Raw genomic sequence first — 72,089 nt, 5'->3', positions numbered from 1 at the left:
TAAGTTTCTTCTTCTGGGAGGCATTTCAATTGATGCTTCAAAGATTTAATTACGCTCTGGTTTGGTGGGAGCTGGGTTAGCACATGGTTTAGAATAAATTAATGCGCTTTTGGGGCTACAAGGACGGTGCCAGAAGCTCAGTAGCCAAGCGTATTGTTGTGCGCAATTTGCCTGACGGAAAATAATAAGGAAGTTCTTTTAAAAAAAGGCAAATCACACGGGCAAGGTGTAAATTGGTGGGCAGCGCATGGTACAGACGGCAACCCTATCCTATGGCAGCATCCTTTTAGGTGTCAAACGATGCCGATTGTTTTAGCGTCTCTGGCGGAAGTGCACGTAAGCATATCAACATCAATTATCATCCACAGAGCTTACGTGGAGATAGTATTGTGTTTTTGCTGGTTGTGGATATCAGAGTGTATCACTAGCGTCATATAATTGCACTTCCATAGATAAAAACCCACTGCTACTTGTGATTGCATTTTGCGATAAGTGAGGACCTTGTTTAATGCAAAGCGGCTAAAAGTCCGCATTGGCCACTTGTTCCATTCTATCATGCTGATTGTTGAGAGGGTGGAGAAAATGGCGTGTGTTGGTCATCGGTGTCTTTTCACCGCCCGTGATGATGTAATCCAGATAGCCGGCAAAGCCAACGAAACAACGCCGAACAAATAGCCCCCTTTAGTGGGTTAGTGGGTGTGAGATCACACTCTTCTTGTCGCAGTACGTTCAAAATTTTGCGTCTCCATAAGCATCCCGAATCAACGACCGAATTACCATGCTCAAGCGACAACTATAAATAAGCTAATTAGAGGACGGCACAGCAGCAATAGTCCCACTGGAACGGCTCTCGCCCATTACCCTGTCGCCCACCCACAAGTGAAGAAACCGTACCACTTACCATAGCTCCCGGAGTCCATCGCGCAAACTGGACAAGCTACCGCGGCGCTGGGATTTTGGTGCCGGCTTGTGCTCCAAAAAGCGAAGACGTTTGTGATTTTCATCCTCGTAGAAGGGATTCAGATGCTCGGGATAGTCGTGTATGCTGCTGCCGGACCCGAACCCATTGCCCTGATGATGGTGATGGTGGTGCCGGGAGAGATCGGTCATTCTGGAAGGTGCGCTCACGATGGAATTCACTGGCACGGTTGTTCGGATCTGGTTGGTGATGTCATGCACTTCACTTTTTTCGGACGATTCGCGGACGCTTCTTTCGTTTCCGCTGTGTTCACTGTTTGCGGGTCGTTTTTTGGCACTTAGGAACTACGACAACACACCACACACCGAATCGACTCGACGGTCACCTTTGTAGGACCGATTTGCACCTGATCCACCAGCGACTAGCCGCCGATGTCCAGCGTGTTCAGATGTACTGTAGGAACCTGGTATGGTAAATGAGAATAGGTAAGAATCGCGCTACGTTGTTAGAGCGCTGTGCCCGTACGGATCCCGTTTATCAGCGTCCGCCCGTTTATCTTATCACCGCGTCATTGAGGGCTGTGTTTGCCTGTTTGAGGTGCGCACGATGGATGCCACGGGGCTCGAGGTTCTGAATGGGCAACACGGTAGTTGCCCCACAGGACACATGGGAAAGGTAACGATTGGAACCGTTTGCAACGCTGCTTTCCAACTTGATCGCGCACGCGGTAACGGCGTAGCGGTGGTTACGAAAGCGCTGTTCACCGATTTAATCACTAACCGTTAGTTTGTTTGTATTTTCTTAGTCTTTTTGGTGTTGGTGATTGTTTGTGTTTTTTAGTTTTGTTTCGCCCAGGCGAGCGAGTCGGGCTGATACAGTGGAGTGGTCAACGACGGAACCATCCAACCATCCAGAGGGCTTGAAATTATTACCATTGCACCTTTCGAACGCCCGGTCAGCGCTAGTCACGTTCAGCAATCATTAGCAAATTACCAGGCGGGTGCAAAAAAAAACCACACTTTCAGGTCCAGTGGGTACCCTCTCCATGCTCCGTGCTGGAAGAGTTTATGTATGTTTGTGAGAGAGTGTTTTCTTCACAAAGCTGCTTTGAAGTTTGGAACGAATGTCGGTGTAACAGAGGGGAGCCGACCGTGTGTACGATCCCGAGGCTTTTCCATATCTAACGTACCCGTACAAAGAACCTCCGATTGATAAGACGGTTCGATACCGATATCGGACGGGTATGATAATAACGGTTGATGAAGTTTCTTTTTTTCCTACGGGGACGTGAGCTTTTCTCGGGGAAGCCAGCAACGGTGTGTGCTAATGATAGGTGATGTAACTGTAGGCTCATCAACAAACAAAAAGAAGCGATAGATAGCGTGTACCGTACGTAATTAGATAACAATTCAGCTCGAAACATCAGTTCGTGTCTATTTTATTGAGAATGTTTCTCAAATGAAGACGCTTTCGGGGATATCAGGCCATTGGTTGAACAATTATCACAAACACTTTCTAATGTAAACCCCATACAATGAGCCACTTTGTAACTGGTTTGCGTGCAAGAGCACATTAAATGCATAAAGACACTCAAAAATGAACCTCCGTCCTAGCCGTCGAGGTCATTAACAGTCCAATGATGCATCGAACAGCTGACAACGTTCGACGTCATCAAGCAGCCGTCAGTGTAGTAGGAGTGAGGTGTCGATGCGTGAATGGTCATTTTTAGGCCACCTCACAATAGCGTTGCCTCCGGGGCCAGCCTGCCGCATTAACGCGGTGCTACACAATAATGGGCAAAAGAAAGGCTGGGACACAAATACTGTACTGCCCTGCATCGTCGTCGTCGGGCATACCCCACCATCTGAACGCATACACCGAGAGAAGATCTAATAACAATCCGTGCTTTCTTATGGAACGATAACGGTTGTTTATGTTTTATTTTGCTTTGCCTCCACGGTACACACGGTTTCTGGAGCACTGGTTGTGTGTGGAGATGATGTTGCAACGGTGGGATTAAATTTGGATTCACAGACGTTGGAACGATTTTCCTCCGGTCTTTGTTGTTACGGGGACGGTTGGTTTGGGATTTCGATTCTAGCTAGCGTGTGGCAGTTTATATTTATTTTCTGATCATCAAAATCCCGTATCAAAGCCACTGAATTGCCAAATCCTAACCGTGAGCCTTTTTAAACTGTCAAATTAAAAGAATCCAGCTAGATCACTGACTCGTGGCATATGGCGCAAATCTATGCTTGATCGACGTTTTTAAAAAGTTAACCAATTTGTAAACATTTTTTTTCTGCGCCACGCCAGCAACACACACACACACACACACACACTGGCCGAGCTCGCATGGGGCGACCACACAGCACATCGAGATACGTATTACTTATGAGAAAACCCAAAGCACCAAGTATAGAGCGCCTATTTTTAGTCACAGACAAGTATGTGGTTTTGCGTTCTGCGTTCAAGATTATCCGCTTTTCCGAAACGTGGAAAATTTTCCAACTCGCTTTCCACAATGATTGGCGACGTTAAGGTTAAGGCTAAGCGAAATAAAAGAGTCTTTTCGTTTTACTTTAAGAGCTGACCACGACACTGCACTTCAATTGAAGATAGATGTTTTTAAAACCGTACGTAGATGTTATAATATATCACAGCTATTATGATCATGTAGCGATGAAAACAATATTCACATCAGAAATATCAAACACGTTAACATTAAGTATAAAGCACTCATTGAAATGGGATTTTTTGTGTATATTTTTAAAAGCAAAAAATTTACATTTGTTCGCGCTACCTCGAAGATATTTGATCGAGGAGGGGAAAAATGCACTCACTCTTCTTGTGTTGAGTCACTTACTAAATCTACGAACGCGATCGCCAGCGCAATCGTGTTGAAGCGAAAGCGGCGACGTTCGAAAGGCCGCACTAATACACAGCATGTTTTACAGTGTGGGCAACGCATTTTGTAGTAGCAGCATTGCTGGTTTGAATGGGATGGTTTGAATAGAATGGGTTTGAGGGTTTTAAGAGAAAGGAAGGTTGCAGTGGCTTTATTCCATAATACAGTCTCTACGGCTACGGCTGTAAGCATAATAAGGGCAAATATTCCTGAGGTACAAATTGCTTAAATATTAAGATTAAATTGAATATTATGTTCCTCCAGTATTTCTTCCTAGCAATCCGATCCGATTTCATCGTACTTATTGATATGAATCGAAAAACTTCACGCAGAAATTATATGGGATCGTACACAATTTCGTACGTTTCTTCTGTGTTCAATACTGCGCTCGTGCACTGTTCCATACATACGGTAGTAGCCCAGTTAGCAAAGCCGAAGGCCTTTGTATGGGAGCCATCGCGCTCATCAAGGCTCACTTAGTCGCGCGCATAAAGCAAAATGTGCGCGAAGGCGAAAAAACCCGAAAGCGCTTCGTGTGGCCCTCTCTCGTGTTTCTAGTTTTATTCTCTCTCCCATGTCATCACTCTCTCCCAGTTTTTCGGATTGAAATGAGAATTCACTCTCTTGATTTGGTTGCGGCAGTCTAGCTGCTTCACACTCTTTATTCTCTTCTTTTTGCAGTTCCCACAAGAGGATTCACACATGTGTTCTCACATACTTACATACACACACACGGTGGTTGGAAGCCTGGCGCGGCTGTTTCCAATTCTGTCTTTTCTTCTTTCCTCTTCACACCGCGCTGGAGCCCGTGGTGGTGCGCGTGTTCAGCCTGCTTGGTTCAGGAAAGATGTCATCAGATTTGACGCGCCTCAACCGCGGTGTTGTATGAAGGCTGTTGATGAAAGTACACAATTAATAGACACACTTTGTTAAAAAAATTACACTTGATTTAAAGATGTGACAAACTTACCTTTGTGCTCGAGGATCAATTGAACCTTGAACGCCTGTGCACACAGTGTTGCAATTTGAAGAGGTTTGGAGAACAGCTAGCGGTAGCAGCACACATCTGAAACATGTAAAGTGCAATGTTTTAATTAGAATAAATGTCACATAACACTAGACACTTAGAAAAGGACACTTACCGAAACAATTAGATGATAACAATTTGTCCTCCGATAAAGCAGAAAGAACACCGCGGATGGCGCAGTATGGAAAGTGTTTCACGCAGGAAAAATAGTTCACGCAGCACACAAACACACACTCTCACGTCCACGGTTCAGAGCACACTGAAGTCGCTCTTTGGCTTGGATGGAAAAGAGCAAACACCCTGATGAGTGCGATGGAAGAAAATGACGTGTGTTCAACAGGGATGGGTAGAATCAAACACACGAAGTGTGCAGGAGAATTCTCTTCGTGTGGCAAGAGAGAATTGACTAACACCCTGATGAGTGAGAACGCAACAAACGTTGTGGAATGTAGAAACGGGATAGGAATAGTAAGCGAAGGCAGTTTGTGGACATGAGGGGGTTGAAACTGGGAGAAAAAAGCTTCGGTTGCTACTTGGGAGGTGTGATCGTTCGTGCATGATGTGATCGTGATCGTTCGTGTACTGATCGGCGCTTTTGATCGGGCAGTGACGTCAGAACCAGGCGTAGCTTAATGCCGTGTGTTAAATGTTGCCGATATGATCGACGAGTTCAATAGGTGGTTCATTTGTTTTAAATTTTCAAACACAATTCATTCACAAACTATGTTTTACAGCAATAAAAATGTTAGTGATAGTGGTTACAAAGTTTAGACAAAGAATAAAAAATCAAAAATTATAATGAAAGAAAGGAATGACTTGGTCACCTCGACGAAACATTGAATTATTTGGTATTATTTAATAAAATGAATTGGATTAAAACACATTTAATCCAAGTAAACGTTAATTGCTGTTATAATTATGTAAAAATTTATAACACTAACTCAATCCAAAATGGTCAATAAATGATAGGCATATCTAGAAAGTTCTATTTTATCCATTTATTATATTACCGTTAACATTTATGTTTGTATCGATAGCACGTATTATATTAGCATAACATGACTAAAAAGACTAAGTTCTTTAAGGCTAATCAAAATGAGTTTAAAAATAAAATACAATTTCTTCAAATATGTCGGTACCATGCTAACCCGCCTTGCAAATGACAGCGTTTTTCGAGGACGAGCGAGGGCTCGCACGCCATACAAGTTCACTGCCCCAGAGCCCTCGCATTAAAGAGCTTGCGAGCCTTGGTAGTTCTTTCACCCCTAGTTTTAGCAGTTATAATTATAGCACCTCGAGAGCAGATATAACAGTGCAAATTGTAGCATACTAAACATTTGCATTTTGACATTTTATTTTACAAAAATCCACAATAGTTTAAATAATGATATTTTTGACGAATAAAACCGCAAACATAATAATTTATGAATGAAACGAAAAGATTATTTTTAAAAACATTAGATTTCGAGCAGATGATGCTACTCGCAACCCTCGCAATGTTTGACGGGAAAGCCGCTCGGCTTTTAACACTAATTTCGAATGAACTACAGGTTGTTCGGAAAATACGCTAATAATGCGGACTGTGAAGAAATCGTGTAAGTCAAATTTCACGATGTTCTGCCAAAATAGAGTTAATGTATAATTAATTTTCATGAATTATTTTCCCGCCATGCAATTAACAGCGATTTGCGAAGGCGTGCGAGGGCTCGCACGCCATAGAAGTTCACAGCCCCAGAGCCCTCGCATTAAAGAGCTTACGAGCCTTGGCAGTTTTTTCGCCCCTAGTTTTAGCAGTTACTCGCCAAACATTGCGAGGGTTGGGTGTGGTATCATCTGCTCGAAATCTTAGGTTAGTTTTAATAATCTTTGTTTTTTAATTCATTAATTATTTTTATTGCGGTGTTATTTGTCGAAAAGATCGCTTTATAAATTTTTGTGAATTTTTGCAAAATAAAATAGAATATAATAAAGGTTATAATTATAGCACCGCGAGAGCATATAACGGTGCAAATTGTAGCATACTAAACACCTGAATTTTAACATTTTATTTAAAAAAACCCACAGCAATTGAAATAGTGATCTATTCGACAAATAAAGCAGCAAAAAAAAAATGAATAAAAAACAAAGATTACTTAAATTATCATAATGTTTGGAGCAGATGATACTACTCGCAACCCTCGCAATGTTTGACGGGTTATATAATTTTCACTACACATGTTTTGTTGATTGTTGGTTTTTATTCAATTAAATTCAATCAAAAGGAAATCTATTTTGCATTAGACAATTGATGTATCAAATCAGTACAATTTGCTCAACGAATTGTCAAATTTAGACAATCTTTTATTTCCAGTTCCGGGTATATTAGGTTTCGCGTATCTTGGAGGCCATCTGTATTTATCTACGAATGGGGGAAATATTCAGCTACTTATAAAAGTGTTTGACTGTTTGTTGTCATCTGTTTTTTTAATCTGTATTTTAGTATTTTAGAATTTTTGTTCAGGTTACATCTGTATTTTAAATAATTATTTGTGCAAGGAAAACATAACATAAATAGACAAAACATAATAATTTCATGTATTTTTAACTCCGTATGAGCATTTGGAGGAACTTTAGCATGAAATTAATTAACAATAACAACATAAACCAGCGGCCGGCAAACTTTTGTGGTAGAGGGCCAAATGTACTAAAACATTGAAAGCTGCGGGCCTGGAAAATACATATTTTTTGCACCGAAATTATAGCATTGTGAAATTTTATAAACAAAATAATCGATGTTTTAAAAGTTCAAAACAAAAAGGGGAGAGCAATATCGCTTCTTGATGAACCATTCCTTCCATGCTGAAAAATTATTGGGGATATTTCGGGGATGGTAAAAAACCCTTTACGGCTGAAAAATTATAGAGGCTAACGTATATTCACTATATACAATGCTTTACGAACAAGTAATGCCAAGTCAGACAAATTGATAACGGATTCCCTTAAAAACAAGAAAATCGTTGTACTCGTACAAACAAAAACAACAACAGGTGTTTTTTAAAATATTTGTTCCAATTTTAAAATGGAGATAACTATGGTCGTGCATTGTTACAATACAGGAAATTATCTTTCATGTTACGATAACTAAATTTGAAAGAGTTTGACGGTATGAAATATCATACTAAAAACTGGACCGATACAGACCCCCCGCCATGTCACTCGGCCCACTGATGGAATTGGAAAGGACTACATGGGACAAATGCCAGAGAACAAAACAATACTGACCTTCGCAATGTCATTTGGACCACTAAACCTTGACTCGGACCACTTCTGATCGATGGATCCAATGAAATGCCTAGAATCCAAACGATACAGACCCCCGCAATGCCATTTCAAACACTGAACTCGATAACCTCGAAATCCGAATGATGTAGACTAGTGATGTAAGATCAGATCCGGATTCATTCAAATGATCCGGATCAGTACATTGAGCGAGTGAAACATGCCTCAGTTTTTTAAACATCCAGATATTCGCTCCCCAGAAAGAAACAGAGGCGAATGATCGAATACGCCAAATGAGCAAGTGAACAGGTATCATGCATCAGTTTTAGAAAGATCTGGATCGTGGCTTCTCTGAAACAAACCGAGGCGAATGATCGAATGCGCCAAATGAGCAAGTGAGCAGGTATCATTTTCGGATCAGCATTCTTCTCTCTTCAGATAGCAGAACAGACATATCTTTTACGTATTTGATTCTTTATACCAAAACGAGAAAGCATGACTGGTCACACCGCTCCGATCCGACTCACTATTTGAATTCAACCACCCATGTCTTTTAAGCCGTGTATACACGAAAAGCATATTTGTTCACAATCTACGGAGATATCTGCGTGCGAGGCGTCAATTCCATACAAAATTTGACACATTGTCTTGTTTACACCAATCATGTAGATGCAGCTTTAGCTATATGTTTAGCGTATTGTCTACTCGACAATGACGATGAAAATATAACTAGCTCTCTCATTCGTTCGCTCGTTAACACGTACTGCATCTTTTCATCTCGTGCTTCGTCTCAGCCAGACTCTAAAGAACGAACAGCCCTGGATACAGGGTTCCCATATATTTTTGTATAGTTTTCTCATAATTTTGGTACCATCCTTTAGGACATCAATACCTATAGGATCAATTCACCCTAAAAAAATATGAGTAACGCCCAATAAATAGTGGAAACGAACCAAAAACTACGCGTAGCATTCAATAAGAAAAATGGGAAACAACCAAAAAAACCTTGGTAGAGCCCTGTAAAAGATGTTCTCTTTCTCTTTGGCATTAAATATCAGGTTTAGCAGAAAACGCACGACTGAATGATTGATCCGGATCACCTTTATGAATGAACCGAAACTGAGCCGATCATCTGTTAGGATGATTCTTATGTTGAAATGAAGCCAAAAGGCCCAAAGTCTCTATAAAAATCAATAAAAAAAAATCTTACATGGTTTTCGATGATATTATTGACATGTTCAGCGAGTTGTTGATTCGTTCGGGCATATAATTGACTCTTTCAGCAGGATATTGAATTGTTCGGAAACAGGCGTTGACATGTTCGGCGATACTATAGAGCTGTCACTTTAGTAACCCTTGGACTGCAGCTTGGATCTTTCCCATCAGAAGGTAAAGGTAAACAGTTTAATATCTCACTGAAAGAGTCAATTATATGCCCGAACGAACCAACAACTCGCTGAACATGTTAATAATATCATCGAAAACCCTGTAATATCAACGAAAACCCTGTATGTTGTATTTATCTCGCTGCGTTGTTTATTTAACATTGGATGTTCGTTCGAAGGGTTCATCTCTAGAATCAAACGTCTAGATACAGATTATAGCATATTAAACAGTGATACAATAACAGTGGAGCGCCGTTAATACGGGTACCTTTTATCCGGTTGCCCGTTTATTTGTGCTGTTTAGAAATGACAGTTCAATACAAAGGTGACATTGCGTGCGCAGGAGGACATTAACAAAACGGTTTTCAGAGCACTTCGTCATAACAAAAAACACTATAATGCATGGCACATTTCAAATATTCTCCACGGAAACACATGATGTTATGAAAAACTGGCAAAGTTTTACCAAAACATATTATAAATTTCCCATAAAAATGAAGGAATTTGTGCTAAAATATATACTTTGACTCATTATACGTTTTATTTGAGTATCCGGACAACGTCAAGTCCCAATGAGCCCCAATAAACGGCGCTATAGGTAATAGGTTGAAACATTTTTGTGAAGCTATAAAATTCCATGAAAAAGTAAAATACAGTCTGTTCCCGAGTTACACGGTTCTCGACTTACGCGGATTCGGAGATACGCGGTTTTCTAAATTTGACAGATTAATTGTCAAATCAGTACAATTTGCTTCAAGTTCGGCATAAATTGCATTTTTGCTAACATATTGAAACCGCTTAAAAGCCAAAAAAATATTAGAATTTTCTGCGCAAATCATATCAAGTAAATGATAAAGTGTATCAAAGTACTAAATTAGATCAAAAACTCCGAGTGATCAATAGTATTTTAGTCAAAAAACGTGAAATTCGACTTACGCGGATATTCGAGTTACGCGGATTCGTCGGGAACGCAGAAACCGCGTAACTCGGGAGCAGACTGTACTACAATTCTTTTTTTTTCTCGACCAGCTAGGACAACAAAAACAAAATTCGAATAACTTATTGAATTTGATTGATTTACAATTTTAAAGCTTTATACAATTTATGAACAAATACATCAATCATACAAAACCCAAATTGAGATAAAAGAGTAGTTTAACATGTATAACAGTACCGGGTTAACTTTTAATTACACTATTTGTAATTATGAAAAATTTGCTATTTTTCAAAAGATCTTGTAAAGTATTATTCAAATTACCTGACAACTGAAAAAAATAATAAATCAACATCGTAGTATAGAACATAAGGTATAAAGCAAAAGGGATTCAGGGCTTTAACATTAAACTTTAGTAATTTGCAGATTGATAGATATTAAAATGTGTTCGCTTGGCTATGTAGGCCCTAAGTACAGCATTATCTTTTAGATAATAGGTAACCCGCAAGCCATTTTTCACTTTTACTTCTATGTAAGTTTGACAATATGGCCGGGCCGTAATTTTCAATGAAATAAATAAAATAAAAACTTCTATAAAAGTTCACATGAAATATAGAAAAATGATTCATTGAAGATGAGCAGAAAACAAAATTTCCCGAAACGAAACAAACTTATGATTGGCTCTCGTATTTGTGTTAAATTTGGGTACTGGTTGGAAAAACACGTACTGAGAAAACGCATCCAAGCTTTTGCGAATGAGTGGGGATTTATGCGAATAAGTTTATTCGTTTAATTGTAAATTTGATAGTTTTCAGTATTCATTCATCGATAGACATTCCAGGAACCGACTTTATGGATTGCAAAAATAAAAAATGAACTTGATTATTTTGATTACCGAAAACATAAACATTCAAGAAAACCTTTGAGCCTCTTTCGGTTAGAAGACGCAATGCACAGTGCTCTTTCATCACTGGTTTGCTAAATGGCTCTATCGACTCAGCGCCTTTGTTGCACCGCATTGATATCTACTAGTGATGGGTAATCCGGAGCGGAGTCATGGATCAACTCCGACTCCGGTGCGCAAAATATGACTCCGACTCCGGATCACAACCGGAATAAACTCCGGATCAGTCCGGATCACTCCGGATCACTCCGGATCACTCCGGATCACTCCAGATCACTCCGGATCAATCTGGATTACTCCGGATCAGTTGAAATGAGTCCGGATCAGTCCGGATCAGTTTGGATCAGTCCGAATGAGTCCGGGTCACTCTGAATCACTTCGGATCAGTCCGGATCAGTCCGAATGAGTCTGAATGTCTGCGAACAGACGGCGTCCACGGGCCTGCCCACGCCCGAATGCACAGCCGATGGCATACGATTCTATCTTCACCATTAACATGAGAGGGACAGAGCTTATACCGCGAACGTACCCAAAAAGTATGCATGCTTCACTCATCAGGATCTAAAGGCAAGGACAAGCTAAAGAGACAAAAAAATTACGCGGCTACACATGTCATCTAGACTGATCCGGAGTGATCCGGTGTGATCCGGAGTAATCCGGAGTGATCCGGAGTGATCCGGAGTAATCCGGAGTGATCTGGAGTGACTGATCCGGACTCGGAGTCGATGAGTCCGGAGGTTTGCTCGTGCGCACCCCCTCAACACCCCCCCCCCCCCCCCGTTAAAACAGTCCGGAGTAACTCCGAGTCCGACTCCGAGGGGTACCGGAGTCGGATCGATCCGACTCCGGTAAAAAATCGTATTTACCCATCACTAATATCTACGCACCATCCTGACCACTTAGGTCTAGAGAGACTCTACGGGTCGTTCGGCCTCGCTCCAGCGTTGGTCGGTCTGACCTTATGTTCCGCATGTCGGTTGTATTCAACACTGTTTCGGATTGCTTCAAATTTAACATTTCATCTCAGTGCTTCAAGAAACATCGAATCATGATTTTGATATGTTTTTTTGTACTGTTACTCATCTTAATTAGGCCATATGGCTTGTTGAAGATCGACCAAAAAATAATAATTATAATAAAACGTAGTACTAAATTCAATTTTTCGCATTATGGTACATTGACTGAACATATAACCTTCCTATACCCTACAATACATTTCCCGATGAAAAATACATAAGCGCCTAAAGGTATGCAATAGTACTGAATGCATTCAGTTATAATGAATTTAGGGGTTATCTAGTTTTGCGGTTCTCAGTTTAAGCGGCCTCTAAATCACGGTTTCTCTAATTTTCCCAATCTTTCTAACATTTAATTTAATTAATCCGTTCTTTAACATTACAACCGCCGGGCTTTTGAACCTCTCTAGAATCGCCAGATGGGACAATTTTGTCTCATTAATTATGTGTGCATATTTAGACATGTTTATTATTACCTAAGGCTGCGCTCTGGCACCAATCGAACACGACATCCGACTCGAACAAACCCATATATTCATATGGAGGTGCATTGTCAGACACAAACAAACAAACAAGACAAACATGTCAAATCCCATACATTTTTCATGTTCGATGTCGTGTTCGATTGGTGCTAGAGCGCCGGGTAAGGGTTTCTTGTGGAAAGATAATTAATAAATATTATTATTAGGTATAATGAAGCTTTATTAGCCAATAAATCAATGAAAAAATTGAATTGTGATCATATGATTCGCATACCAAAGATATCAAATCAAAGTTTTCTGTAGAATAATATAACATTACAGAACTTCTAGTGATAAACTCCTTATGATAATTTTATTACAGCTAATTATTACTTAGAGGGTTGAACGGCAGTATATCTAGGCTTATAGCTATAAATTATTTAAACAATCAACTGATAAGTAGCGTTTTTATGATAATGAAACAAGTCTAATGTTCCAAGTGGTTTGGGTATAGGAAAACGTCTATGGCTCGATTTAGAAACATTACAAAAATTCGATGTCAAAACAGCTCTAAATGGTCAAAAGAAGAGGACAAGGCTTTTTTCGAAAATAAAAGGAACACCTAAATTAATTATTTCAAGTTCTTTGCCTAGCTTGAAAAGAAAATCGCGTCTAGATATCTTTTCTGTTGTAAGTTCTTTGCACAAAACCCAAGCATTGATTCCCGCCAAATCCAGAATATTAAAGAAATGAATGAACAAGCTATCTTCTACTAGCACTTTTCACGGAGTACTGTCTACGCATTCTTTCTACCCAGTGCTGCCAAACTTGCAGAAGCACATCCGACACTCGTTGACAGCAGATATATCAGCCACCACTACGTATTTTGCCTATGGGACAAAAATGTCCCATATGGCGGTTCTAGGATGGAAATGATTTTTTAAAGAGCCATATGGGATACAATTTTTTATGAGCGCATTCAAAAGATCGTTCAAAATAAATCAAAGTCAGAAAACTTCAATGGTTTGTCACGGCGGCAAGCGGAATAACACACCTTTTTCGAGTGCAATGGGACAAAAAAGTCCCATCGGCGGTTCTAGTGTTAAGACAGCACATAATTTGCGGTAAAATAACTTACCTTGCAAATGTATAAGCATACATGCGAAACATTAGTACGGATGAAGCTCGCAGTGTGCTAGTCCGTGTAAATACAGTCGTTGCCACCTAATTTTGGCTCTAAGGCATTAATTTTTGACACTGCGCATCAATTTTTGACTCTAACGTACCTATTTTTGTCTGTAAGTCATCAATGTTTTACTCTTGTAGGAATCATGACAATTTCACAAGGTATTTAAGCAGATTTGTAACAGTTGTTATTCCACGTCTCGTAAAAAATACAAAAACTGTGTTAATTGATTGTTTCTTGAGAAAAAATAATGAAATTTTAGAAATTCTATTTACAGCTGAAAATACATGCCATTTTTTTAACTCCATTCAAACTTCAAAAATTGGCAAAACAATTGTTGTATTTTAAATTCTGTCAATAAAATCATTCACTACTTAACTTAATTTCAATCATTTCAGAACACACAGTTTCGGAAATTACGTAAAATTTTGTAAATAAAGCGATTGACTTACAGTCAAAAACTGATGCCCTCGAGGCAAAAATTTATGCGCACTGTCAAAAATTGATGCCTTCGAGGCAAAAATCGTTACACGTTGTCAAAAATTGATGCCTTCAAGACAAAAATAGGTGAGTTAAAGTCAAAATTTAGCGGCAACGACTTTAATGTGTCGGTGTGAAATTAATATGATTTTTTTCTTTATTTTTACAGAGACTTTGAGCCAAATTAATATGATCTCTTGGGTGTTCTCTCAGATAAAAAACAGCTTCTATTTCCGACTTCGCTTCTATTTTGAATGAATTGTCACTCATCATCATTACGAATTCATCAACTAAAGAAATTCATCATTATTAAAAACCATAAAATAATTCCAGGATTAATTATTTGAATTTAAAGTGATTTTTTTGTTCCAACGTCCGAACCAATTGCACTTTAAGCTTTTCCTTCAGGCGATACACTCAAACTGAAATATCTCACCACTGCCAATAAAGCTAGCCATATCCCGTCATATGCTTAACCAACCATGGTGCACGAATGCCGCTATAGCGCGAGGAAAAATCCCCACACAAGAACACGACAGAACGTGTCAATTATTCAGAACTGTGCCGTGTAGTTTCGGGCAGATAGGCGCTTTTTTCACGCCTATCCTCCTCCTCCCTCCTTATAAACCTCATCGAGGCACATGCTCTTGCATACATGTGTTGCGCTTGTTTGTGGGGAGGGGTTTGCAAATTAAATTTTGATTAATCGACTAGCCAGATGCATTTTTGTTTTTGTTTTATTTCATTTGCACGCGAATTGCGCGCTACCACCACGGCCTCTGGGAGCTTGTGCCGAACTTGATTTCATTTGCATCTATTACGATGCTTAATTTTGTCAGAGCGTGAACTTTATTTACGCTACAAACTGGGCAGTTCGGGTAATTTGCAGCCGGGCTTACCGTGTTAGTTTCGCTTGAAGCAACTTTTATGTGCGCGTTTGTTTCTTTTTTTTTTTGTTCGTATGCCACCAAACACCATAAGCTGCCGAGTAATGAGTGGTGTGTGACAATAGTCGAAGCATCGAGAGAAAGAGAGGAAGTCGGAGAGAAAATATCGTAGCATGTATAAAATAACAAAATCCACTATGCAAATGTTTGGTCTACATCGGTTGCTTTGCGCCAGGAATGTTTGCAAACATATTCATCGATCCCCATGCCATCAGCGCGCCTCCCGTCCCGGGCGGGAAGCGTAGCGATTGAAATAAATGACATGAATAAATTAATAACACTGCGATTTAATGCAATTACCTTCTCGGGGCTAATGGTTGATGAGAATGATATTGCAGTGGTTTTACTGAGTCAGACCTCAACAATCGGGGCGCACTGTAAAATTCATGCTCGATAAATTATGCAACATTACTCATATCACACCTTCCCAACTTTGGGCTGGAGTGGTGGATGAGGGTTTGCGGTAATAAAAACTTTTGTTAGATACGGTTACCGCTGATGGTACATTATTTGCTTTGAAGTGAAGTTTCCATTTCCATCGATGTAATAAATGTTGGTAAACAAACAGATAAACTAACTTAAAGGAACTATCTTAGAAGATCATCCGTTAAAGATCTGTAGCCTCAAATGAATCCAGCATTTTTTCCCAACAAGCTCTCACTGTTTGGCGCATCACGATGGAACCAAAAACCTTTCATCGCTACACTTGATAGTGTTCGGTGTTTCCTTGCTTGGGCAAACTATGCTACTCAAATGGTAACAATTTCATAGCACAAAATACGACCTACCTTCATCAGCAAATACACGCCTCGGTTCATCGAGAAAAACTGTGCGACCTGAAGTGCACCAGATAGTGAAAAGATTCACACTCATCGCGTTGAAAGAGTCCCGCTCACTCTCAGGGCGTTATAAATAAGCGCCCACTTAGTGCCGCACGAAAAAGTACCGAAATCTGATTATTTTCCGTTATGTGAAAAGTTGTAGTGCTTCTTTCCCCCTCCCCCCCCCCTTCCGTTGCTCCTCCTTTGGCGTTTCCCTGTCCTTCCTGTCTGTGCCACTTTCGTGATCCGAGAAGCAGTTTTAATTATCGTTATTAAGTTCGTGGGACCACTTCCTATGGTGACTAGGTAGGTGGCGGTGCTGGTGAGTCTGATGACCTCGTGCTGGTGTTGATGTAGCGGAGTAGTGGATGTCCGCTGGACCAACGGGCGAAACATTGTTGGTTGTGTAGCACTCACGTCTTCGAAGCCGACCCTATCGGGTTACCTGTCGTAGGGCACCGGCCCAGCCCAGACGGACGAGACGAGCATCTGAAAGTGAAGCTGTGTGTGTGTATGTGTGTGTTTGTGTTTTGTGTTGGCCAGTGTGTGAAGGAAAAGAAAAAGCAAGAAGAAAGCTTATGCAATGGACCAGTTGGTCACCTTTCCTGGGCTGTGCTAACACCGCCAGCCCGATACCGGCGGACACGGTGAAGCTGCCCGGAGCTGTGGAAAAGTTTATTAAATTTATTAATTTTACTTCCTAGTGCAAAACCAGGACCCCAGGATGGTTGATCCTGGCTTCAGGTGTGTTAATTTTGCTTTTGCACTGTGCTAGGTCTTCCGTTCCGATAGGAAGCCATTCTCATTTGATAACTTCTCAGCACACAGGATACGAGTGATGGTCGGAAAAAGGAAGAGATACTTTTACCAAAACCGGATCTATTGCTGGTGTGGTGTTGGTTGGGATTATGCCAACTGTTTGATTAATTACCGTGTTGCAAAATATTGTTGTGCCAGATTTGGCATGCACTATAGGAGGAAAAAGGGTTACACGTGTGAAAAGTGTGAAAACAATGCTTATTTACTTTAGGAATGTGGACTGCGTATAAAACAATTTGCAAGGGTTGATTTGCTGATGTGAATTGAGTTTAAATAGTTGACAAATATTGTCTTTTTATTAGTGTTTTGAAACCTTCCTAGTAGGTTTTAATTCTACGCCAACTCTAAATCGCGAACGACTTAAAACCATGCCTTCATAGGTTCATTCAAGTTCCTCATGCATGCAGTCCCCTCAGACGTGACTATCTTGGTATGGGTAAACCAAAAAGTTACTGAAGTTACCAAATCCATTGACATTGCCATTGACAATGCAAGTACAGTGGACCCTCGCATATTGAGTTTAATTCGTCCCAGTAACTCATTTGTTGTACAAAATACTCGTTATGCTGGAGGCTCTTTTTCGTACGATTTACATTAAGTTGAAATTTTTTATTATTATTAATATTTGTAATAATGAAACAGGATGTGCTGATATAAACGGCTTATATGTAAAATAATAATAGTAATTATAAGTGGGAAGATATAAGCAGTTAACTATTTTTAGCCATTTCTATTAATCCATTTTATTCAAAAACTGACTAATGTCAGTGAAAGTATGCAACATGAGGGAAGTGTTTGAAATATCAGCGGCAAAATGACAATGTTAAACTGCCTTTCCTCTATTAATGCTCATCAATAGTTCAGCTATGTTGTTCAGGTATTAGACATGTCCTCCTAGACATTTCTCTTCAACAACATATCATTTTATATGATTTCATTTTCCAGTAGATTCAGAAAGGCTTGCTAGATACACTTATCTATAAACTTGTGTAACGCGCAATTATAAGACGCTTCTCCTAGTGGCAATAGCTTTATATTAAACGATTCCTAATCTCGTAACGAACTTCTGCCAGTGCGATAAGCAAACGTAATGAAAAGCTCAACGTTTACCGATCCTGATTTCTCATCGGAACTCAACAAGTGTATCAGAAACACAAATGATATTAGTCGTTTTGCGAAATTTTATTAAGCGTCATCTATCAATTACGTAAATTTTCAAACCCTTCCACCCCTAGTGTAAGAAACTGTAACGTTGGAAGGAACCCCCTCTCCCCCAAACTACGCAACAGATGGACCACACCACCCTCAAAAAGCTTAGTGGATTGAACAAAATCAGATGTTTTGTGAATTTTTCTTTTTTTACTTTACTTTAGTATATTCACATTTTTTAAGTTAACCAATAAAAAAATTACATTATATTTTATATAAAGAAAATGTCCCATCCAGCAATCAAATTCAAAAAGATTCTGATAATCGAATTCTCAGCACGGCGCAGCAATGTTCTTGCATCCCCATCATCAGAAGCGATTTTCATCCACCCATCTTCCTGGTCCTCCATCAATATGTCCATCTTTCCAGAAATGTTCCTTGGCTTTATATGTTGTTTGATCATTAATTTGATTATTCTATTTTACATAACATGTAATGTTTAATATGTTACCCATGTCCTACCCATATCCTTTTTAGATCGCGCAGGTTGTGAAGTCAACAAGAAGAATTCCTCGTTGTTTTCTTCTTCTTCTTTTGGTTCAACAACCTTTGTTGGTCAAGGCCTGCCTGTACCGCTACTTGTGGGCGTGGCTTTCAGTGACTTATTTATTTATTTATTACATGACTTATAGATCACCCCCCCAGCAGGATAGTCAGTTCTACGCATGGCAGCACGGTCCATGCGGGGCTTGAACCCATGACGGGCGTGTCGTCAAATCGTTCGAGTTGACGACTGTACCACGAGACTGGCTGATCCTTGTTTTTTCAGTAAAAATACCCCAATCAGCGTTAGATAATTGATGGATGACGCCGTAGTTAGGAGATGTTAGAGCATCTCATTTAGATTTGCTCGTTATGCGTAAAACTCGTTATGAGAGATTTCACTGTACAGCAATCCGTTCCACACCGTGCGCCGTTCTTATTTAAAAATCGATTAAAAATAAAATTTCGAACATCAGATCAACTGTATAACGAAATTCATATTTTTATGTTGAAAAGTTGTGTAAACTGTATGTGGTTAATGTCAAAATTGAGAAAAATAAATTAAAAGTCTACAATTTGTTGCAAATGGTGTCGTGGTTGATTGGTTACTGCTGTTACCTTTTGAAGTAAAGAAGAAAAATATAATAGAGGTGCCTGATCCATGACATAAAAAATTTAATTAATTTATTTATTTACAAATAGCCTTTTCACATAGATAAATCAAACTTATGTAGCTATATTATTTTTTTCGTAGACAATCTCTATAAATTATATTCAAACTTTGACTCGAGTTTGCGGTAATCGTGCAATAGGAAACTAATATTTTACTGCGTTCCAATGAATCAAGCCGGATGTATGCTTTTGTTTTATCACGGGACGGTACCAAACGGTTTTACGGTCGAAACGGTACCAAATTTGTAGCGAGGAATTATTTCAGATGCATCTGTAAAAAACTCTACGCATGGAAAACAACCACAAAATCAATTATAAATGAAGCGCAATAGGTAAGCCAATACCACTCTTTATTTGTGCATATTTTTTATTTATTTTGCCTTTAACAATTTGCTTAAAGCTTATTGATTCAACAAATTAAAGAGTTGTGTTAATACACATTCGGTTAATATAGTTCTTTAAAAAAATGTGCAAGCCTAGACTAGCCTAGTAGATCAAATAACTAAAATAACATATTGCTTTTGTTGTCGTGTACGACGAAAGTGTCTATAGTTCAGCAATACGTGTCGGTTGCAAAATATGGCCAATACGGTCTAGCCGTGTAGACTGTCGTGCTTAATGAACTCGGTAGTCGTGCATAGAAATTGTACACGTTCCAGGACCAGATCGCTATACAAATTACCGTCCCTCTTCTTGTCTCTTATGCAGTTATCTATCCAACCGGCCTAACTCCGGCATGTTGTAATCCCATAATTTTGTTTACCATCGCTCCAGTAATCGCCCTCCCCCCCCCCCCACTCTCATGCAGCTGCTGCTCAACTAAACTGTCTTTTAAGATCCCATGCCCCGTGCAAATGGCACTTGTGGTTGAATTGAGTGAAAGATGTACTTGTCTTGGTAGAAGGTTCGGTTTCAGCCTGTGTTCTGCCGGCAGTCACATGGTACGATTTAAAAAAAAATAATAAAAAGGAGGTTGCGCTTCGGTTCTCCAAAAGTCTCCCAAAGACCACACACGAGCGAACACAATCGTGTCTGTGTCGGGGGCAAACGGTTGCAAAGTTAGTGTGAAGTTTGGGGAGCGTTAATATCTTTTTAATTAAATTTAAATTTCTACTCACTCAGAAACTATTTAACTGAAAGTGAGCTCACACGCTAAAACGGACGACGAGGGTCAGAGAACCGCTTGATAAAGGAGTGAAAACATTATAATCACTGCCGGGAAAATCCACTGCTCGCATACGAACGACGACGCACGGAGGTGGCACGGAGTGGATATTAGTGTACATGTTAACATGTATCCTCTTCGGATGTACCTACGCATTATCAATACGTATGAATTTCGGTTAGGTGAAAGTTTCGCTCCCCTCCCCAATTGCCCTTGTCTACCCGTGGGTTTTGGCTCAGTAATTTCCGGCTTTGGTATGTACACTTTTTTGCGGCATGTCCTTTTACGGCTTCTGGGGATCATCACGCCCAGCTAGCGCAGGCTATGGTGGGCAAATGGTTTTTGCGAATTTGTTGGTGTGTGTCAGTGTGTTTGTTTTTTGTGTGGAAAGTTTTAATTTCAATTGTCAGGAACAAATGTTGCACATGTAATTTATGATTCTCTGTGGCATTGCGCCTCCGTTTTGGGGCGGCGGTTTGGATATGCAGCAGGTTGGTTGGTGTATTTTTGAAACGGTTGTTCGTTTTGTTGCTAGTTGCTGGTGTTCACATCGCTTTTTTGGTATCTCCGAGCGAATAACTGTTGGGTGTCGCGTAGTCGTAAAATTTTATGCCAGACAGGCGACATTTGTAGCCAATTGTAGCGATTGTTGTGTAGGTGATATTGAAAGCTTGGAATTGAGGAGGGGTTTTAAGCAATGAATAAATTAGTAGCTGTTTGTTTTGGTCTTTGCTGTTATTGGTTGATGATGAACTAATCAAATCTTTAAACTTTCTTGAAAGTTCATTAGATACTGTCAAAACTGTTCCACCGAGGACATTGTATCTTAAATGTGGACAATCAAGAGTAAACTAAACTAGTACTGCTAGCAAAAAAAGAAAAGAAAATATCTAAAAATTGTCGGCGACGCCACTTAAAGCTTGCGTAAGTTGACGCGCAAAAAATCATCCTACGGCAAACTAACAAACTGGTAAATGCCGAGACTTGCTCTCATTGAAAGTTCACGGCTCCAAGATAGTTATATCCAAACAAATGAACTAAAACCGTCGCTGCCCTCGAGAGTCGCTCATCAACCGTACAGTGAGGCATCGCGTCAGTGTGAGTAGGCGAAAGGGTGCGGATGCGGGGTGGCAGCTCCCACCCACACACACACCCACCGAAACCGGATGGAAACTTTGTTTGCAACACATCTTGACACCGTTCCATCGCAGATACTGGCGTCGCTGCTCATTTAGCAGGAAAGTTGCAAAACTTTCGTTTTACTTGCAACCCCTTGGAGACGACGGTAGTAGCTATTATCCGAGCTTTCTCGGATAATAATGTGTCAAATAACACACCCCATGCGCATGCTTTGCATTTACTCGCTAGCACTCAGAGATGACAGCTCCTCCGGTGGAGTTGGGAAGGATAATGCACGGAGAGAGTGAGTGTGTGTGAGAGAGAGTGAGAGAGTTCCGTGTATGCGTGAAGAGCGAGAGAATTGTAGCGAATGGAAATTGGAAATTGAGTATGGCGCGAGAGGGAGGATGTGTCTGGTGCGCGTGGAAAATGGGAGCGCGCTCGCGAGCAGTTTTCCATCTGAATCAGCTCAGAAGAGAGGGAGTCGCTCCCGTCCGCAGAATCTCAGGGCCGGGTAGGTGTTGAGCTGCTGAAGATACGGTCACCATAGTAGCTGCAAGGGGAGATGACATTGGCGTAGTAGCAGTAGCAGTGGAGTTTGTTGTTTGTTTCGTAGCAAAAAATATGGTACACATTCGAAGGCCACAGCAGCGCAGCTAGCACATTCCACCACGGTTTGGCGAGCGGTTGTTTCGGGGATTCGCTCCCGTGTTGCTCTCGTTTCTCGTACGCAGCGTCATCATACCAGGATATGACGAGCGGCGTGCCGTGAGGGTTGCAAAAAGAGACGGCATCTTGCTGCCGAGGATGTTTTTGGAGCCATCAAAGGAGACGAATGGTGCCTGCGCTCAGTTTGGTACAGCTTTTCACACCATACGGATGGTCGGAGGGAACGCTTCATCGGGAGTGCCAGAACGTTGACGTTTAGAAAGAAAGGAAGCTTACTGACAAAAAAGAAGAAGAAACAGTGAATATATTTAACTTGACAACCCAACGACGACGCTACGGTGTACTCGAGAGGGCGTGTGAGGTAAAGGACACCAAAACAGGAAGAAAGCAAGCAGGGAAGAAGATTCTGTGTGTCAGTGTGTACGGTGTGGTGAGAGGTGGCAGCTTCGCAGGGCATAACCCGCACAAACCGGGGAGCTAATCAATCATCGATGTGTGATGGTGGTACACACCGATGAGGTTGGCTATTACTGTTTTTGCTGTCCTGGTCGGTGGATCATTTGTGTTTCAGGGGAGCGCCTCGACAAAGAAATAGATGCGAGTGCGAGTGAGTTCTGGAACCGTGCCCCGTGTGCCGTCCAGAAACATTCATTCCATCGATCCGTTTCTGCGATGGGGAGGTGTCCTTTTTTGCTTGAGTGTGTACAGCGTTCGTATTGATGCTGCTTCGATGGTGTGTCCGTGTTCAGCACGGTGGGCGCTCGTTCGAAGATGTAAATTTTCTTCACCGATGGCATAGAACCGAACAAGACATGGTAAAAAAAACATTGTTTTTCTCTCTCGTCCCCTCCCATCGTCACATGTGTTAGACAGCATTGTGGTATTAGTGGTACGCTGCCTTCATTGTGCTTGTGGTGTGTGCATGTGTGTGTGCGTGTCGGTTGTGTGTTAGAAGTTGTGCGTCAGTGGAGTTTTTTTTACTGCGACGAAAGATTCCTGGACTGATACAGTTTGATCAGATAAGAAGATGCAGGCATCCAAGCATGAATCTTACGCCTAGATGTGTCTATTCAGTGAATGCGAGAGCATTAATGGGTGGTGGTATATTAATACCGCTCGAACCGATCACAAAACGACGGATGTTATGGGAAACCTTTCACTTCCTGCAGGACAAACGATGAATTGTATTGAATGGTTATTATTGTTTTGCTGTATCCGTTCTATCGATATGATTCGCCATCAGAGGAACATGAAAAACACAACACGCTTGTGGGCGCTAAAAACAGATCGAGCATCCTTTTTTTTGTTCACCAGTTACTGTAGTGAAGTCATAAAAAATAACGCCAAACAGTACACGCACAAAACGGTACCCAAGCATGCGAAGCAAACAGGGGGCCCGCCCCTCAACAAACGTCACCTGCAAAAAAGCATCCCAGCAGCATCCAGCGGAAACGAAACCTTTCTCAAAAATGGCACAAAAGGATCGGCTTTGAATTGGGAGGGATGTGTAGGATATAGTGGCACCGCTGCTGCTGCTGCGACTCCCAAGCGGTACTGTCAGAGTCAAAGAATCCCGAAGATATTTTCCGCACCCTGCGTGAGCGGTGGCTGAGATTTTACCTTTTTGTGAAGCTTTTTCTGGTGGTCGTTCTACGCTGCTGCCTTTCAAACCGTTCAATCCCACCACCCTTGGGTGGGATGGTAGGCACATTTTTGGGCAAGAATTCCAAAACTCTTTTTGCAAAAGGCGCTCATTTGGCTAAAGCCTGGCGGCGACACACGGCCCAGGTACCAAGCAGCGGGCCATGAGCTGCCGTAGGAGAAGGGAAGGGAACGGAGGGGTGAGGTTAGAAGCGAGGTGGTTTTGTACGAGATTTTTCCGGTAATTTCGGCGCCACGAGGCGAGATGCGACCGACTGGGAGAAACGTCGATCTCGCTAAGGTGGCTGCAAAGACAAAGTTTTTCTTACCAACATTTCACAACATGATGCTGTGCCACACCTGACTGCCGATGGAGCCGATGGGTTGGAATACATTATACACCAGCTGGGCAAACCGTTTTCTTGCAGAGGAGTTTATATTCGGCGGCATAAGGCCTTGCTTGAAACTAATCAGCAAAATGCAAGCAAAAAAGTTGTACGAACAAAGAAAGTCTGTTGCGGGGATTTTGTTTTTGGTCGAAAAAAAAACAATACAAAATGTCGTCGGTTATATTGGAAATGCATATTGAAATACACAAACATAGGACATATTAATCAAAAGCTCTTACACATACCAGTTTGCTGTTTAAATGATACATAGTTTTAGGTAGCTTTAGAATAAATATACCAGTTAAGACCATTTCAACCATTTCCAACCATTTCAGCCATTTTACAACCATTTCAGCCGGAATCAGTAATGGTAATTAGATGGATTGTTAAACTGAAATGGCACCCAGATTGACTTATCGATTATGGTTGAGGGGTATTTATTGGTGGCATTAAATATTGTTCGATGGTTATCCATCGCCATGTTTTATTAGCAGAACGCCACTGCTTAATGGGTTGTGGTTTCCGATTTGGCATTGATTTGTTGTTCCTTCCCATTTGCGGTAGTTAATTTGAAGCAAATAGGTCCATGCTCTCTAACCGCGTAACGTGACGGACTGGTATCGATATTGTGATATTGTAGTCCCCAGAAAGGATTGCTCAATGGCTACATCGAATGGGAGAATTTCGGATGATTTCAAAGCCTCAAAGGGTGGGGACTTTGGAAAGGTTTTTTATTTGCAAAGTATTTATTTTTTGGGAACCACTGAAGAAATTGAGAATCACTGTAATAAAGTGTGCATTTTATTGACGGTGGCAAATGGTCCATTGCGACAGAATTTAGCATAAAGTTAAAGGGCAGTAAATTCTACTGAGCAGCGTTCTAAGGCAAATGAGGTTTTTGGAGACAGTGGTTTGGTGTGAAATGGAAAAAGAAGAAACAAAAACACACACACAGCAATCGTGATACGTCGAAACCGGCTCTAATTTAATTCAAATGTTTTATTTAAATGAGCTGAGCGTATCTTGATCTGAAGCTGTTATCGTAAAAGCGCTTCACCAAGCCTTGTAGCCATTAGTTGCGGAGCATCATTATGACAAGCTTACCAAAAACAGTTTGAAGATACCGCTTTCTATCGCTCCTTGTCGCTATAGTAATTAAAACACGGCTACGCAGGTAGGCGGCAACACCTTAATAGGATCGAATTTTCTCTTCGTGCTCGTTTTCAAGTTGTGCATAATTGGCGAAACAGTTGGCCGCCGCCGCCGTCGCAATAGACACGCAACCGTAACGGATGCAAAACAAGCTGCCACCCCGAACGGTGGGCACCAGATAAATCCTAAATTATACCCATCATCGCCTTTCGGCATGACACGCATTTGAAAGCGCGCTGATATCACTTAGCGCAGCAATAAAGCTAGACTCCGGAAGTGCGTCAGGTTGGTGGAAGCTGGAACCGGTGGGGACCACTGCCTCCGGTTCGGTGCTGCACACGTTCAGAGGGTTGCCAGAACGTCACCTTCACCTTGGACCAACGTGTAGAATGTGTATGTGTTTGTGTGTATGGGAGTATGTGCGTGTGCGTGTGTGCGTTTTGTGTAACAATTTATGGCTATCGTTTTCTGCGGCTCCTGGGTTTTTATTGCCATTGGCCATTTTATTATTATTGTTATCATTTGCATGTTGTGCCGCCGCTCGTATGGTGGTGTTTCTTTTGGCAGCAGCAGTAAGAGGGTTGATAGACGGAGCGTACGGAGGTCGAAGGTGAAAGCTTTTTGTTCGTCGGCTCGTCGGTCGTGGTTGAAGCGAAGCAGAGCACAGTTTCTTGATGCCAATTTATGCTTACAACGACATTGAGCTGGGAGCAAAAACACACGGGAAGACGGGAAAAATATTACATCACGTGCATTAGTTGGGCGGAAATCTTGAACGGGTTCGGTGCTCTGGTGTTCGCCGTGCGAGGCCCACTGGGTAGGTCATAAAAATCTGTGCCAGAAAACAATTGAACGTCGTGGGATTGAGACGCCACAACCGACCGGGGGACATGCTTTTGCTTGATTTATATTGCATTATTCGAAGGAAAATGCCGTTGCGTGCCGTTGGCCGTACGGTGGAGCGTTCTTTACGATGTGTTTGTAGGTGGTCGGTACTTATGGATGATACTAAATAGGTAGCAGATATGTGCGGGTAAAAAGCGGTAAAAATAAAAGTGTCGTATAAAGGTGAAGGAAAAATTATCACGCACAGGCCAACAGAGGATACGACGGTGCCTTTGGTGGCAAATCATAAAGAATTATATTTTCATTTCAGTGCTTGTGTGCATCGGCACATCACCGCGTGTGAGTGAGTAAGCGTTTTTGTTTACCGTCCAGTGTGTGTGTGTGCGGGTAGGGGAAAAGGCTATATAATTGTTGTGGAAAAGGAATAAAGCTTGCTCAAAACAGTGGAAGTGCATAACGGAAACTCAATTCCTGCCGATGCGGAATAATAGATGGAGAAACATTGATAATTGCTGTAATTTATTGCTGTTCAAACATTGACCATACACAACGCCTGGGAGCTCCGGCGCGCAACCTTGCTCCATTGGTTGTGGAGCAGTAAACACCAACTGTACCTAATAAAACAGCGGAATTGGACGGTTTTCTTTTGTGTAGAGGAAGCAGTTTATTCATCGTGGGTAGGTGTACATTTTTATTTTCTCATTTGTAGCTTGTTTGTTTCTCGTGTGCCTTCACAAAAGCTTAATTAAATTTCGTACAGCATTCAGCAAAAAAGGCTCCAAGCACCCCACGAGCGCATTCAGATGCCGAAATGGAACAAATTTCAACAACAATCGTTAGATTGAGATCTAAATTTTGTAGCCACTACGACTGCGAACGAAGGGGAAGAGTATGAGCCACTAGTTGACGTTGTCGCCAGAATTGTGACGCTGGTCGTGCAAATCTCTCGATGCTGATCTCGCAATGCTCAGTTGTTGGAAAAGCTGCTGAGGGTCGTGTATTTTGAGATTGGGGATGTTTTGTTTGCCCTCTTTAGATAAAAAAAAACTGGCTAAAAATAAACATTCATAAACATGCTCCAAAGAAACAGGACGCCTAGTTGGGGAGTAGCGAGAGGAGAGAATGGTGTTTTATGTCGATCCGTTTTCCACTGGTTCGTCCAAAGGGAATAAACATCCTATGAAGGTAACCACGCTACACGAAGTAAGTTCATTGTTCGCTGGGGAAAACGTGTTTACTGGAACCTGGAAATGAGATCGAAATTAAAATGGTATTAGTTTTCTGTTATTTAGATGCTGTGGGTGATATGCTTAGATAGCGCAGCAATAACATTAATTTTTACCGGGAATGACACGTTATCTAGGGGGTAATTTTATTCAGCTGGATTAATTTTAGCATATTAGTGCTAGGGGGGTTTTTTTTATTTACAAAATCTTCTCATAGTACATACCATAAAATCGTACTAAGCTTTCTGAAACTAAAACTTTCACTGTATTACGTCGTTGCATGAGGTATCTTTTAATCCACTGAACTGTTTGAAATTAGTATCGCTATAAGAAGGATGTGGTCCATGGTGTCAAATGCAGCATGAAATTCGATGTAAATACAATGTAATTTACCAAAAAAAATCAAGGTCATAAAAAGCAAGAAAGTTTGATTACTACTGAGCAATTGGGTGTAATACGGTGCTGGTTTGAAGATATAACTAAAAAACATACAGCAGTTAACGCGATGTAATGAAAAAAGAGACCATACTAGCCATACATAAACATCAATAGTAGGACGTATGGGCGCATGACAGCGTTAGTCCAAACGCTGTGTGTGGATGTGTTACCGAAAGAAGAACCTAATACAAAATACAAAATACAAAAAGATTTCTAGGCAAAGGGGCAATAACGTCTACGGTCGGTGCAAGGTTGTTTTAACTGTGCAAATCTTTTTCTATGAAATCAACTAATACATAAAAAAAATCGGTCATACCGGCCTATAGTACAAGGAGCTTTCGTGACTTATTTCGTTACCATCCAGCCGGATAGGATAGTTAGTCCTTATCAGGGGGAACGGTCCAAATGAGGTTTGAACCCATGACGGGCATGTCATTAAGTCATATCAGTTGACGACTGCGTTACGGAGACCGCCTCTTCAAATATAGCAATTTTGTATATTGAATGAACTTTTTATTTTTTTATGTTGTATTATTTTACTATGGACCTTATCATGAGTGAAAAAAACACCTTTTTTATAGCTCAACATGTGACAATTACCGCCCATTGCGAAATCTATAAATGTATGGATTTATGTTTTCAACAATGGATTTTAGATTATGTTTAATTCACGAGGAACGCTAGTGTCGTATTTTCCCTAAGTTTAATCTATTTGTATACTAAAGATGTACTGAAAACATGATCTACAACAGCGATAAATGCCAGAATTGTTAAATTACAACCGCAATGATTTTTTTAAATTGATTCGGCGGTAACGAACTCTTACATGTGATAAAACGCCAATTCAAAAAAATATATACTATTCATATCGACGTGATGATTGCTCTTAACAAGATAAATGTTTATGCGCTGAAAATAAATGGTCGTGTGATTTTTATAATGAATCATCTAAAGTGACAATAATTTATCGAAGAATCATTATATAATTACATGAAAATATGAATATCCTTCACAAATGAGTGATTGACACAAAAAAGCGAAACCATTTACAAAGGAGCACAAGAAAATAGGTACCTGATCGTGCTTATAATCGTGCCCATAATGGAAACAAATGCAGCACTTGGCAGCCCGACCTTTGTACTCGTCGGCATGAAGACAAGAGCTAAGAAAAATCTCCATTATGTGCTGCGACATGGCAGTGGGAGTAGCTCGAGCAAAAATAAACCGGCATCATTGCAAGGAAGAAAACAATGTCTAGAAAATAGCAAGAATTTCACACACCAACGACTATAAGGCGAAAGGTGAGCATAACCAAGCTCTCGCCTCCGCGACAACGAGCAACAGTGAAACGTGGCACCAGCAGCAGTAGCAGCAAGCATCCTCGTAAGAAATCCGAAACGTGTTCCATCAGACAAAGGGACGGTGTAAACAAACTCTTCATCTTCATAAAACATTCTCTCACTATGCCCCCGTGCCACCGTGACATGCTTGTGACGCGCTTACAGATGTACGCGTCCTGCGCCTATGCCTGTGCATAAAAGGCGTCGATTTGCTGTCGCTGTCCGTGGCTGTGCTTGCCCTGGTCCATTGCGCTTTCATTTCCATTTTTCTGCTGTGTCGTACCTCACCGGGGCGCACACTTAACCCAAAGCAATCAGGCGGGGGCTACCATTCTATCGTTGCTGCTATAGCTGCAGAGGGCATTCTTCCTTTTCTTTCAAGATCGTCTTGAAGAAAGCGTCGCATCGACGGGCAAATGGGAAAAAATTCAGCCCATGGCAAGGCTATCGAGCCTGATGAGATCCCAGAATCGTCTTGAAATGAGGTAAAGCATACGAACACAAGTAAATAACAAAAAAAGAAGATATCTTTCGTTCTCTTTCCATCGCACACTAACACACACATTCCTGCCGAACAGGACGGTGAAAACAGAATGATAAAAAAGTAATCCAGCATCAAGCGGTGCGATCAATTAACTTCTTTTCTTCCATTTGCCCGGGCCGTGCCAAGTCACAGAGAACTTCCTAGATGGGACCGATTCCACAGTGCCGCAGGTTTGTTTTGACAGTTTGGTTCGGCACGGAAACTGCCTGGGACTGAACTGCACGTTTTGTCTCGAGGGGGAAAACAGTGATATTTTTTTTCTTCTTTTGATGGTTTGTTTTCGTTTACTGTTGGTAATTTAACATCTATTTAGTCTACGGCGACGATAGCCCCTGAAGATTAGAAAGTCTATAGGATTCATCTTGTTTGGTTTGGTCATGTTGAAAAAGTGATTTTGTTTATAATGTATAAACATTTTTTCAAATTATTCTGTTGATTTTTGCTTATATTACTGTTAAGTTACTTAATAAAATTATGAAGTCTCAAATTCTGTAAAGAGCAGGATGTCTAAATGCACATGTAAAGGCACCAAGATGATTTTTCTGATAAATTCAGTCATCATTGGGTTTCAGTAAAAAAAAAAGAAAAATAAAAAATATCTATGGCAACGAACACACGAACTAGATTATGTGAGGAACGGCCCTCAAATGCTATGTTAAGAGCTTGTTATGGTTGAATGAAAATTTAAAAAAAGTTTATAGTATATTTGTGTTCGATTGGAATGGGTATAATTACCAATATAGAAAAAATTGTATAGATAAATTATTTAAATAAGGAAATAAATTAATTGGACCTAAGTAGAACAAAATTTGAATAATAATATTATTATAAATATTGTAATAAATATCATACAAACAATTTTGTTTATAGCTGTAAAACGGATTTTACAACGAAAATCATAATAATATATCAAACTTAGTCAGAAACTTCTAACAGCTTTTCAAAAACTACGAACACCATCTACAATTTCACTAGTTTGCTATTACACCATGGCAGCGTTGGGCCACGAATCCTTTACTATATCAGTTTTCTTTCGATCTACTTAATTTTCCGGAAGCCTTCCTAATTGAAGAAGAAAGCGTGCTTTCAGGGACAAAGCTTTTAAAGTTGTAGATTCCTGGTAGAAAAGTGTTTACCGAACAATTACTTCATCCTGCTGTGTTCCGCGCAGTATAGGGTAAATAGTACGCCAACGGATAAGGACAGCAAGAGTTTCGCAGGTAGAATGCTAGAAATGTTGTGTACAGCAAACGCATCGAACGGGATTCAGGCTCGATTTTCTGCACTGTTTATTCTGCAGGATATTGTCGGGAGGTGTTCTTATGCTGGAAAGCGCCGAGCAAAACCAGCCAGCACGAGATAGTTCCGTTCATATTTTATCAAAGTTTTTATTGTAAACTGATGTTCGTTGAAGGAAGAGAGGATGGCATAATGCTTTTAGTAGCCTTTTGCACACAGATAGGGTGGGGCGGTTTCCAAACACCGTACGCTACGAGAAATTGTCCGAACAGCATTACGTACGTATTACGTTAGTACTGGCATTACGGGCGCAGTTGCCGTTATTTATTCGTTTTATTTTGTTAGCAGTAAATTATGCCTATCGTGTCTCAATCATGTTTATGGCAAAAAAGGACAAGCTTAATTTAATCCCGCGCTGAGTCTTGAACGTTCGAGTCTCACGCACACGGTGCAGCTCGTAATTTGTTTCGCGGCCGTTGCGATCCTTGTATCCTTCCTTCGTCGGATCGGCTAGCTACGTATAAAACACAGCGTCCATTGGCAGGGGTAGTAGTGCTCGCACGCGAATCGTACCACAGCATAATCGCATAATCTCATTCCTAATAACATTCGCTCTTGAACGAATCAATCTGTGGCAAATGATAGGTTCAATAGGGCTGGCTGGAGGGGTTTGGAGGCAAACTAACTTTCGTAATCGTAATTATTTCTTTGATTGTTTCTTGAGCGCTACGGAAAGCGGTTGGAGCACAGTTGCTGGTAAGCGTTTTCATGCCGACCATCGAACGAGTGAAGGAAAATGCGTAAATTATGTGACAGATTGCTTTCCGGTACGAAATGTTCTTTTCGAATGGTAAGGGAACGATGAACGCAGTCAGCGTTATGGCATGTTGGTATACAGACATTTTAATTATTCTTTTTTGGGAGTCGTATTTTGTTGCATATGTTGCAACATCAAAAAAGTTGCGTATTTCTGAATCGAAGGCTCAACTATATATGATTAGTAGTATAAGTTCATCTAAATAGCTTAATTTACAGCTATAGTTATAGTTTATACAGCTATATAGCTACAGCATAGTTGTTTAATAGCAATATTTAAAAAATGAACAGTAATACATGATGTATTTAATTTATATATTTGCAGTAATTACAAGACGATTGATACTTGCTTTCGCATGCTTAATATCCTAAAGTTTGTAATATTAGTCACAATATACTTGCACATCCAGGCACCTGTTATTAAAAATGTTTTCAAGTCAACCTCAAGCTACTGCCAAAAATTTGTATTTCCTAATGGGGTTGGGTTTCACATGTTGGAAACAATTTATTTGGTTTTTATATTACAACTAGCTGGCCCGAGAAACTGAATTATTCCGAAAAAACTAAAATATTCCACTATTGCTTTTTTACTTGGGATATTTGTAACGTGCCCGTATCCCCTCAGGATCCGATCATCGAGTGTAAACCGCCAGCCACCTTACACCAAGTGTCAAAGTGCACCGTGACACGAGATTTTTATATATATAGAAGAAGATACAAATTTAGATGTGTAAGAAATAGCCCCAAATTACTCCGATTCGAATTGTTTGACACTTAAGGAAGGGTGTTTATTGTTAACTCTTATAGAAATAGCTAAGCAATGGTATGCTTATTAAACTATATTAAAATCATGATTTAATTCATTAATCTTTGACTAGCGATCATCAATTATGGATTATGGTTGCAATTTAAATCAATGCATCAAAGGTAATCTTCAGTCTTCAGTTCTTCAGTCCAGTTTTCGTCTTCAGTTTTCGTCATTTGTTTTTTCATAACTTCACTGTTATTATGCCTATGTGGCCCAAAAGTTATCAAATAAATCAAATGATGAGACAAATGACAATTAAGAAAGTTAATTCAGTACAGATAGTCCTCGAGATACACGACTATATTCTAGGATTCTGCGATACATAGTCTTACTAATTGGCTATCCATGGTGCAAATTGTAATGATTGACAAATAAATAGTCGAATGAAAAATACCGTATTGCTTCATTACTAATGAAATATTAATTAGTAATATTTTCTTACTGGTTCAAATAGAATCTGTCAAACGACTTTGTTTAACTCACTTTACTGAATCAAATTTACACGAACATTGCAAAAACTTATGAAACTGCAGCGATATTTTGATGAATCTTCTGTAAATTTTTGAGCTTGTGTTTCAAATTACGGACGTTTTGATTCATATTTGGGACAGCCTCAAAATTTCGTTTGTAATCTACACATTCACACACACACACAACACTTTCTATGTTTTTTTTTATGCTTGAGGTGCGAACATCTAATTCTGAGCATCGGTGTCTTTCTGAACCTCGTATTCTTTGTCTCTTGTACTCGTAGATGCATAGAATCAACGTACTGCTGCACGATTCGACAATTTTCCCCGTATGGCTATCAAGGCATTGGGCTCATCTATCTTCACATATCGTTGTTTTATTATTATCATTAAATCTTTGTTCTTGTTACTATTACTGTCTAAAAACATATTTTATGCAATACATCTTCGGCAAAATTTACTTCGACTGTCCTGAAATAAAAACAAGATAAACATCTTGCTTCGAATTCCGGACAGTATTAAATACGTGTTTTTGATGAAATTCAGAGCACAGTTTGGTAAACACTGTTGTTATCATGTTGATGCTGGTTCAGATGCATTGAAGTACAATTAAATGCTCTGTAGAAGTAGTTTACAGTGCATTTAATTGTACTTTAATGCATCTGAACCAGATTAACAGGAGTTATTGAAGAAATTACACAGGCACCTGCTTGTAGCAAAACAGCTAAGAATGCTTCTGGTGGTAAACTGACCAACAAATAATATATATTTACCGAGACATCTAAATCTTCTGGAGGTCAGACACATTTTGAATGCATGCTATTATCTCATGGCATTCATACAGGGTTTTACAAGTCAGAATAGAATGTCAGCAAAACAATTTCAGAAGCTCAAGATGCAGTTTAGCTGTCAAAAGTTGTTGTTTCACCACATTGATACTATTTTTCACAGGCGCAATTTGATTTTTAAATCACTCAAGTTGGTTTTTTAGCACCGACAAACCGACATGACACTGGCGTTACAAAAGTGTTCCACACGAAAGTACTGTCATTTACCAGTGAGGCGAACACTTCTGTCAAAGTAAGCTCTGTTCCCTGCTGCTTCGATGTAAACAACTTTTCTAAATACAAATGGCGAAGGAAGTGTGAGGCAAGATTTTGTGAGAATTATTGGACAAAACACCCAGGAAAATCATTTTATAAGTTTCCAAATCAATGCAAAAGATGTGAGAAGTACATAAAACAATACGCATTGGAATTTGCGAAGAAAAACAAAAAGGGGGTTTAGCAGTTTCTTCTCTGTGTCAGTGTAGTAAGCGAATCATTATAGAGATGGCGCTAGTGTTTAACGTATTTTCATTTGAAATAAGGAGACAACTTTTGAAGCTCATTTTGTTCGAAGTGTCACGTCGGTTTGTCGGTGTTTTTAGAGGCATCGTTTTGCAAATTAAATAACGTATTTTGATATTATTTGTATACAAATCATTTAGTTAGTGCGTTTATAGCGTTATATTTATGAAATTTTACGTATTTATTGTAAAAAATAATATTTTCTGTGCAAAAAGCTACGAGCACTTGCGTATGTAAACATGTACAATGTTTATGTAACCTTTTTCACATACAGGGTTTTACAAGTCAGAATCGAATGTCAGCAAAACAATTTCAGAAGCGCAAGATTCAGTTTAGCTGTCAAAAGTTGTTGTTTCACCGCACCGATGCTATTTTCAATAGCGCAATTTGATTTTTAAATCGCTCAAGTTGTTTTTTCGCATCGTTTTGCAAATTCTAACATGTATTTTGAGATTGTATGATTAAGATCAATGATGTTATGCCTTCAAGCATTATATTTATGAAATATTACGTATGTATAGTAAAAATGGTGATTTTATGTGCAAAAGGCTACATAAACATTGTACATGTTTACATTCGCAAGTGCTCGTAGCTTTTTGCACAGAAAATATTATTTTTTACAATAAATACGTAAAATTTCATAAATATAACGCTATAAACGCACTAAATAATTGATTTGTGTACAAATAATCTCAAAATACGTGATTTGATTTGCAAAACGATGCGAAAGGCCTCTAAAAAAACAACTTGAGTGATTTAAAAATCAAATTGCGCTATTGAAAATAGCATCGATGCGGTAAAACAACAACTTTTGACAGCTAAACTGCATCTTGAGCTTCTGAAATTGTTTTGCTGACATTCTATTCTGGCTTGTAAAACCCTGTAAAATCGCAATTTTTACCATAAATACGTAATATTTCATAAATATAATGCTTAAACAGCATTGATCTTAATCATACAATCTCAAAATACATGTTAGAATTTGCAAAACGATGCGAAAGGCCTCTAAAAAACAACTTGAGTGATTTAAAAATCAAATTGCGCTTGTGAAAAATAGTATCGGTGCGGTGAAACAACAACTTTTGACTGCTAAACTGAATCTTGTGCTTCTGAAATTGTTTTGCTGACATTCGATTATGACTTGTAAAACCCTGTATCAATTAAAAAAAATGTGACATGGCCAGGAACTGGATATGAAGAAATTCAACAAAAAAAATGATCCGGAACTTGAAGCTGTCCGTAATTTGAATCATAGCGGTAAATTGGTTTTGGGCAGAACTGAAAAAAAAATTTAGTAAATGAAAAATACATTTCAATTTTTATAAAAAACTAATGCGGTGGTTAAAGCAGAAATATTAAATATGTTTTGACTGAAAACCAAGAATTTCGACTAACACGGATGTTAGAGATACCTGGACTATCTGTAGTTACGCTTTGGAACGGTGGTGTATCGTAAACAGTTTACGTTAACCTATTCGCTCATCTATGTTTTGCTGCTGAAATGTTATCCTTTTGGTACAGGTGCAAACTGCTAGATTATAATCTTCTTTTGAGCATCCATTGATTAAAGCTGAACTTCCTGGAAGAGCGTCTAGCAATGGGACAGAAGGAGGCAGTGTGTAGATGACTCTGCAAGAACAGTGTGGTACAATTGGTGGTGTGATGAATCACTTGTAAAAGTGTGGCCCCTATATAGTGTTGTTGAAGCTGCTGATGTGCGCTGCTTCACTGACTAACGGTAAACAAGGTTAAGAAAATTGATACCCAACATCAAAGACACAACCATAGGATAACATGGGTTCAACGATAGGATGGATTGTGGTTGCAAACGCAAACAAGATTAGTGGGCTACCTTTCTTAGGATTGGCTTTCTGGTTAATGGTTGCACAGCGCATTCATTTTAAAAGCACTGAACGTACTCTTCCACTGTACTACACCATTTGTGCGTGGTCTTACCTTATCGATCGATATTTGTTGAAGGTAACAAATATATGTTTTTTTTGCGTCTTTGGAATCTTAAGCCATGATATGGTTGTTTGTCGTTATCGATAAATTATAATTTACTGCTAATCGGGGTTTGTAAGGACTCAATAAACGAGTCATATTACGGCGCTAGAATAGCAACAGTGTTGCCGATATGTAGACGATATTAAACCTGCTCGGACAAAATTGAGTACCTGTGTTATGCTTGCACGCTGGTTTGCTGACTTCCATGCAATAGCAATACGGCGCTGGAAGCAAACACAGATGTACTAAAAGATGTGATTATGTATGAAGACAGCACATCGTAACGTACATTGGGCCAATAGAAGCTTAAATTAATTGCGATACTATGGTCCATAAAATTGCAATAAAAACGAGAGGAAGTGGTATAACAAATATCATTCCCATTACGTTATCCCCGATACAGTCTCAACAAATATCAGCTTCCCAACAAATACTGATATAATTTGTGAATCATGCTTGTGGCCTCCTATGTTTTGGCTCGCAGTTCTCTTCCCAGTCTTCTTACACATGGTAAAAGTTATTAACATTCCGAACAGCAAAAGCCAGGTAAAGGCATCGTTGGATTCAGCTTGTTCAGTGTGGTATGTTGTTTGCAAATCGGACAGTAAATTGGAAATGGCTTAATGTATTTTGTAATAGGATCGCATTAATCTTGATTGCTGTCCGGAAATGGGGTCATCTGCCAATGTAGAGGAATGATTTTTTCTCGAATACAAATGTAACTATTGCAAATCAAACAAATACTATCGTATGGATGAGTCCAATTACATGTGGGTCCATTAGGTAAGTGCTTATAACCAAAGGTCATGCGATGTAAAAATATTGCATTGAAGATTTCTTAACGTTAACGTTCTCGTACATCTTTAAGCTTTTTTTTTTATTATATATGTAATTGAGTTAATATAACATAGTAGGGTCCGAAATAAAATGTCAGAACCGTAAAAAATTTTTTTTCTAAATACCAATATTTAAGCTGAATCCACACAAAAACCAACTTTTTAAACCATCAGATGAAAGTTCTTAGTACGTAGTTACGTATAGCATAAATGTGTTTGTTTAACCTCACGATTTGTTAAAAAGTGGGCTGTACAAAAGAAGAAAACAAACAGTAAACAGTAGGGCTCACCGAAAACTATCCATTTTGCCCAAAACTGTGTTCCTTTCGTTGCTGCAAAACAATCTTTGTTGACATTGGTAGGCTCATCGCCCGTATATTCACATATGAAAGGTCACCATAGCGTGTCAAAGAGAGTATATGTTTGCACTTTCAAATTTAATAAAACCAAGGCGTTACACTGGAAAAACATTGACTCTTAAAAAAAAGTTGCTAAAATCAATATAAGCTGCCCGGAGTTTATAACGATTACAGGGCGCCTCCATTGTGTGTAATATAACGAAAGATGAACTGGGCGCCTCCATTGGTTACATGTAAGATAAATTTGGTCCAAAACTCATTTACAAAAGTTTATAGTTACATTTTATTAAACAAAACTGATATCTAAATACATATCACGTAAGTCAAATTTAAATATAACTGAATAGGAATTTAAGTGTGAGTGCGGGTATGTATTTAACAACGAATATCATAAATAATAATATGGCGAAGTTAACAGTATTCTGTAAAATTTGTTTGCGAATTTATAACTTCAGTATCTCACAATAAGAAATACCTAATGGTTAAATGTTATTTGCTCGATTACCACCTTGCATTGCTTGCACCTTGTAATAAACAAACTTTGCGTTGGTCACTAGTATCTTTTGTTTAAACACAGAATGGTTTTGTTTGCCAGTGCTTGTGCAAAGATGCTTTGATGGAGATGGACATTTCCTTGGCAAATGTCACTCGTCTTGTTGCAAGTTGACCAAGATAAGCTGGGAGATGCTTGTTGAGGATTGAAAAACGACATAAACAAATGTGAATTTCTTCAATCCTACCGCAGAATATAACCAACTGGGGGCAATGCTACTCATCATGTGATTTAAAGTGATGATGGCTTAATGCAAAGCTTTAATGCACATAAACTGAAAAGGATTAAACGCAACACACTCCACATTTAGCTCAGTTTCCCATGTATAAGGTACATATTCAAACCATGCTCCAGAGAATTGACAGTTAAATAGGTTTGTTGTTTTATTTCGTGGCAAGATATTTACGCTATCTATCTTCTTCTTTCTTTCCAGTCGGCTGATTGCTAAACGAATGCACCGAAGCGAATGATCCAGTGCGCCTTGAACGATTGCTCTGAAGTGTCACCTGAAGGGTAACAATCAACCCCTACAAACATTACCTGTTAGGATCATCAAACGCAAACTGGAACATAGCACATTCCAATTCACACCGGAACTGAAACCCCGCAAAATGAACCGACGGGCAACTGCTCTGTGTCTGACACTCCTGGCACTTGGCGTCACCGCAGGTCCAACCCCTGACCAGCCAGCAACAGGGAAGGATGCTGAAGTATTGTTGACTACCGCTTCTGCCGGCCTCTCTTCCGAACAGCCGACAGAACTGTCGTTAGTCGAGACGGTGTCTTCGTTCACGCAGCCTACTGCCGAAGACAGTCAAACGGAAGTGTCATCGTCATCTTCATCATCGTCAGCAACGTCACCAGACCTGCTGCTATCGTCACCGGCATCAGTAGACGTGCCTGTGGACGAAGCGTCGCAATCTATAGCATCGTCTTTGGCGCCCGCAAAGGTGGCGGCAGCATCATTTCCGTCGCCAACACCATCGGAAGCGCCACTAATGGCGTCGAGCACAATTGTCTCTAGTGGTCAAACACCCACGGGTGAGGATTCACTTTCGGTAAGCGCCGTAAGCACTATGGGGCCGGAAACAATAGCAACAACCGAAGTTCTCACGGATGCACCCAAGTCGCTGGAGAGCATCACAAGTACGGCTTCTGCTGGTACGTCGGAGAGCGATTGCGACGATAAGAAAGCATCTGACCTCGAGCCAGAGAGCGAAACTCCGGTGATTAGCTTCGGCATTCGGTTGTTCACGGTAGAGGTGGCAACCGGTACGGAACGTGCAAGTGAAGAGCAAATCGACCTGTCCAATGCAACTCAAGCGCAGGGAAATATGTCCAGCAAAAACACGGCCACGTCCAATCGCGATGGTGTTGATCCGATAGACACTACTGCATCGCCGGCTGTTGTGTCTAGTACCGTGGGTGCTCCCGAAAGTTCGCCTAAATTACGCAGTCCAGAGAGCGTAGAAGGCAGCGTTACGTCAACTACAACAAACGGGCAGTCGACCGTTACGATTAATACGCAGGTGATGGCCAACGGAGCAGCTGGTGGTACATTCGAGCTTCCCGAGGACGCACAGGAGGATGCATTTTCCAATGAAATTCACGTCGAGAGAAACATGAAAAATGGCCTTTATCGCATTAAAATAGCCGAAATTACGACGGACGAGTTTGACAACGGGCTGCGCGAAAACGATAACGAAAATATGCTAATGACGGACACGATGGGTTCGCAAGGGAACCGGCAACTACCTTTACATAAATCTGTCTACCCAAGCAAGATTAACATTGATGATTTTTATCCTTCGAAGCTGGAGGACTTCAAGCCTGAGCAGGCACAGCAGCATTTGAACTCCGACGAAGAGCAACGCCTGCGGGAGAAGGATATTCTGCGTAACGAAGACGGTGAGCGATTGTTCGAGTCTACCATCATGAAACCCTCGGACATACTGCCGGTACTGACGACGACTGAGTTGGACGAAAAAGCTGAACAGTTGCAGGAGCAACTTTTGGGAGACGGCATGGAGCGTCCGTCTAACGTTGGCACGGTGCCAAGCGTCAGTAGCAGCGTAAGCAGCAGCAGCAGCAGCAGCAGCAGCAGCAGCAGCAGCAGCAGCAGTATTAGTCCTATAAACAATGCGACGGGCCAGGATAGCGGTGACATTTCTACCACAAAGATAGAGATCGAACTAATCGATGACACGTCGGAAACATCGGCCAGTGATGAGCGCAGCAGCAAGCCAACCATCGACAACATCACGGAAAAGCTTGAAGAGAACGACGAGGTGATTAGTCGTATCGAAGAAAACTTTAAGGGCTTCCGGGCTTTTGAAGGAACTGCTGGGGGCGACGACGAGGAGGAGTACCGCGATGCCGTGGAAGGTCGGAAGGATGATGAAGTAATCACGATTGCCATCTCCTCGGTTACATTTTCGTCATCGCAGCAGGATTCTACCCAAACCGCACCACCCCCGTCGGCATCCGTGTCAACAGTGGCCGCAGCGGAGCAGCAGCCTACAGATGAGGAAGATGGTGTACCAGTTAGTGGCAGTGATATCGTGAAGAATAGCTACGGCAACCTGTTCATACCACGACGTGTAAAAAAGAACGACCCCTCGACAGCTACCAAGCTCACCCAGTTAGGCAAAACTGCTCCGCTGAAAAAGATTGACTTTGCCGCCACCAAATTCAACACCGACAACAATGCGCCGGTCGGGCTGTCCGATTCTGCTGATGGAAACAAAAAGGATAAGCCTGAGTTCTCTACTACAAAGTTCTACAACAGCAAGGAGCTATACAGTGAGCTCCATCATCAGGTACTGGTCCCCAATCGTACGCAGACAGTAGCAAAGTCTAAAGCTACCGCCGCCATCCTATCGGAAAAGGATATTATTACTGCGAAAACAATGTCCAAACCAGCGCAGGCCATCTTGGCCGCTTCTTCCAGGAAGTCGTCCAGAGCGCAAGCATCTTCATCTACTGGTGCAGATAATGCGGGAGCTAAAGCTGATCTCAAGCAGCACACCTTAAAGACAAACTTCGTGCTTAATGAGCCAACAGTCCCAGTTGGTACAAAGACTACCAAACCAGGCAGTTCGAGTGCGACTGAGGACTTGCAACAGAGAAAAATTAAGTCGCTCGGTTCAGCTGCTTCGGCGATCATTGCGGCCACGGCAAAACTGGCCAAACCTAGTCGCCCTTCTTCGACAACAACTACCACGACCGCAGCAGCTGCTGCTACAACGACAACCTTTAACTCGATGACTACGACGGTTGCATCGTCTGCAGTGTTCCCATCGCAACCGGGCAGCAATGATGCTAACCGGCTCGGTGTCACGACTGTTGGATCCAGCAGAATCGATGAAACTGTGCAATCGATCGGCGTAGCATCAAAGCCATCGGTACCGTTGTCCCGTTTGCATGAGAAAATTAATACGCTCGATTGTGAAATTCAAAGCATTGCTCCTGATTCGAGCGTTTGGCGGGGCAACGAAACGCACGAGCTGCAGCTACCGGCCATGGTGAGTAGCTTATGGACAATTAAAGTTAGTAGATGCTTTTAATCACTGCTCAAAAGTTTTTTTCTCTAGTCTGAGTGAAGCTAATTCATTTATCTAATGTTTGCTTAAAAGCATGTTATCGCTTTTTAGATAATTCGGATTATGATTATTTTGAAAAAAAATGGCTACATCCTTTAAAACAATTGGGTTGAAATTAACATAATGCTTTTTATGTAGGCGCATTTATTTGCAGAAGTGCAATTGAATAACACACCCTGAAACAATCTAACGATAATGATAATGGATCGTAACATTCATAGAAGCTTTTCAAATATATGCGCCTGGAAACATACGCTCAATGAACAAGATGGTGGCACTGGAAGCCTAAAAGAGTAAACTTATCCATTTGTTTAGTTGAGTAGTTGTTGTGCTTTGGTATGAGCTCTGTCCCAAGCATCGTCCACCATTCTGGCTAATGCTTCAGAAGTCTGAAACATTGTATCCACCCAATAAGCTAACCGGAATCCCCGTAGTCTGATAAAAAGCACGCCCTTTCACGAGCAGTCCCTAGTCACGGTGCTGGGTAAAAGGGGAAAACTAATTCAATTAATTTTGCTATCGCTTCCTTTATGGAGCCGTATTTTTTTATTTGTTGATTTAGCTTTGTTCTGGTTGAATTCATTTGCTATATCTTCAAAATGCAGTTTTATTTCTTGGGTGTGTATTGGGCGAACGGGGTATTCTGTGGGTGTTGGTTGGAAAGTGTTGGTTGGAAAAGAAATGAGTCTAGGCGTTGTCAGAAAAGAAATGTGTCGTAGGGCAGGTTGTGGATATTTATTTAACGAGTATTCGGTCAAGTTCAAGATAAGACATAATACTAAAAGAAATAAAACAAATATGATTCAGAAGAAAAACTTTATCCTTTCTTCTTCTTCTTTTGGCCGTAACGTCCTACGTGGTCATATCGGCCTATACTATGATTTCGAGACTTAATGACTACTCTGAAAACAGGATGGCCGATCCATAGGAGACTTGAACTTACGAAGGATATGTTGTTAACGATTTTTGCTTAGGATAGATGCATGACAAACATGAAACTGAAAGCTTTATTTGCAAGTTTTGGGAAGATTATTAATCGATTCCACCAACTATAAATTGTAAGTGTAATTTGCCTGTTGACAACATCTTTTATAATTAAAATGGTAAACTACAGCTCGGAGATTTTTAGTGCTATAATAGATTTTACTATGATATTTTATTTGAAACTTTGTTTCTTTATTAACTACATATATAATTAATGATTTATACATTCTGAGATAAGTCCGAAAATGAAGTCCTGGTTGTGTTCTCCGCACACATTTAGGAAACAGGTTCATACGACACTGTTTAATCTCACCAGTTAGGATAATTTGTTTTTCGCGAAAACATTTTTCAAACCTTCAATATTTACCACCAGTTGGTTGTGTAGCAAAGTTGAAACAAAATGTTATTTGCGACATTCACATTATATTTATAGCTTCTCGATCGAGCCGAGCGTTTGAAACTTAACGAAGAAATTTTGTGTTTCGTTAAGAACGGTAAAACATGACAGGGCTGTGCATTTAGATTAGTACGCTACCTTCTACATGTACCGTAGTTTTTTACTCTAGCTAGATAAGCACGATAAGCATAAAATCTGACATGTTGAATCAGAAAACAATGCTCACAAGTGATATGAGGCATCTGTCGAGAACTGCCGATGGAACGAACTGAACAGAAAAAATAATAAAAAGAACAGAACAATCTTATCCTACCGCATTACGGTGCTGGCATGATAAAACGCACCGTACACCGCTTGCTTTATCTTCCGTTCACTTGTCAACAACAGCCGGAATACACCGTTTTGAATGCGCCATTTACGATGTGTCTTTTCATGCCATCAACAGTGCCTACGATATGTTCCGGCCGCACTATGGGGCCTTAAGGTAGCAACAATCTTTATCGTACAACCGGCTTTAAAACCTTCTCAGTTAAAAAAATTATTCGCTTTCGTGGGCATTCCAACCTAGTGTAGGTATTATCGAAATTATAAATATTTCATGTTCATCTAAAACATTACATAAGTTGTAATAATCTATACAAAGTACTTATTTTTTAAGCATTTCTTTTTGGAAGCCTTGCGAAAGTTCATACTTCAAATATGGACAGTAAAGTGCCTTGTTAAAACGCTTGTCTTATTCTAAAAACAAAGGATCAAGCCGGTACTTTTTCCCTATCATGCTTAAGCCTACTGGCCTGTCATATACGCCTTAGTGCTGCGTTTCTGTTGTTGTTAACTCAACCGATACGAAATAACTGTTTTCCTCCTGATTCCGAGTCAGGGAGAAGAAAAGATGGCATGCAAATTGCTCCCGGAAAGGAATGAAAAATGGAAGCCAATGTCAAAAGGGTTTTCCTCGTTTTAATGCGTTCCCCCTCGGCCAGGTGTTACAAAGTGATACGGAATGCGGAACGGCACCAGTCTTCGTTGTGCATTCTTTCGTCGGAGTAATGTTTCGTAATTACCACTGTTGCCTTACTGCAATCATGCAGTTAATCTCGGTTCATGGGATGTGCCCGTGCAGGGCCGTTGCGGTTAGCAAAACGGGTACTCAAAAATGATGTTTCATCTGCGGCACTTATAGGGACTGAGCTTGTGAAATATTAAACCAACAACCAAACGAGATAAATTACAGCTTTTAATATTATGCGGATGCTACGAACAAAAAGTTTATTTTTCATACTGTTATGCAAGCTGTTCTAACGTAACGCTAAAGTAATGTTTAGGATGGTTCATGTGAAATCTTAAGTGTTATTGGGATGTTGTTTTTTAAATATGTTTGCATGTTTTGAACATCATATAGATATTTTAAATGATAATATGTTTATATACCCATTTAATTCAAAACTTGATTAAAAAAAAAAATTTTGATGTATGATGTATTTAACTTATACACATTTAATCTAAACATGAAAGGCAAGACGTTTCACTTCTGCACGGGAATTCCAACGAACTTCTAACACACTGCCTACGAAACCATGACATTACAGTAATGGTAAATTCACAACTTGGAGAAAAAAAACTACCCCATCATTGCTTTTAATGCAAGATGCCCTGAAGCGAAAGAAGCTGAATACCAAAGATGAATTGAAATTATTCGAGAGTTTAAACCAAATGTGTGGTTTCATGCGCACTCAATATTTTGTGGTATTGAAAAGAATGCAATGATATGGTTCACCTACTACCATAGTACAATCTTAACTTATTCGTCATATTTAAAAATGAGCATATATTGCTGTTGTTTGATGTCGATCGTTATTCTGCAGCAATTTTGAGCTGTGCACAAAACCAAGCTTATCATGTAAGGAATGATGGGGTTGCCCTAAAAGTGTTTACAAACTATAGTTTAATTAACGCGCACAGGAAGAAACCACGGCAGGGACCACTGCAATGAGTGAGGCCTTTTTTCGCGTCCCTTTTTTCCTGCAACGGGGACTCATGGCGCAAAATATAGGAACCGTCAAAATTTCCACCTAATAAATTAATTAATACGAGAGTACCCATCGGTCGGAAAGTTGGTGTTTATGTTGCCACAGTTTTTCCATTGTGTGCTAACCCGTTTTATTACTACACCACACTGTGTGGGCTGACTGGGATGACTTTATCCATATTTCATTACAAAAATGACCGAGCAATATCTGCGCCGCTCGAATGGATTCTGTAACGATAAATTATGCTTGTTTTGTATTTTGTAGGAATATTGGATCCCAAGCTTTACGAAAAACACATAAATTCTGCTCATGAATTATTGGAAGCTTTTCTGTAAAGCTTTAATAAAATAAAATTATTTTTTTATTATTTTTCATGTTTTCAACGTAATAATATTGCGCATTCACCGAAACAGTTTGGTTGTTTATTATGATGAAGAAATGTTTAATACACATTGTTAATACATTGTTAATACAGTCATATGAGTTGGATGGTTTGTTTCTGGTAAACGAGTCATACTTACTTTTCCATTCATTATGCTGCAAGTATAAAGTTGCATATTTTTGAAATACTTCAAACAGTTATAATATTAGTTAAAACATATCAGACCAATGAATGTAGATTCATTTCATTGATTTTTGTAGTGAACCTACAAATAATTGTTTTGAATATTTCGTACACTCTAGAAAAGATATTTGTTTGTGATTCTTAAGCCATCCACCATTTTATGTAGCAGCTGAATGGGAGAGAACTCGAAACTAGAGAGGATTTTTTTTTATGTTTCAACCTTTTCAAGTCCCAGTATCTGTTATGCTGCCATTGCTGCGCATGCATTCAAAGTTTTTCAATTCTGTTTTCTGATAGCTAGTTTGCTACGGTTGGAATAAATTAAAGTGATAAAAGTTTTGTCTCTTTTTGTTTCTTATAGCTTCCATCTTCCGAGTTTTTCACGCTTGTTGACCGGTTTATTCATTCAGGTTCATTCAGGGTTTTTTTCCTTCCGTCGTTGAATATACTTTTGTGCTAAATGTTAGCCCAAACAACGTTTGATCTTGTGAAGAAGCGCACTTGCAGCGGAATATCAGTGAAAAAGAAAAAATAAATAGAAATGGGAAAGAAAGTTTGGAGCATCGTTTCCATGCGCTATTTTTCGCTAGATGGAATCGATAAATGTAAACTTGAGGTCGTTTCGTGTGTTTGAAAGAATGTGCTTGATGATGGTAATTAGTGCTTCTATTTGTAGTGATTGCTATTCGCCAAGCAAATGACTTTGATTGGCATTTCTGACAGATTTTAGAACGTCTGACGCTGTATCTCATGGCCTTACCCGTACGTGAGTCTTTCAAGTACAGCGGATCATTGCACTACTAGTATGGGTGATATTAAATGGTAGTCCATTCATCATCATTGACTTAATGACAGCCGTCGATGTTCCGAAGGCTACGAATTTATGGTCGGTTGCACGACGCATCTTCACCCTTTGCTTCCGTCTAGGAATACATGTGCGAGGTTCGCCGTATGGCTCGTTTCAAGGAGCAGAATAATGAAAATCACCGTCACCATCAGCCGAACCCTTATCATTACGCTTCCACTACCGCCTTCACGCGAATCCGATTATCGCCGTGAATGTAGCAAGATATGGTCCGCTGAGTTTGCTTCCATTGCCGCACGGTCAACCCCCGGTACGGTATTTGGTGCGAGTGATAATATTTCAATTTGTATGCAAATCTGCGCTGTTAATTTATCGCTTCCAAATCCCACAATTCCTCCACCCATATTGCTGAGCAAATGTGTCCTGCTCGCGGAAGAATTACGACCAGCGACCACCAATCGACACCGTTTTAATGATATGGCATATGCATGAGCTTCGCGTCGGGTGCCGTCCCTGATGCGAGCCTGTGTACAATCGGTATTTATCATACATGTCATACATGATACGCTAATAAGTACGATTAAAGCTCTACCCTCAGTTAAGTTACACACCTCGGAGGAATGACCCGTCTACCGGTTGGCTACCAGGCTTTGCTTCATTTATGAATGCACGGGCTGGCCATTCTCGGGATGAAAAACAAAACCATTCAAGCCACACGTGTAGTCCTTGGGGCTTTGTATATTTCATACAGCTTGACTTTCATCGTTCGCTACATCCCACAACTGGCTGAGATATCCATTAAGCTGTCAGTAAGTTGATGGATATTGTAAGGTCCACCCGTATGTAATGCGTACGTGACAGCAATGTTTTTGACGTTTACAAAGCTTATGATACGGAAGGCTACATCCGTTTTGGCACGCGCACTGGCAAACTTTATCCGATCGTCCATGACGGGGTGAATGTCCAGCATAATCACTCAACCCCGCTGGATGATGGCTTAATAGCTTGAAATACTGCCTAATTCTTGGAAATAAATCCAACCCATCATCATTTGTGCCGTTCTACGATGAACAATTGATAAGTACAGAGGGTGTTTGAGAAGGGGGGGGGCACTGGGTGTTAGAAAGGCATGAAAGCTGAGCCATGTCTGCATTAGCTAAAAATCTTTTGATACTGCTCCATCGAACAAATCCGTCAACATTCTTCTGTAACATTCCATCCAACCGGGATATCTTACCAAACTTTGGGCGCGCCCTTAGGCAAGAGTAGAAAGAACGAAGGAATGTTGACTATTTCGCCCAGATAGAATGGTCTCAGATATCTTAGAATCGGCCACCAAAACTTTGGCAGCAACGTATCTTTGCGTGCAAGGATATTTTGTCTTTGAAGACGAAACAAATTTAAAAAAAAGATCATATTCTTGTTTACTACTTATCAGATGTCTTGTTTGCTGGTGTTACTCATTTTCCAAAATGACTTTAAGATAGTGAATAAACCTAACTTTGAACTTGTCTAATGCAAATATTTGTAATAATTTAACCACTCTTTTGTTTTATTCTCACAGACACCGGAAGACTGTTCGGCCGGCTCAAGCTGCACACCTACCACCATCTCTTGGGAAGGAACAGCAGACATTCAGTCGGGCGATGTGCTCATTGTTGAAATTGACGATCATCATCTAATTCCATCAAACTACAACAAGTCCTCCGAAGGGTAAGTAACGTACAATTTGTTCTAGCCAAGTTATTTATTGCTATTTGTTGTGAGTTTAATATTAAATACTCAGAAAAGTGTATGCTAAAATATCGCCACAGGCGACATTCATTTGCGCGACGGATTCTTCTGATTTGATCAAATCCTAGGGATAGGTTCAAGGCCAGTCTGGTTAAGGCAAGAAGTATCCCCGATGGCGGGCGATAACTCACCTCAAGCACGGCTTGACGGTTGACTTATTGTCTAAAATTACACTTTCGCAGAATCATCTGCATGGGAGGTACGGTCTGGCTGGCTGTTCCGTTTATCCTAGATATTAGGTTGATTACATTAATAACTCTCGCTGAGCTAGGGCCCACAATTGTAGCTATTTATACTACGCTTCAGCAGTAGCTCTTTCCAGCGTACGACCTGCGTTGCACTATTACAGCCTCAAAGTTTAGTAGCGATCGGAGCCGGGTTTCATTACATTACTCGGGTTAATTACCTGGAAGCGTCACAGAAACTACGCATTCGGCCAAAATTACGCCCAGCAATCGTATTTTCTCGTAAAGGCTGGCCAGTAAATCGTAGCAGCAGTAACCTTTAGGCGAATAACAAATAGAGAAGGTTACGATTCGGTAGACGGTTGGGTGCATCTCGTCGGCAGCACCAAAGCGTTTATTTTAGTCAATTTTGCTGCCCTTGATGATGAATGGTGGTCCACGCCGCTTGCCTTACGCAACCGGTGAGAAAACTCTTATCGCAACCGTATGACGCTTTTCACCATTTTCGAGGTTTTGCTTGCACACTAGGTAATTCGATAGCCGGGCCAGTCTCTAACTGATATCAAACACCTCCCTGCCCTCTCCATCTAAGCGCCATTTATTGCAAGTGGTTACGCTCATTTTCACATCCCTCACCGGAAGCTGGTAATGTATCCGGTGGGAACGTTACGCTGCTCACAGTCGAGCATCTTACCATTTTCCAGCGCGTTGCACACAAAATAAATCATCATTTTTCTTTTCCTATTTTCCCAACGCGACCTTCTTGCTCTCATGCGCGCACTGCCGTGTTGCTGTCCACCTTTTTAATTAAAATCAGCGCCCATCACACGACCACCGCCGTTTATCAAGTTACGCGGCTCGGGCACGAAAACTGCGACATTACCGAAGGCGTCCTGCTCGACATCACACCGCTTGTGGCCGACGGCAAGAAGCTGGTTACCCTTTACGACAAGGATCTGACGGAGGGAATTAATCTACTAATTGGTAAGTAAGATCTATCTCATGTTTCTTTCGCGCCTTCCAGCAACGACCAGCGATTTTGGATGTGCTGCCTTATTAGTTGGTCCCTTTGCGGGTATGGATACCCCGGCCCACCCGCAATGGTTAGGAGGATTTTGATATACTCTTTTTTACATACCGTTTAACGGCCGACTGAATCGAGCATGATGGTGGTTTGCCTGTGCACTCTGGTGCACAGGGGAGGTGTAGCAGAAGGTACCCCAAAAGGTCATCGGGATCGTTTCCTGGACGAAAACTTGACGAAATACTTCATCTCTACCAAGAATTTGGAGTTGTTCCGATACAGCCAGTTTGTTTCGCCAGCTGTAAATAAGCAGTGGATCTTGGGTGTCCGGTCAGGCGAAGGACCGATTAGCCCCAAGCGTTGGTCCAGAAATGGTGTTTTTTGTTTTGTATTTTATCCATCTATTTGGTGCCTAGAAAACAGCAAAGACAATCTACGTGACACGAATGAATATCGTTAATTTGCTAATAGAATCGACATTACTTTCGGGGGTGAGGGATTAGGGCAAGGCATATCACAACAGTTGAACTTTTCCGATTCCTATTGATCGACGTTTAGCAACCTATTTAAATGGATGATGAGATGGAAATCACAACAAAAACAAACACTTTTGTGTTGTGCTTTTATTGCAGCTTTTATGGGATATAGTGAAGAATATGGGATCAAGTTTGCTTAATTTGTTTTGTTCATCATAAGCATTTGATAAGTAATTTATGTAGACCTGAATAGGCCCAACAAGTATTGACTAAATAAATTAAATAACAACCTGTTCAATTCGTTAAATGAGTTAAAGCATAAAGTTAGCCTTTTCGTTATTAAATTTTTCCTCAATTACAACATAACCATCGATTCTATTACATTATTTCGTTACATTGTGGGTAAATTTAATTGAAGTAATGATTTATTTAATTGTTTTCGTTGATTTGTTCGTACTGCTGTTGCTTGTGGTATTTAAAAAGGCACACATTTCATTTCGTGACAGTTTGAAATACAGTGCTCCCCTCCATTAAACCCAGCCAGTAGCAAAACACACCAAAATCTCAGCCGTACTCATAACCGCTGAGTTTGTGATTCGTTTCAATGCTGTCGTTCGCTTCGGTTCAGCGCATTGTCAAAACTGCGCCATTTGGTGTCCATTACAGCTTTGCCTTTGTTCTTTCATTTCAGTGGTTTCTGAGCAGTGGGGCCAACAGTGCGTCCGTCTGAAGGTGACCGTAAAGTCAGATAATTGTGGCGAAAATGCTGACTGCTCCGGAAAGGGTGTATGCTATTCGAACAATTCCATGGTAAGTTAGCGGGATGGTTTCGTTTCGCATTCGTAGCAGCGCAGCGCGGTTGAGCCAGCATCTCCCTTTTTTGCGGGGGGCGCTGATTATTTCACTGAAATAAGAAGCCCAACAGAGAAATCCCTCTCCACACGCACTCATAGAAGAAATATGAAGCAAATGTTTCACCCACTGGCACCGCGCTGCAAAATTGTCCAGCCACACAAAAACGCACGCCCAAATGTGGCATTAGCGTGAGCTTGAATCAATCCAGCGGCTCATCAACGTTTATTATGCCCGTTGACCATGACCGGAAACCGATGACGCTCGAATGCGCAGCAACTGCTGAACGGCGGTTCCGGATGGGCCGAAATGAAATAGTGACCTCATTAATGGAGGATTGTCGTAGCCGATGCGGAGGATGGTAAAGCATTAAGCACATTTTATGCCCGACGCTTCCCGACGCTCACGAGGCGCGAGCCAGACCGTTCGTCCTTGGAGTGTTGGCGCGTCCCCATCAGCGCACATCCGTCCCCCCCCCCCCGGCCCGTCCTTCTCTCCCTTTTCCCAATCTTTTCCAACGAGATGTTACCGCATTTGTCATGGTAATGATGATGATAATGCCATTGCTGATGCGGTTGCTGCTGATGCCGTGGATGGAAATGCTTGTGCCATAGAACGACGAGATGCAGATGCGGGGGGAGGCGCCTACAAAAACGGGATGATTTCATCTGTACAGCATCATAGTTTTGCAGATGCTTCGCATTCGAGTGCTCGGTGAAAGCGGAAATGTGGTGGTGTGTGCGTTCCATTGTTGCATTTTCTATTGATTTCTCACACTATGACTTTTCCACCTCTTTTTTCTCCTCTATGTGCATCTGTGTGTCTTTTACAACCCGCCCCGATCATTTGGTACGATTTTGCGGCTCCAGGAAGGGTACGAGTGCCAATGCTGCAGCGGTTTCGCCGGCACACACTGTGAGGAGATTGATGCCTGCAGCCCTTCGCCCTGCACGAACAACGGAATTTGCGTCGATTTGTCACAAGGACACGAAGGCAGCGCTTATCAGTGTCTCTGCCCGTACGGTAAGTGTCGCAGTTTTAGTCACGAGTATTGTACGATTTGATTGCTTTTTGTATGCACGGTTAATAGTTTCCAAACCTTCCAAAGCTCCTTTTTTATGAAAATGGTGCACAATCAAGCATTCTGATAAACAAGCATTGAAAAAGGGTTTTTTTTCTTCGATATTTAGCTCTACTACAAAAGTACACAAAAACGCTGGATAAGTTTTGGTAAATCTTCATAATATCGGAATGATCGCGTTGGTCGTTATGGCAATGCAATTTAAGAGAGTATATACACAAATCTGAACCATATAAACACCCGCCGAGAACCTAGTCTTTATCATATTTGTATTAAAAATAAAATATTAAAAATTACTTATTTAACTTTCCAATACCGTTAGAACGCACAAACAAAAACAACATTGTTTATGAATACTCCACATTTTCTACGTTTCCATGGCTCCTAATAGCAAATTGATTGTGTGCAACCGTAGCCCGTTCATATTGAACAACAACTCACCAAGTCACGTTCATCCTTACCACGATAGCCTCCAGGAGCGGTGGCAGCTGAAATCGTAGTCCCAATGCTCTAATAAAACACACACACACACACACACACACACACACACACACACACACACACACACACACACACATAGACACAAACAAACCGGTGGTTATTCAGCCAACCGATCATGGCCAATGCAAGCCCAAAATTGCGCGAAACATTTATTGCCACAATCACCGCACAATAACAATCTCAATTTGCATCGGGTTAGCGTGCAGTATTACTGTAGCAGCGTCGTGCATCAAAAGCCGAACACTATTTTTCCGAAAATGCTTTTCGAACGCTTCCGCACGGCCAATTCCGCACGGCCAATTCCTCACGGCCAACGGGTACTTAAGGCGAACAATACCAGGGCAAAAAAAAAATGAACATAAATAAAAGTACAACAAGCTTAATGCCTAATCCTGCTCTTTATGCGCCGGTGTTCGGCGTTTCGCAATTGCAAACAAATCTAGACCGGCATGCTGAACGCCGTGTCGCCGCCCAGCTGCCACTGCCAATGAGTTTTTTTTGCTTTGTTTATGTGTCCGTGTGTGGTTGAGTATTTGTTGGTTTGTTTCAATTTCATTCAGCACCGCGAGAAACGGGACGAAAATCAGGATCGCATAAAAATTTATATTGCTGCGCGTTTTATTTGCATTTGCGTTGCGTTTCCTTGCGCTGCTAGTAGTGCGGTGCGGTTTCTTTTTTGCCACTTTCCCTCACTTTCTGCTACCGTATATAAGCGTTTGAAAAAAAGCTAGCGAGTTTGTGCATAGATGGAGATGTTTTTGTTCGGTTTGTTTTTTTTAATACATCCTCCCGAATCCTGACGACGACGATACATCACCGAATCGAAAACAGTCAACCTGACCCAAACCGCGCGTATCGATAAAATATTGAACCTGGGTGGGATCGGTCCGTGCAGCCCTGCTGGCTGTTTTTCGGGTTTTGCGGCGGTTGGAATTGTTTCGGTTTTATGTTGGTCCGATTTGAATATTTTACGACCAATGATACCCCGAATTCCGACGCTCGCGTAACGGTCTCCCACGCCCAGCTGCAGCAACGGTCCACTGCATTCATCGCGTGATGGATGTGCGCGGTCGGTCCGGGTTTTGATGTGTCGTATTTACATTTGCAACCTTAAAAAACTCGGAGTCAGAGAAGTCAATAGGTCAAACCATACAATTGGGACAAATTTGTTTCGTTCTTTCTCTCCCTCTTCTTTCTTCTTTCTTTCTTCGTCATTGTTCGTCCCCAATCTATTAGTATTCTTTATATTTTTGTACTGTAGTTTTTTGTCATCCTGTTTCTGTGGCCTCCTTTTTGACGTAACCATTTCTTCTCCTACAGGCTATACCGGTAAAAACTGTCAATTCGAGTCCGATCCGTGCAACCCATCGCAGTGCCTGAACGGTGGTACCTGTGTTGGGAATTCGACACATTTCAGGTTAGTGTGCCATGTCATGGTGTTTGAATGTCTCATCGGAGCCCTCAACCCAATTAGCATAATGCCATTGCCCGACCGTGCACCATACTAATCAGCTGTTCGTGCATTCGCTATCCCTTCTTCAGGTGTGACTGTACTTCCGGCTACACTGGACCGCTGTGCCAGCACAACTTGAATGAATGCGAATCGTCACCTTGTGTGCACGGTATCTGTGTCGACCAGGAGGATGGCTTCCGCTGCTTCTGTCAACCGGGTGAGTAAGCTTGTGCAGTAAAACACGCTCCGCGCAATGTTCCTGAGTACGCCCCGTCATCGGTGCGCGTGCGGTCGCGACCAAATACCGACGCATCTTGTTTCACTGCAAAAGGCCTGCCAGTTACAGTTGGTCCATAGGGAGAAGCTCTCACACTCGTGCATATTTTGTGCAAATGCACCGAGCGTGTAATGGATTGACAACCGAAAATTTAAGTGCTGAACGGCATCCGTTGGTGGGATAAAATAATGATAGAAAAATTTGCACAAGACACCGATGCACGGCATTACCGAAACATAGTTTTTGCCGTCGGCCCGTGGCAGGCAAACCCCGTCAAGGGACTGGGTAAATGGAAAGTCAACGTTCTCAATCTTTCTGAAAGCAGCTGAAGCTGAAGGCGGCAATAGTGCACCAGAACGCTTACAAATACGCCCGACACCCGATAGTGGTGGTTCACGGGTATCCACAGAAATGAGAGTCTGTGGGGAAAATAATTCAATTTGCTTGTGATGGAAAATAAATTGATGTTATTGACGTGAAATTATGGTTCGGCGCCGTTTCGCAATATGAGCTTCGTGTGCTACAATCTCGAGAAATCTGCAGCGATACAGATTGGTTCGAACTGGTATGTGGTGGAAGTAAATCTTTGCACGATGCATTTGGAACTGTTGATTTCATTTTGAAGTATGTAAATTTCACTTAATATAAAATAAAATACATTTCCAGAAATGCGGTTGCTGCCCCAATCAAAGAGATTTATAATTAATCCACCTTTTCCATAGCAATGTCAGTGTGTTGACGTTAACTGCGCCCCATTGCAATCCTTTATCGAAGTAATCATAATTAAAATGTAGTGCAAATCCATTAACCGTCGAATGTTCAGCGACTAAAATATTGTCGGTAGGATCGTTTGCAGTTTACAGTAGAAACGTCTCCGTGCGATCTTTCGTACCCCATAGAGGTTGGGTAGTTTCTAATCTAACAAGTTTTAATATTATGTTTTATTTTAGGCGCATCAACTGTTGACGACCCAGGTCTGCCTATATCACGAATGTGATTTTCTATTAGTGACATATTGATTATCCATATCAGTTTAGTTAATCCTATAGGGGCAATATTTTCAAGTTCTACTTAAAACGTAGTGAGTGAGAAGATTGGTCTGGTTATAAGAAGGATAGTTAGTCTTGCGTATAGGAGATTATACTGTACAGCGAGATGGGAAATCTGTGAATTTCAAAATAACAAAATAGATGTTTTGAAACATATTTATTCCAGAGAAGTGACAATGAGCAGACAACCCACCTAGTTGGAAAGTATTGAAATAGGAGTTTTATTTTATTCATCCGTGTGAAATGTGCCGCAACCCACACATTGGGCAATGAGACAATACCCACACACCCAGTAGGATGTACTCAGTAGAAAAGTATATAAATAGAAGTTGTATTTCATAAATCTGTGTGAAATGTGCCGCAAAGTCAATTAGTTTTGTAAAACCGAAAATCACACTGATTTGGTTATTTTGTGTCTAAAATATACAGGGATTACAGGATTGGACGGTTTTGTATAATTATTATCTCTATTTTATGTATACAAAACCTGAGTTCAATACTTCATGAATGTCAAAAACATTTAATCAAAAAACAGAAGAGTAAGCTTACACAGAAGAATCTCAGTTGATTGGATATTGCCGAGAAAAGCTGTAGACAATAATAATACCATTACATTCTTAGGAACACCTCCCTCGCATAATTATGCTCTACAAACAAATAATTCACAAAACTAATGAACATTGAACGATCCAAAGAAACGCTAAGTTCTCTTGCGCAATCAAAGAAACCCGTACGTACCCGGAGGCGTACCAATTATTCATTGCCATGGCGCATTAACATTATGAGCCCATTCAATCTCAGCCCTTGCCCCGTTGCACGTTTCTAACCTCCGTATCGCCCTTTGTTGTCGCCCCGGTTTCAGGATTCTCCGGCGAGCTGTGCAACTTTGAGTACAACGAGTGTGAATCGAACCCATGCATCAATGGCGGCCAATGCATTGACAATATCGGCGGCTTCTCCTGCAAGTGCACCCGAGGCTACACCGGCAAACGATGTCATATTAAGGTAAGCTTCGCACCGATCGCTGCCGACTGGCAGTCTGCATAAATCTAATGCCGCCCGGGAAATGGATCAGGGCACGTAGTGTTCGGCACACTGCACTGGCTGTATCCGGGACGAAAAGGAGCAGTAATCATTTACCGTTCACTGTGTTCTGGCGTCATGTGTTGCTCGCTTTCCGGTGATTCCGTTCACCTCTCTGCACCGCTGTGGACTGTGCTACTTATTTTAAATCATGCCACCCCCGGCCGATGACGTCCAGAATTAATTGTGCAGAAGATTTTAATTGTTCGCTTAGTGCCGAGAGTACAAGCGCAACGTACAAGTGGGTGGGAGTCCGATTGAGGGGGTGTTTCCGATACTTCGCAGAGGCTTCACGTTCGATTTACAACACTAATGATGTTCTCATTATTTGCAGGTTGATTTTTGCGCCAACGATCCTTGCCCGGACGGCCATCGGTGCATCGACCATGGGGATGATTTTACCTGCGAGTGTCCCGGCGGTCGCAATGGGCCAGATTGCAATCAAGTACCACGAACGGTAAGTGCAAACAATGAAGGTGTAGTAGCGCGGTTCAGCAAACGGTTTAGTTAAATTTTCATCACCCTATCAGACAATGCGCATTGGTTAGTTTGTTGACATGTTGAAACTGTACACTCGGCGCTCTGCAGCTGGTTGGCCAATGAAGCCAAGCGTTCATAGGAACTAAGCCGCTGAACAATTTCGAACTGGAATGGTTGATTTATTTCGCAAAGCGCGTTATTTATTGCACACTATTCGAGTAACTGCAATTAAAACTGACTTCATTTACCGCACTAAACCGCTGGGCCATAGCAGTTTGAATGCTTTACACTTGATGCTTTCCAGCTTCCAAAATTACGCACGCAACACTATGCACTGCACAAGTGTTCCATTTGTTGATGCAACGGTCTACCGGGATGTGCTGTTGCAAGGGATGGTTTCCGGTGTCCACAAATAGCGAAGAAGTCGAAACTTTAAAAGCAAGTTTGTCAAGTTTCACGGAGATTGTTTCGCCATTCTACACGCTACCCGGCACCCGGAAGACCAGCTGCGTCCTTGCATTACGCTTTCGTCTCTGTTCGCTGCTTTCATCAAATTTCCTTCTACACTCTATTATCTTGTCGTTTAGTTTGATTTATGTGGCGTGTTATCCGCCATTACGGCATCCGACCGGAGCAGCACGCCGTTGCAGCCGCCCTCGCTTACATCGCGTCACGGTGGCGCCACCGCCATGCAGTCCATTTTTTTGTTCTATTTTTCCCGCAAACTTTCCCATCCGCCGTCGGTTCGCACGGTTCGGTGCCTATTGCATCATTCTGCATTTCTTGCAAAATTCTTCGGTTCGAAAGCTTGCCCGAGCTGTGTCAAGGGAGGGGAGCGATGGGCACGGTAGTGCCCGCGGTGGCTGCAGTGAGTAGCATAATTATGATCCTATATCTTCATACAAAATCAGCTGAAAACTAATTAAAATTCATGACTGCACCGTTCCCGGACGGTGGGTGGGTATTGGGGCTGGGTATCTCAATTTAAACTAACACTGACTTTGTTGTTAAGTTAATCCGCTGCATCGGAACAAACTTATATCGTGCCCATGGTTTGTGCTGAGCGATAGCTCACTCGCCAAATACGCTGCATCTGTGCTTGTCAATCTTTTTCATAAGCGCAGATCGTTGCACGTGAAACCGCAAAGCTTCTATTGATTCAGGTAAAAACTATCGGCAAAGTCAGCGTAAAGTCCAACACACTTCGTAGTGTGCAGTGTTTGCTTCACGGTACGAAAGGTACGAGAATCAAAGGTTCGATTCGTAAACCGGCCAGGCGTACCCGAGCCGTCAACCGACCGTGCTCACAAATCAAATCATTGAATGAGTGCGGATGACTTATCCGTGCGGCAGTCAACCGCTGTGCGGCCATTTTCATCGCGTCCCTTTTTCATGTCCCCTCTCTCTCTCCAGTGCGCCTGCTTTTCTCGGTTGCTTTTTTCTTTACGTATTTTATGTCCCCTTTCCAACTGCCCCCCCGAACCCATTGGTGGTTTTTTCATTTCCCGAAGCAACCCGAAGCATCACCAGCCAGCATGCCCGAAGCGGGGAGCGGACGTAGAAACGGAAAAAAGGATTAAAACATAAATCAGCTTACCCAGGGACCTGGAAATGGGAATCACTTATTTTCGTTATTCGACTGGCTTTTTATACCACCGTTCTCGCTCGCCCTCGTTTCTCTGTTTTTGTTGAGCCTTACCAGCACCCGTTTTTCGTTCTGATCATCGCGCGGGCAGTTTCCGCTTTTTGCGTTGGAGGCTTTTTGGTCGTTGTTTTTGGTAGTTGGTCGGTTGGCCTGTGCCGGTGGCTTGGTTCGATTGTTTGGACTTTCTCATCCGTCACCTTTTGCGTTCCGATCCGGTCGTCCGAAGCCCCATCGCAACTTACCGAGCATCCATTTAGCTCAGCCAGCCAGCCACCGGTGTCACCCGCCCGGAGGCTGAACTTTTCGTCCTAAATGGGAGAAAATATTTCGCCTATCCGTGAGATATATTGTTCTCTTTGTGCCGTAAACCACCGGCTTACACAAAAAAGAGGAAAGATTTTCCGAGGCCTGTTATTCTTCTATGAAAGCGTGTTCCTTCCGTCATCCTACCCGGTAGCACTTTCCCAGGAAGAACGTTCTGAAAACCTTTCTTCCGAACGAGCAGAAGCTTTTTCATTTCCTCACGTAGGAACGCAACTTTCGCTCGGTCCAATGTTTTCTTACTATGCCACACTCCGTTTGCAGTTTGGAAGGTTGGACTTTGAGGTTGCGAGTGTTGTTCTTGCTTTGAGGATCATTTTGATTGAAAGAAAGAGGAAGCTCCGAAGCCCAAGCCGCACTATGGTCCGCCCTAGTTCTTTTCGATTGCTTTTTTATAACCCCAGAGAAACGGCCGAAAATCAACCTTTTTCGTTTGGGCGAAACCCCTTTTCAAAACCGTAGCCTTTCGCAAACGGTACGGTACGGATCATGCGACACGGCTAGAATTTCAAACGTTTCAAACGAATGCCATATGTTTGCTTATAAAACGATGGGGTACGGAGGTGGTGAGTTGCGGGGTGGAATAATGTATGATGGTGTTAATTTTAAGTTAATACAGCTATCCGGATCACCATATTGCTGCTCATCTTTCACAAACTCAGCACAACCCGGTCGTTGGGTGGCAAATCGGGTTTTCATATTATAAATGGAGCTCGGTTCCGATCCCAGGAGAATCATGCGTCACACAATATGCTGATTAAATAATCTGTGAATAAACGATTAGCAGACGCGTGCGAGCATTGAATGACATTCACCTTAAGAAGTATGGTTACGCTAAAACCTTTTTTTTATTCATTTGCCGAGTGTTGAGCTTGAAAGCGTAGCGCATAAAGTATCAGTGTAAATATTTAATGAATTTTCTTGCATGGTCCAACATTTACGCTCCGTCCCGGCAGTTGCCACGTGTGTGCTGAAATGCTTTACGTGTGCCGTGTACAGAAATATCTTTTCTCTTTGGTCTCTTTGCGGTTGCGGCAACCTTTTTATGGAGACATATGATGTTTGGGTGAAGCTCAGATTTTACTGAGATTTTTTTTATTTCTACACAAAAACAATACTTTCATTCACCTTTATTGTGCCGTCAACTGAGTCTTTTTTAATTTGAAAGTTGTCAGTCAACAGTCTGTTAACTTTTATATATTTTTTTAGTAAAATTCTAGAATGGACAGAATTAGTGGTTATTAGCCTAGCTTTAACTTCTACATTGAGACCATGCACGATGTAAACTATTATTTTCTACTTTATACGTATTAGTTATATGTGAAATGTGTACATTAGGTGGTGGAAAATGTTTCAAGCTTAACTTAAACCAAATGTTTTTACAAGAATTTTTGCATACAAGCAAATTAGAAGGTGATGAAATATGAAATAATAAAAAGCCGTTCTTTTCTAATTCAGTCTAAAATGACTGCTACTTTAAATAAATTAATTTGAATAACAAAGCCAATTATGTTAAAGCATCAAAAAAATATATATCACAAAAATTGATGATGTTAAGCTCTTTTCATATAATTTTTGAGGCATATTTTTTATGCCCAATCAATCAATTTTACAGAACATTGCCAAGGATCAGTAAATTACTCTTCCAAATTCCATCTCATCTATTAATACACTTGATCAAACGAAGCTCGTGTGAGAGAGGGAGCTTTCCGCTTACTTTGATTCTTATGCGGCATCATTTGCATGTCGAAATGGAGATGCCTTGTTTCACCTTTATCAAATCGGTTCGGATAGCCACTCGAGCCATCTTAAGACACTTGCTACGACGGTACCAACCAGATCCGAAAAATGTAATAAACCCTTGACAAGGGCTTTGCTACCCATTTGCTGCTTTCCCTACAGAGATTCGGCTGCAATACAAATGTATTTTTTATTCGTTCCCATCGTAGCGTCGTACAGAAGTGTACACACAGCACAAGCACCATTGCACTGTTTACCACTTTTACCGACGCTGCTGCTGCTGCTGTGATGCGATATTTTTCTCCGCTTCAGCACTCCCGGGAGAGATTTAATCTGTATTGATTTTGCTCTTCCGAAAGTGGCAGTGCGCGTTGCTGCGTTCCACGTTCTACTTGCCGCCTGGTGTGCCTTTTTTTCATTCGTGCATATCGGACATTTCGGAGCACTGCTCGTACGATAAACAACTCACGGTTTGTTGGGACCAACATACTTGGGCGTCGAATAAATCAGATATAACTTTCATATTTGTATGCATCGCAAAAGCTTCGGTGTCGCCATGCCTTCTTTCGTTCTGGGCGGTTCGACCCTGCGACGCGGTCGAGCTCGAACATTCCAGGTTCGCTTGCGGTGCGAAACCCGCCTGCCCGAACTGTCACCCGGCTCAACCAACGTCATCATCGTCATCCACTTCGACATCGTCATCAGTGTCGTCGTGTTTTCAGTGTCATCCTTCGGGGTTTTTTTTTGTGCGCTCTCGGTAGATGGCTGTCAGATACTGGGACTTGATGTCGTATTTTCTTCGATTCGATAAACTTGTCGAATCGATGTAGCCCTGTAGTTGTGGATGGTGAAATTCCGCTTCCCTTTTAACCGGAAGTCGAACGCTTACGGCATGCCAGAAGGAAAATGTGCAAAAAGGAACAGGAATTACGAAATGTTCAATAAGCTTTTTTTCGCCTCCCTCCGTCACTGTTGGTTACTTTCGCTGTAAGCTACTCCTTTGCTATCGTTATTTCTTCCTTCCTGCAAGCGTCGGGCGACCGGGAGACATGTCGGAAAATGAATAACATAAACACAAAACAAATGGAAAGAAATATTTCTCCATCTGGGTAATCGTTTTTCTTTTTCTCGCCTATCGCTCGCGTACATAACGGCATAGGAATGAAAACATCTTGCAAGGAATTTAGATTGCGTCTGACAAGGGGATGTTCGTTCGTTTCTCTTGCTTTTTTGGTTCGTTTCTTATTTAGCGAATTCACTTCCACTTTACCCATTCTATTGGCTGTGACAGTTTGCAAGGTTTGTTTCTGTATGGATGAGTGAGAATTGAAAGGATCCACGTTTTCTACTATATTGAACGAAATTATAAGATTTTGTTACTGATTCTCGTTTGTTTTCGATGTAGACAAGCTTTAAATAAGCTTTAAGAATGATATACTTCTTCAATAATTGCTACAATGAGTCTTTATTGAAGTAAAATCCCAACATTAATACTTTTTTTACAATTTCCTTGCTGAACTGTTAAAATAGTGGTCCCTATAAATTTAGAAGGGGTTTACCATGGGCAACATTGTTAGTTCCATTCAATTTGTTTGATTGGGCTCTTTGATATGCTCATTACAATTCAGTGCATGCCTTTTTGCATCTCTGTGAAATGAGATACAAATCAACATTTGATGAATCCATCTTCATCAACGATGATTTATTGCACCGATCGCATTTCGTGCAGTGCCATGTAATCCCCGGCAAATGCCATTTCCAGGTTAACTAACCTCTATGGAAACAGAATTTCTTTGTACTTCTGTTCCAGTGCCAGTTACATCAATTACGTGCTACATTTCATTTCCGAAATGCCACAACTAGACCGCGCACACACACTCACACTCCGGGTACATAAAACATACATTAACATTGAATTACAGTCTACGGCTGAGATCAAAGTCAAAATGGAGCATTCGAACACACAAATTCCGGCGGAAAATGAACAGCAAAATAAAAACTGCAATGAAAAACTGCAACCGGGACGAATCTTTTTCAGACTTCCTCCAGTACGTTGGCGTGCTTAAGCGCCCATGAATTGAAATCAGCTTTTTCAGCTGGTTTGACACATTGTTTGCCATCGGTGTTGAACCAATTAATCTCGTCGCTTTCTTTTAAGCCTTTTGCTTTCCGCCCAGCACCAACCATCCGACAAGCCGACGGTTCCGCCAATCGGGCCCACCATTGCCAAAGTTATTCCTATCGGCGTTATGTTGTGATTGCTTCTTGGAACACATCGGAAGTATGAAATGGGGCTGGAGGGACTCTCTTGTGCTGAGCACACAAATCACATCCGAAAGGCTTTGTGCGTTATTGTCTGGGTGTTTATTTTAATGGCTTTTTGTTCAGCTACATCATATGCCCATGTGGCTGGTATCTTTTTCGGTATCTTTGTAAACACGGCGGAACGTGTTAACATTTTGTTGGTTTGAAAAACTTTGAAAATGTGTGAATATTTTTTTGGAATCGAATTTCCGAAATCAAAAAAGTGTTGAATAAGAGACATACAAAATACTGTATAAATTGTAGTTTTTAACATTATTCTTCGGAATTTATGTGGATTTAAAGCCACAATCCACATAAATTATAGAGAATAAATTCAATCTTTAATATTTTCTGAATAGATCGTATTTTGAATGATCTTTAATGGGTTTGTGCCTAAGAAAAGTCAGTTGTTCCACTGTTATATATTTAAATTTACTAAACTACTAAAATAATAAACTAGAATTACTAAACATTTCCAAAATAGGCCTGTATTGAAACTTTTGAAATTTGAATTATTGAAAGTGAGTTTTAAGGGAGGTTTGTGCACTTTACTTACTTACTTACTTATCCTGCGCTACAACCGCTTTGCGGTCTTTGCCTGCCTCAGGAGTGTCCGAAACCGCTTACGGTCTTGCGCTTTGGTCCAATCCGTAATCACGGGCTTAATGCGTCCACGCCATCTTGTCACCCCAATTTGGGCCTACCACTCTTCCTCTGTCCTTTTAAACGGCCTAAAAAGACTTAATTTGGGTCGTCCGTTTCTATGCGTATGACATGTCCAGCCCACCGGAGGCTGACGAGCTTGATACGCTGATAGACAGTAAGGTCGTCGTACATCTCGTATAGCTCGTCGTTATATCAGCTCCTCCATTGTCCTTCCACACATACGGGGCAAAAAAATCACTTACGATCTCGCATTTCTTCAACATATGCTGCTCAAACTATAAAGCTGACAACATCACTCAAATCGCGAGTGCTAGTTCGTTTGAGAACAAAACCTATTTGCATCTTGGGTTGTAGAAACATAATTAAAATATTATTAGTACAATTACTAAGATAAAGAGCGATGAAAAATATTCTTGGAACGATGATAACCATCATCTAATAAATATCAAAAACAAATATATCGCAAAATGTGTGGGATAAACCGATTAAAACCTCTCGATGGCTCGAGTTAATGGAGGTCATTCTCTACGCACCAATTGGTGCGTTAAATGCAGAGCAACATAGTTTGTAGCATACGGAAAGGATGTAACAGAAACCGGAACCAACCTTGTAAAACCCCCGAGAACGATATCTATCGATCTATCTATCTGTCCACCCACCATCTGCCTTCTTCGTCGAGCGCTACTGGGCCAACGTTCGGATGTCGGACGATGCGACAGTTCGTACCCAGTGCTTGCCAACTGTGCGAGGATACACTTTTCAAGGGCCATAGAAAATGCAAACCAGATGATCGAAACCCTTTGTCAGGCCATTAAATAAGGGACCAGATTGAGAGCAAAAAATACACACACACACATACCACCACCATTCAGCTGAACCATATTGATAAAACGATACCCGCACGTATTGAGCTTCCAACCTTAACATACAATTTCACTTGTTTCATCTACAACAGCTGTGCAACGTGAACCCTTGTGCAAACGGTGGCACCTGCTGGACTACGGAAGAATCGTTCTACTGTGCCTGTCGTCCAGGATTCACCGGCAAAATGTGCGAGGGTAAGTGACCATGCCAATGATGAAAATTATCATTTAAAAAAGATGCCAATCGTGATCGTGGATTGAATGAGAGGGTGCGCTTGGAAATCCTCAGTGTTACATTTTAATGAATATCTAGCGTGGGTCTAAAGTAGATAAATGCAATGGATAGTTATTGAAAAGTTTCATTTTCATGCTGTAAAATAATAATGTAGCGCAGTTTGCTCGAATGGTGCTATAGTGTATCGATTTTCAGTGTGCTTCCGTTCCATTCTCACATCATCCTCATTGAAGGTGAATTCCCATAGGAACGGAACAAATTGGAGTGCGATCCTGGTGGATTACGCCCAAAGCAAGTTAACCATTTTTCAAGAAACTTTCACCGAGCGAAATTAAACAGTTGCCGCTTCACATCCGTAGCGCTCTGGGAGTGTGACTCATTGAGTTCTTCAGTCTATTCGTGTGTTTTTTTTTGTCGTTTTCCCAATCCTTCCCAAAGGCACTAGCAGCAATTCTTTCGACTCGGTTGGCATCAACACATCCTTACCGCGTTCGGACGAAAACTTTCCTAATCTCCCGGGTGTTATGATATCATTACGTTCGCTTTAACCTCCACAGAAAACTTCGTCATCGATACAATGGTAAGCTCGAGCGAGATGCTGTCCGACACGCTAGCCAATCAGAACGGGCTGCGTGCCATTAGTGGCAGCACAATGTACGGGGACGACGGGGCTGTGGCGCACACCAGCAAGCACAGCAGTGCAATCGAGCTACACAATGCGTACATTGCGGCCGGGACGCTGGCCACCGCCATCTTGATCGTGGCCATCGTGGTAAGTACGGGGGGCGGTGGGTTCGTTTCTCACGGGCTTGGGGGTTAGTTTTGTTACGTTGTTTTTTACACGGATCCCCGTCCTTCACCTTTTTTTGCTACGCGCAGTTCCCCGCACGGGAAAACGTTGGCCTCGGGACACATTCCATCAATCGCATTTTTGCCATTTTCCTTTCCGACGCAAAGGCTCGTTGGGTAACTGGCAATTTATTACTCATCGGAACGCGTACCGCAAACATGAGTGGGCATCGGTGCTCATTAGTTATCGGAGCTATCGATTGCTGATAAAAGTCAATAACTTCGCTACAAGAACCCGCTACAACCGATGCGTTGAGCAACAAGCGAGAGGAGAGAAGGAAGAACTGTAACAACTTTCTTGTCCTTTCGGGTTCAATCTCTGGGGGGAACGAGGCTAGAATGAAAATAATGATGGCTTGTATAGCAAAGTGTGCTGATATTGATGTTGAGCTGTTGTACATTTTCATTTTTTATTCTCATTTTTTAAATAAATAAGGGCTCTGTAAAGCACATGTTTTGTATTAATAGATCTATTGTTAACATTTTAAATAGTGTTCTTCATTTTTCAACACATTTGTTGTTAAGTTATAACAATTACTATTAATTTTATAGAATTTACTTTCTCGATTTGATAGAAAAGTACACCTTTTCACAGATTTTGTAGTCATAAGATTATAAGATGATTTACTTTTTTTGTGCGTTAAACTCTTTGAATATTGCCGTCAAATTTGAAACCAGTACAAAAACTCGAATTGCCTTACGTGTGCTGTCTATGGTCGATATCAACTTCACGCATAATTGAAAAGTAAAATGGTTTAAATAATGATAACTATTTTGATAATACACTCTTCAGCGAACAAAGCTCGTTAAAGCTAATTTTGTTTGATTAAATCCGCAAGGCTGCCTAAGTCCATAACTGATTTGCCACCTTCGGGCACGTTATCTCACTATCCGCCATCGACAATCAAACAACATAACCAGCTTTACACTTCTTTCGTTGTTCGCTTACACAAGGTAACCGCATGCCACTGCAAGGTGCACCAGAGCTACCGACACTTTGCCACCAAGCACCGTCAGCTCATTCCCATTTTCGGCCGCCGTGCCAAGCCGGCCAACGCCAACCGTCACTGGCTGAGCGGCAAAGGACATCAGCAGCAACCGCATCACCACCAGAGCCATACGAACCCGAACTACAATTACGCACACCAGCTGCCCAGCTCGTACTCCGGTCTGCAGCCGGAACGGATAATCAACAAACCATTGCCGATGAATTTGGAGAACGACATGTACTACACGGTCGACTTCGGAGACTCCCAGAACGCTCCGTTGATACAGTAATGAGATGAGCGGGGTGCGCAACGAACGGACAGCGAGGCACGCGTCCCAGGTGTTGTGAGTTCGCGTGCTAATACGCGTGGACGCAGGATGCGAGGTAGGTGGATGGCGTGTGTGTCATGTATGGTGGGAAATAGGGTGGTGGTGCAACCACTGCGCCAAAACCAAACGGGAAAACGATGGTAAGCGACACCGGGCGAATGGGAATGGCATTTTCTTTGATCCTGCTGGTACAATCTCATTCGCACACGATGCCACAATTGGTCAACTGAAGGTGTGTGTAAGTATGGATAGCGCAACGGTTGGCGTACAGAAATTGATACCTTGTTTCAGTTCTGTTTCTTGTTCCGCATTTCTCAAGTACAATATGATAATGTGACAATGTGTTTTCCCGTTCAAGATAAGTGTAGTAGTCGCTAGTAGCAGAGGAAAACAAAGTAAAAACGCGAACTATTCGCACGTTTGTTGGAACAGACAACGTTAAAAAATTAATTAATACAATGAAGAAACTCCCTCCAAAGATCCCCGCCCGCATGTTAGGAAGCCTTTTCAGCGAGACATGCAACGTATGTGAAACTTACTTAGTGTTACGATAGCTACGAACGTGAGTGTAAAGTATGCTAAATTTGATTGTTTGTGTGGCACACCTAAGCTCCTACCACCAGCTATACCAGTATTATTAGTGTTTATTCTAAATTGTTCGCTGTTAATTTTTATGTTTTAAGGGAGAAAAACTAATACTTCACATTTTCGCAGTAAGTTGGGCTTAAAATGTAAAAAAAAAAAACCAAATAATGAAATTGTACTTTTCATACAGCATTCTATCGCTGCAATGATCACTTTACCAGAGGTCGGAAATTAAAGATGTGTATCACAAAGCATTAATGGACTAAGGATTAAATAACCTAACAGATAGCGAAAGAGCATGCAGATACATTTCGATAAGAATCCGCACATAAATTGATGCTGAATAAGCCGAGGGAATTTCCGAATTTTGGTTCACGATGGCTCGGAACCGTCAGATGTCTCTTTGTCCAATGCATGATCCTGACGTAGTTCGGAGGTGAATGAAGAAGAAAAATACTAGAACTACATTCTATGGTACCGTTTGTCCGCCGGTTTTCTCTAGAGACATTCGTTTATCACCGTACCGATAAGTTTCATGTTCAACTCGAAACTCCTTGGGTAGCCTTTCAGCAAGGTGGTAGGAGGTCCTTTCAAGAATTAGACGCCCTTTTTTACGCACCTTCACCATCGAATGTTTGGAGCATATTGTGTTAAATATGGCTGTTTTCGCGCTCTCTTTCTACAGCTTCCCATAGGGGAGAGGGGGGGGGGGAAGATAATTTTATTTGGAAAAAAGGGAATAAAGGTCATCATGTGAGTCCCAGGCTTCGAATGGTTTTGTTCAAAAAGTGACCTAAAAAGATGGATAAGATTTCATTGAATTTAAGACCGTAGCACAAGTGAATGAAAAGTTTCATCTGAACAGAACGGTGTAACGGAATCTTGTCGAAATGGATTGAGCACTATACAAGCGGACAATGTTAGTATGAAATGGGACGCTTAACGTCCAAAGGGACGAAGTTTCAGTGAAGCAAACGTTCTTTCAACATTGAGCTAGTTGGAATATCAGTTTGAAATGGTATGGCGTAACCTAGCGTTTGTTTAGCCCACGTTTGTGTTTAATCGTAACGTACGTAAGCGTTATTTTAACCCGTTCATATTGATGTCGATGTGTGTCCGTACCAGTTCAGGCGGCCGGTTCTGGTGTGTGGTGTGGTGGACAAAATGTGCCAATATATTTTGAATCTCTTTGAAGAATGTAGCAACATTCGATGCATATACTAGAATAAGAAAGTTAATTTTACGCAAGAGCGATATGATGGCGATATGTTTGCGAACGAAATGCACACACGGAAAGGATGGCCCAACTTTACGCAACAGGCGTGTAATAGTTTCACACAAATACAGAGAAAACGATAAAACGGGAAGGCTATTGAGGGGAAGCAAAGCAGCAACAAAAAAAAACTAAGCAAAATTCATTGATATCTTAATACAAACATAAATACGACTTTTTCTTAAGCTACCAAAATCTTAGCTAAAATACCAGTTACTTGACATTGAGTGAACAAAAGAACTAACCAACATACGTCAAGAGAATGATAAAATTACTTACCACTTTCAACACTTTATTACACATACCCCAAACCATACCAAAACTCCAAAAACTCTTCCAAGCGGGCAAACAAAACGTACTGACCTAACCCATAAGAGCAGACAGCAGGCAAGCAAAGTTACACGAATACGGAATGCTAAGGCCAGTTGAGAATCACATACATCCATACTAGATACTAGCTAGTTGTTTAGTACAGAGGGCTAACTAATTCTTTTTGTTTTCCATTCCAAACTAGATCGAGAAAGTTTAACTCGCTGACGTGGTCAAAACCGAAACAAAGCAAAACATACAAACAAACAAACATGTGGCCAATTCATCCTAGAAAGTAACGTCTAGTGGCCAACAGCTATTTAAAGAGTAGAAATAACAACACTTTTGCCATTCTGCCCTACGATAGTGTTTGGATGATTCCGACTATTCCAGCCTTAATACAAATTGTTTCACATGTAGGAGTGTTAGGGAGTATCGCTAAGCTGATAGTAGACACATCAATTCAGTTGTGCGGGTTTGGTAATTGTAACAACTGTAATATCTAAACTCTACCCCCACTTTCCAGTGCTTTTTTCTCGCTAGTGAAATAGAACACAGTCAAGCCAATTTACGAACAAACAAACAAAACCCCTTTTTCGAATCTTCAACCATGTCACAACCTAGCTTCCTTGATAGAGCTTTTAAGCGTAGCGGAAAGGAACCACGCGGCGTTCGTGCGTGCGCCAAGCGTATCCTTGTACATCGAGATGCTTGGGAAGCGTTAGGATACAGTAATTTAAGTATCAATTGCGTTTCATGCGACTACCAGCAATAGAGGATTTAATCAAATGTACATCTTATCGTAGATAATAGGACAGAATCACAACGCACGCACACTCACCCATAGACACCCCCGCATAGCGAGACAACTGAATGGAAATTGCCAAACTAATATACTAAAATACGAATGGAAACGCATACCACCATCTTGGACTAATTTATTACCTACCAGATAGAAGCCTACCTTACGAAACCTTGCACGTCGTACCATTACGCTGCTTGAATGGGACAGGACGCACTCTAATAAACCATTTTGAACACAGTCACTCACATACACGTACATACACATACATGAATCGCACAATAATTGTAGCATCGAAAATATTTGATACAGCCGATGGGTGTGTATGCTTCCCTGCTATAGGCATGCGTGTACATGTGTGCTGCGTAAACATCTAAATAACTAGAACGCCGCGTAGCAAGCAAACACAGCGAATGGCGATGCTTCACTGATTTTCGATGCTGTCTGAGTGTGATGGAAAGCTACCCCTGCAGCAGGGATGAATGAGGTGGCGAGGTGTCGAAAACTTAAATGCATACAATCCCTCCATAAATGATAAATTGCAGTCGTCCGTTGGAGCATGTTTTACTTTTACTTTACGTATGCTCTTCTACTCGCGACTGTGTGCTAGTGCTAGAGGTGTTTGAAAGGTTTTGCTAAATCGATGCCGTGCGGACATCGAGCTAGAAGATGAACAAAGCAAAGCACATCCCAAATTCGATCCGCTGTCAATTGAAACGAAATGTGTTGGGTGAGGTTTAACATAAATGGCTTCCGTTTGTATCCGTTTGTCATTCATTGTTTGCGTACATTGTGTAAAAGTTGAATAAGAACATGAAACTAAGTAATAGAAGGCAGATTATTTTAAAATAATTATAACCAGTACAGAAATTTGTTGTGAAAAACGATAACGAGATAAAGGCTTGCTGTTTAATAGCCTACGAAAATTAAAACTATATCATTCATTGTGATCTGTTAAAATAACGTTAAAATGATTTCTTTCTATTTCAATTTGCCGATCAATTGCTTCCTGTTTTAGCTCGTGTGTTGTTTTCCAATTTGCTCTACTTTCTTAGGCAATCGACAAACTGATAAAGCGATAAGCAAAAGATAAGAAAATCGTACAGACTTTAAATCAAAGATGCAACACAAAACCATTCAAAGCGGTGGTTTTTTTAAGATAGCTAATACAATATTTAATGTGGTTATTTGATGAGGTGAAAGGTACCGGTACCGGGGTATGAACAGTAGCAAATGGCACAGCATTAAACGAGAACAAAGGCAAAGAACCCCCTTCCGCCAAAAACAAATGCTTCTAGTTCACTATCGTCAAAAATAGTACCATTTTTGCCAAAAAAAAGCAAAACTGCATCCTCCCCTCGCCATGTGACCATGATACTGTTTGTGGTAATGGTGTTTTTAGGTTCTGTTTCGTGCAAATCGCGCTGCATTCACAATAACTGTTTAAGAGGTAGCGTTTGGCAGCATCTATTTGAACCGTACGGATGGGGTGCGAGGTGTGTGCGAGATGATAGCATAATGTAGTAGAAGTACATGACAAGTATTTTATTCATACACTACAACAACAACAACAAAACCATCTACCCGACAGGGGACGGAAGGTGGACAATGCTCCAACAACCCTTACCTTCTAAATGCATGAATAAGTAATTCACAAGACAGTGACAAAATAAACAAGAAAATTGTTATAAAATTTAATTGTGTAGATATTTGTTTTCTTGATACCTATACGTGTGTGTGTGTTTTTTTACTGATTTTGTGCTGAATAAATTAGGTAAGTATTACCATTTGAACTATTGCCGTGGTTCATTTGTCATGCGTGTTACCTATCTAAATGGCTGTCATGGATGTCAATGGCTCCTTGATATCATGATGGCGGCTCTTAACAGTTCATATAATTCATATAACTTTCACACATTTTTGCTTTTGGTTTAACAATTTGGCTCTTCACGTGAAACTCTACGAACATTAATGTAGAATTTGGCTCTTTCGGTCGTAAAGTTTGCCGATCACTGGAATAGACCAATTAGTCACTTTGGTTAGAGATACAATTTGGAATACGTGTAAACGATTTATTCGACCCATGTCCTGAGCGAGAAACAGTGTGTTCGAGTGTGAACAGTGTGAATTCATCGGATAAACTCAGG

At 41.1% G+C, this 72,089-nt stretch overlaps 2 protein-coding genes across 8 annotated transcripts in view; one reads left to right on the top strand and one right to left on the bottom strand.

Moving 5' to 3' along the window:
• LOC121596070 (flocculation protein FLO11) overlaps positions 1–3,849 on the bottom strand; it is an 8,081-nt gene extending 4,232 nt beyond the window's left edge. The window contains exons 1-2 of one of the 4 annotated variants that reach the window (XM_041920684.1): positions 3,763–3,849; positions 902–1,382 (exon numbers count right to left, since the gene is read on the bottom strand). In XM_041920684.1, coding sequence (XP_041776618.1) covers positions 902–1,110 — 209 coding nt within the window. In that variant the 5' untranslated portion in view covers positions 1,111–1,382; positions 3,763–3,849. Of the gene's footprint in view, positions 1–901; positions 1,383–1,444; positions 3,476–3,707 lie in introns of those variants that run through there. The other 3 variants (XM_041920683.1, XM_041920682.1, XM_041920681.1) reach the window with 3 other exon arrangements.
• Positions 3,850–22,550: 18,701 nt separating this feature from the next.
• LOC121595533 (serine-rich adhesin for platelets-like) lies at positions 22,551–71,640 on the top strand. 4 transcript variants are annotated; one of them, XM_041919571.1, is made up of 14 exons: positions 22,551–22,743; positions 26,721–27,087; positions 38,829–41,919; positions 48,343–48,491; positions 49,575–49,741; positions 50,949–51,067; positions 51,979–52,132; positions 54,012–54,108; positions 54,234–54,361; positions 56,333–56,475; positions 56,888–57,010; positions 64,665–64,767; positions 65,365–65,579; positions 66,611–71,640. In XM_041919571.1, the coding sequence occupies exons 3-14, from the start codon at positions 39,007–39,009 to the stop codon at positions 66,932–66,934; spliced, it is 4,635 nt and encodes a 1,544-aa protein (XP_041775505.1). In that variant the 5' UTR covers positions 22,551–22,743; positions 26,721–27,087; positions 38,829–39,006; the 3' UTR covers positions 66,935–71,640. The 4 variants fall into 4 exon arrangements, with proteins under 4 accessions (XP_041775505.1, XP_041775508.1, XP_041775506.1 ...); XM_041919572.1 differs by lacking the exon at positions 22,551–22,743 and adding an exon at positions 22,751–22,901; XM_041919573.1 differs by lacking the exon at positions 22,551–22,743 and adding an exon at positions 22,921–23,197.
• Positions 71,641–72,089: the final 449 nt, after the last annotated feature.

This window comes from Anopheles merus, chromosome 3R, assembly GCF_017562075.2.
Source record: "Anopheles merus strain MAF chromosome 3R, AmerM5.1, whole genome shotgun sequence".
Taxonomy (NCBI): Eukaryota; Metazoa; Arthropoda; class Insecta; order Diptera; family Culicidae; genus Anopheles; species Anopheles merus.
Note: the sequence above shows the minus strand (reverse complement) of the source record. Positions and strands in the feature narration are given on the sequence as shown.

Bases quoted from the DNA above. Each gene is read 5' to 3' on its own strand.
- LOC121595533 (XM_041919574.1), top strand. From the start codon at position 39,007: ATGAACCGACGGGCAACTGCTCTGTGTCTGACACTCCTGGCACTTGGC. The intron at 48,492-49,574 runs GTAAGTAACGTA...AATTAAAATCAG, and splicing joins TACAACAAGTCCTCCGAAGG to CGCCCATCACACGACCACCG. The intron at 57,011-64,664 runs GTAAGTGCAAAC...CATCTACAACAG, and splicing joins GCAATCAAGTACCACGAACG to CTGTGCAACGTGAACCCTTG.